The 61253-nt window shown below is 44.8% G+C and overlaps 1 protein-coding gene across 1 annotated transcript; it reads right to left on the bottom strand.

Moving 5' to 3' along the window:
• Positions 1-30816: 30816 nt before the first annotated feature.
• LOC101875429 (opsin-5-like) lies at positions 30817-60368 on the bottom strand. The gene is made up of 6 exons (XM_013128056.2): positions 60248-60368; positions 50581-50786; positions 36929-37028; positions 35006-35110; positions 31912-32135; positions 30817-31257 (listed from the first exon to the last, which is right to left on the bottom strand). Exons 1-6 carry the CDS (start codon positions 60366-60368, stop codon positions 30817-30819), a joined length of 1197 nt encoding a protein of 398 aa, XP_012983510.1.
• Between the last annotated feature and the right edge of the window lie 885 nt (positions 60369-61253).

The following is a 61253-nucleotide window of genomic DNA, read 5'->3' as shown; positions in this document are numbered from 1 at the left end:
TGTGTCTTTGAAAGCGTTTTTGGTGCTGAAACCCCCCTGCCATTTCAGGTAAATAACGGTCTCATCATTATACAACTCGTTGGGAGTGCAGGGAATGGAATGGAATGGAATGGAATGGAATGGAATGGAACGGAATGGAATGGAACGGAATGGAATGGAACGGAACGGAACAGAAGAGCTCCGCTATGTTATGCATATAGTTCTGCATGACAAGCTCTGACGTAGGTCTGAGGGGCTGTCTGCAGTCCCAAGGGAGGCCAGTCCCCCCCAGGAGACCACTCAGGAAACAAGCCTATGGGAGAGCGACCAGCGGTCATTCTGCATTTCAAGGATTTGCCCAGATGTGCTGGGGGGATTTGTTGCCACTCTCAAAATCTCGGCCCTTCATACAGTACCTTTATGTGATACTTAGCTGAGGGTTTTAAAACTCTTCCACACAACTGAGTCAGTTACTTGTTTTTCCTGAGTGTTGCGGGGAAAAGCTGCTCAGTCCGTGCGCTTTAAACCGAATTGGGATCAAAGCGCTTCATTGAGCTACCAAGAACATGGAAGTAGACAGCAGTCAGTGAAGGGTTGCATTCAAGTTGTAATGCAAGAGGTAACCCCCCAAACTAGACACATGAATGATAACTAAACACAAACAAGTATCTGAACACCCTGTGTAAGAAACGCAGAAGAGATTTCTTAAATCCTTCTTTCCAAGAAAATACCTCACCATAAGCAGCACAGTAGCAAATGCCACTTGCTGTGTTGATAAGTGTTATAAAGATTTACTGCAAACCGGGTTTTGTCCCAATCGATTTTATTTACAATTGATTAGAAATTTAAAAGAGACAATAAGTAAAACAGCGCTGGGTGCGCAGGGGAGTCTCCGCTCCACCAGCAACGCACAACCGGGATCTTTGGAGTACAGTCTCTTATACTTCTCAGATTTGGGTTTTAGCCAATCTTGTTGTCTTCTTTACCCGAATGTCGACGTGGCCCCTTTCCTTTGTTCTTTTCTTGTTTGCTGGGGTCTTTTTCCGGTGAAGACGTTGCTGAATTTACTTAGTAATGTATTGACAGAAAAATGCTTACAAGCTTAACATTTTGTTCTATACCTTATATGGTTATTTGCCTAGTGCCCAAGTTTGCAGTATCCTGTAACGAAATGTATCTCTTGATTATTTAACCCCCTTAGGCCAGTCAAACCGTTAAACGGAAGCCCCCTTTGAAACACAGAGCAATTGATTAGGGGAGATTATCCCCTTTGTTTCTCCTTATTGACAGGAGCACTTATGATAATCACGGTCACAAAGGAGGGCTGGTTTCACACAAAGTGCAAAGGCGACAAGGACGCCTAAATTCCTGACACGAATCATCCCTGTATATTTCACATAAGGAATGGTGAGGAACTCCTGTATGTTCTCTGTGCTTCTGCAGAGTTCACGCAGAGGGAACCAAAAGCCCTTTCTTTCACCTCTGGGATCACCACAGGCAAATGACCGTACACGGTATAAAATCCTTCAATGATACAGTCTGAAGACAGCGATTAATTTACAGGGACAGCCCGCAGCGGTGCCCAGTCTGTGGCCGCCATGGGCAGGGAGAGCCCCCTGGGCCTAGGCCCGGCCTCAGGGCCAGCAGCCCAAAGGCCTTTCTCCAAGGCATGCTGGCTGAAGGGGCAGCAGCAGAGCTGCAGTGGGCAGGGCTGGGGGGCGGGGCCCCGTCACCCAACCCCCCCCCCCCCCCCCCCCGTGTCATAGGGCCCCACCCGCCAACGCAGCATCACAATGCTCTGGGGCAGTATAAGGCAGCGTCCTCCCGTGTTCCACTGCCAGAGTGCCCGGCTTTGCCACCAGGACAGAGCTGGCAGCCTGCAGGCAGCCGAGAGGAATTTCCTTGAGGCACCAGTGGAATTACTTGGAGGGGCAGAGAAGGGAAGACTGCCTGAAGCTGCTGGGGCTCTTCTGCTGCAATTGCAGCTCCTGGAGGGGCCACACTCACAGCTTATGGGATGGATGGATGGATGGATGGATGGATGGATGGATGGAAGTCCTGCTTCAGTCCTCGGGGAGCTTGCCGTCCTCATCAGATTCTGGGGAGATAGCGGCAGTAGCCATAGGAAACAGGATGCACAGATGGGCCAGTGGCCTCGCCCGGTGCTTTGCAGCTCCCGCTGCCAGGCACGGGAAGGGTTCTTGTCCCTAGGGTTGATCAGGCCAGCAGCATTTTGCTCTTCTTGGAAGCCCCTGAGATGGCTCCAGGTGGAGGCAGAAAAGGCAGTGCCAGTGTCCCCTTGTCCCCTTAGAGGCATAAGCAGCCCGTGGACCAGGAGCCGGTCTTGCTCACATGCTCAGGGAGTAGCCGATCGCCAGCGCTGGGGTCAGGAAGGAATTTTCCCCCGGGGCAGATTGGCACTGGTCCCCGGGGGTTTTTTGCCTTCCTCTGAGCACTGAGCATGACCCCTTGGCAGGGCTCCTCTGGTCCTGGTGCTCTGGGTTATGGCCTGGTGCTCATGCTCCACAAAGGTGGCCCTCGTGTCCTGCAGCTGGGGGGGGAAGGGCTTTTTTCTCCCCAGGGTGGACTAGCAAGTGTCCCCGGGGTTTTTTGCCTTCCTCTGCAGCCGAGCACAGCCCCTTCATGGGGCTCCTTTGGGCTCCTGTAGCCCAAAGGCAGCGGCTCGTGCTCCACGCAGCTGGCCCTCGTGCCCCGCATCCGGGGGGAGGCAGCCTTCTGCACTCCCAGGGTGGCCCCACTGTGGCCCCGGGACTTGCTGCTGTCCTCTGTAGCACTGAGCACCACCCCCTGTCAGGTCTTCTCCGGCCCATTCTGGCTGGCTTCTTGCACTGCTCTCACACCACCACAGCACTGCTCTGACAGATTTATCAAAAGAAAATAGAACCTAAACTAAGCTAGATTAAAATTAACTAAGCTAAGCTAGCCTAACCTGAAATAAAGAACTTTGTTTAAATAAATAACTTTCGTTTCCTTTTATTTATTCATTATTTTATTGGGGTTTTATGTTATTTTATTTGTATTTAGAAATGCATTGATTTTACTCTTTATTTTTATTATTTTCCTTAATTTTACACCTAAAGAGTTAAAATACTCTTTCCACCTGTATCCTTTCTGACTTGTGTCTTTGAAAGCGTTTTTGGTGCTGAAACCCCCCTGCCATTTCAGGTAAATAACGGTCTCATCATTATACAACTCGTTGGGAGTGCAGGGAATGGAATGGAATGGAATGGAATGGAATGGAATGGAACGGAATGGAATGGAACGGAATGGAATGGAACGGAACGGAACAGAAGAGCTCCGCTATGTTATGCATATAGTTCTGCATGACAAGCTCTGACGTAGGTCTGAGGGGCTGTCTGCAGTCCCAAGGGAGGCCAGTCCCCCCCAGGAGACCACTCAGGAAACAAGCCTATGGGAGAGCGACCAGCGGTCATTCTGCATTTCAAGGATTTGCCCAGATGTGCTGGGGGGATTTGTTGCCACTCTCAAAATCTCGGCCCTTCATACAGTACCTTTATGTGATACTTAGCTGAGGGTTTTAAAACTCTTCCACACAACTGAGTCAGTTACTTGTTTTTCCTGAGTGTTGCGGGGAAAAGCTGCTCAGTCCGTGCGCTTTAAACCGAATTGGGATCAAAGCGCTTCATTGAGCTACCAAGAACATGGAAGTAGACAGCAGTCAGTGAAGGGTTGCATTCAAGTTGTAATGCAAGAGGTAACCCCCCAAACTAGACACATGAATGATAACTAAACACAAGCAAGTATCTGAACACCCTGTGTAAGAAACGCAGAAGAGATTTCTTAAATCCTTCTTTCCAAGAAAATACCTCACCATAAGCAGCACAGTAGCAAATGCCACTTGCTGTGTTGATAAGTGTTATAAAGATTTACCGCAAACCGGGTTTTGTCCCAATCGATTTTATTTACAATTGATTAGAAATTTAAAAGAGACAATAAGTAAAACAGCGCTGGGTGCGCAGGGGAGTCTCCGCTCCACCAGCAACGCACAACCGGGATCTTTGGAGTACAGTCTCTTATACTTCTCAGATTTGGGTTTTAGCCAATCTTGTTGTCTTCTTTACCCGAATGTCGACGTGGCCCCTTTCCTTTGTTCTTTTCTTGTTTGCTGGGGTCTTTTTCCGGTGAAGACGTTGCTGAATTTACTTAGTAATGTATTGACAGAAAAATGCTTACAAGCTTAACATTTTGTTCTATATCTTATATGGTTATTTGCCTAGTGCCCAAGTTTGCAGTATCCTGTAACGAAATGTATCTCTTGATTATTTAACCCCCTTAGGCCAGTCAAACCGTTAAACGGAAGCCCCCTTTGAAACACAGAGCAATTGATTAGGGGAGATTATCCCCTTTGTTTCTCCTTATTGACAGGAGCACTTATGATAATCACGGTCACAAAGGAGGGCTGGTTTCACACAAAGTGCAAAGGCGACAAGGACGCCTAAATTCCCGACACGAATCATCCCTGTATATTTCACATAAGGAATGGTGAGGAACTCCTGTATGTTCTCTGTGCTTCTGCAGAGTTCACCCAGAGGGAACCAAAAGCCCTTTCTTTCACCTCTGGGATCACCACAGGCAAATGACCGTACACGGTATAAAATCCTTCAATGATACAGTCTGAAGACAGCGATTAATTTACAGGGACAGCCCGCAGCGGTGCCCAGTCTGTGGCCGCCATGGGCAGGGAGAGCCCCCTGGGCCTAGGCCCGGCCTCAGGGCCAGCAGCCCAAAGGCCTTTCTCCAAGGCATGCTGGCTGAAGGGGCAGCAGCAGAGCTGCAGTGGGCAGGGCTGGGGGGCGGGGCCCCGTCACCCAACCCCCCCCCCCCCCCCCCCGTGTCATAGGGCCCCACCCGCCAACGCAGCATCACAATGCTCTGGGGCAGTATAAGGCAGCGTCCTCCCGTGTTCCACTGCCAGAGTGCCCGGCTTTGCCACCAGGACAGAGCTGGCAGCCTGCAGGCAGCCGAGAGGAATTTCCTTGAGGCACCAGTGGAATTACTTGGAGGGGCAGAGAAGGGAAGACTGCCTGAAACTGCTGGGGCTCTTCTGCTGCAATTGCAGCTCCTGGAGGGGCCACACTCACAGCTTATGGGATGGATGGATGGATGGATGGATGGATGGATGGATGGAAGTCCTGCTTCAGTCCTCGGGGAGCTTGCCGTCCTCATCAGATTCTGGGGAGATAGCGGCAGTAGCCATAGGAAACAGGATGCACAGATGGGCCAGTGGCCTCGCCCGGTGCTTTGCAGCTCCCGCTGCCAGGCACGGGAAGGGTTCTTGTCCTTAGGGTTGATCAGGCCAGCAGCATTTTGCTCTTCTTGGAAGCCCCTGAGATGGCTCCAGGTGGAGGCAGAAAAGGCAGTGCCAGTGTCCCCTTGTCCCCTTAGAGGCATAAGCAGCCCGTGGACCAGGAGCCGGTCTTGCTCACATGCTCAGGGAGTAGCCGATCGCCAGCGCTGGGGTCAGGAAGGAATTTTCCCCCGGGGCAGATTGGCACTGGTCCCCGGGGGTTTTTTGCCTTCCTCTGAGCACTGAGCATGACCCCTTGGCAGGGCTCCTCTGGTCCTGGTGCTCTGGGTTATGGCCTGGTGCTCATGCTCCACGAAGGTGGCCCTCGTGTCCTGCAGCTGGGGGGGGAAGGGCTTTTTTCTCCCCAGGGTGGACTAGCAAGTGTCCCCGGGGTTTTTTGCCTTCCTCTGCAGCCGAGCACAGCCCCTTCATGGGGCTCCTTTGGGCTCCTGTAGCCCAAAGGCAGCGGCTCGTGCTCCACGCAGCTGGCCCTCGTGCCCCGCATCCGGGGGGAGGCAGCCTTCTGCACTCCCAGGGTGGCCCCACTGTGGCCCCGGGACTTGCTGCTGTCCTCTGTAGCACTGAGCACCACCCCCTGTCAGGTCTTCTCCGGCCCATTCTGGCTGGCTTCTTGCACTGCTCTCACACCACCACAGCACTGCTCTGACAGATTTATCAAAAGAAAATAGAACCTAAACTAAGCTAGATTAAAATTAACTAAGCTAAGCTAGCCTAACCTGAAATAAAGAACTTTGTTTAAATAAATAACTTTCGTTTCCTTTTATTTATTCATTATTTTATTGGGGTTTTTATGTTATTTTATTTGTATTTAGAAATGCATTGATTTTACTCTTTATTTTTATTATTTTCCTTAATTTTACACCTAAAGAGTTAAAATACTCTTTCCACCTGTATCCTTTCTGACTTGTGTCTTTGAAAGCGTTTTTGGTGCTGAAACCCCCCTGCCATTTCAGGTAAATAACGGTCTCATCATTATACAACTCGTTGGGAGTGCAGGGAATGGAATGGAATGGAATGGAATGGAATGGAATGGAACGGAATGGAATGGAACGGAATGGAATGGAACGGAACGGAACAGAAGAGCTCCGCTATGTTATGCATATAGTTCTGCATGACAAGCTCTGACGTAGGTCTGAGGGGCTGTCTGCAGTCCCAAGGGAGGCCAGTCCCCCCCAGGAGACCACTCAGGAAACAAGCCTATGGGAGAGCGACCAGCGGTCATTCTGCATTTCAAGGATTTGCCCAGATGTGCTGGGGGGATTTGTTGCCACTCTCAAAATCTCGGCCCTTCATACAGTACCTTTATGTGATACTTAGCTGAGGGTTTTAAAACTCTTCCACACAACTGAGTCAGTTACTTGTTTTTCCTGAGTGTTGCGGGGAAAAGCTGCTCAGTCCGTGCGCTTTAAACCGAATTGGGATCAAAGCGCTTCATTGAGCTACCAAGAACATGGAAGTAGACAGCAGTCAGTGAAGGGTTGCATTCAAGTTGTAATGCAAGAGGTAACCCCCCAAACTAGACACATGAATGATAACTAAACACAAGCAAGTATCTGAACACCCTGTGTAAGAAACGCAGAAGAGATTTCTTAAATCCTTCTTTCCAAGAAAATACCTCACCATAAGCAGCACAGTAGCAAATGCCACTTGCTGTGTTGATAAGTGTTATAAAGATTTACCGCAAACCGGGTTTTGTCCCAATCGATTTTATTTACAATTGATTAGAAATTTAAAAGAGACAATAAGTAAAACAGCGCTGGGTGCGCAGGGGAGTCTCCGCTCCACCAGCAACGCACAACCGGGATCTTTGGAGTACAGTCTCTTATACTTCTCAGATTTGGGTTTTAGCCAATCTTGTTGTCTTCTTTACCCGAATGTCGACGTGGCCCCTTTCCTTTGTTCTTTTCTTGTTTGCTGGGGTCTTTTTCCGGTGAAGACGTTGCTGAATTTACTTAGTAATGTATTGACAGAAAAATGCTTACAAGCTTAACATTTTGTTCTATACCTTATATGGTTATTTGCCTAGTGCCCAAGTTTGCAGTATCCTGTAACGAAATGTATCTCTTGATTATTTAACCCCCTTAGGCCAGTCAAACCGTTAAACGGAAGCCCCCTTTGAAACACAGAGCAATTGATTAGGGGAGATTATCCCCTTTGTTTCTCCTTATTGACAGGAGCACTTATGATAATCACGGTCACAAAGGAGGGCTGGTTTCACACAAAGTGCAAAGGCGACAAGGACGCCTAAATTCCCGACACGAATCATCCCTGTATATTTCACATAAGGAATGGTGAGGAACTCCTGTATGTTCTCTGTGCTTCTGCAGAGTTCACGCAGAGGGAACCAAAAGCCCTTTCTTTCACCTCTGGGATCACCACAGGCAAATGACCGTACACGGTATAAAATCCTTCAATGATACAGTCTGAAGACAGCGATTAATTTACAGGGACAGCCCGCAGCGGTGCCCAGTCTGTGGCCGCCATGGGCAGGGAGAGCCCCCTGGGCCTAGGCCCGGCCTCAGGGCCAGCAGCCCAAAGGCCTTTCTCCAAGGCATGCTGGCTGAAGGGGCAGCAGCAGAGCTGCAGTGGGCAGGGCTGGGGGGCGGGGCCCCGTCACCCAACCCCCCCTCCCCCCCCCCCCGTGTCATAGGGCCCCACCCGCCAACGCAGCATCACAATGCTCTGGGGCAGTATAAGGCAGCGTCCTCCCGTGTTCCACTGCCAGAGTGCCCGGCTTTGCCACCAGGACAGAGCTGGCAGCCTGCAGGCAGCCGAGAGGAATTTCCTTGAGGCACCAGTGGAATTACTTGGAGGGGCAGAGAAGGGAAGACTGCCTGAAGCTGCTGGGGCTCTTCTGCTGCAATTGCAGCTCCTGGAGGGGCCACACTCACAGCTTATGGGATGGATGGATGGATGGATGGATGGATGGATGGAAGTCCTGCTTCAGTCCTCGGGGAGCTTGCCGTCCTCATCAGATTCTGGGGAGATAGCGGCAGTAGCCATAGGAAACAGGATGCACAGATGGGCCAGTGGCCTCGCCCGGTGCTTTGCAGCTCCCGCTGCCAGGCACGGGAAGGGTTCTTGTCCCTAGGGTTGATCAGGCCAGCAGCATTTTGCTCTTCTTGGAAGCCCCTGAGATGGCTCCAGGTGGAGGCAGAAAAGGCAGTGCCAGTGTCCCCTTGTCCCCTTAGAGGCATAACCAGCCCGTGGACCAGGAGCCGGTCTTGCTCACATGCTCAGGGAGTAGCCGATCGCCAGCGCTGGGGTCAGGAAGGAATTTTCCCCCGGGGCAGATTGGCACTGGTCCCCGGGGGTTTTTTGCCTTCCTCTGAGCACTGAGCATGACCCCTTGGCAGGGCTCCTCTGGTCCTGGTGCTCTGGGTTATGGCCTGGTGCTCATGCTCCACGAAGGTGGCCCTCGTGTCCTGCAGCTGGGGGGGGAAGGGCTTTTTTCTCCCCAGGGTGGACTAGCAAGTGTCCCCGGGGTTTTTTGCCTTCCTCTGCAGCCGAGCACAGCCCCTTCATGGGGCTCCTTTGGGCTCCTGTAGCCCAAAGGCAGCGGCTCGTGCTCCACGCAGCTGGCCCTCGTGCCCCGCATCCGGGGGGAGGCAGCCTTCTGCACTCCCAGGGTGGCCCCACTGTGGCCCCGGGACTTGCTGCTGTCCTCTGTAGCACTGAGCACCACCCCCTGTCAGGTCTTCTCCGGCCCATTCTGGCTGGCTTCTTGCACTGCTCTCACACCACCACAGCACTGCTCTGACAGATTTATCAAAAGAAAATAGAACCTAAACTAAGCTAGATTAAAATTAACTAAGCTAAGCTAGCCTAACCTGAAATAAAGAACTTTGTTTAAATAAATAACTTTCGTTTCCTTTTATTTATTCATTATTTTATTGGGGGTTTTATGTTATTTTATTTGTATTTAGAAATGCATTGATTTTACTCTTTATTTTTATTATTTTCCTTAATTTTACACCTAAAGAGTTAAAATACTCTTTCCACCTGTATCCTTTCTGACTTGTGTCTTTGAAAGCGTTTTTGGTGCTGAAACCCCCTGCCATTTCAGGTAAATAACGGTCTCATCATTATACAACTCGTTGGGAGTGCAGGGAATGGAATGGAATGGAATGGAATGGAATGGAATGGAACGGAATGGAATGGAATGGAACGGAATGGAATGGAACGGAACGGAACAGAAGAGCTCCGCTATGTTATGCATATAGTTCTGCATGACAAGCTCTGACGTAGGTCTGAGGGGCTGTCTGCAGTCCCAAGGGAGGCCAGTCCCCCCCAGGAGACCACTCAGGAAACAAGCCTATGGGAGAGCGACCAGCGGTCATTCTGCATTTCAAGGATTTGCCCAGATGTGCTGGGGGGATTTGTTGCCACTCTCAAAATCTCGGCCCTTCATACAGTACCTTTATGTGATACTTAGCTGAGGGTTTTAAAACTCTTCCACACAACTGAGTCAGTTACTTGTTTTTCCTGAGTGTTGCGGGGAAAAGCTGCTCAGTCCGTGCGCTTTAAACCGAATTGGGATCAAAGCGCTTCATTGAGCTACCAAGAACATGGAAGTAGACAGCAGTCAGTGAAGGGTTGCATTCAAGTTGTAATGCAAGAGGTAACCCCCCAAACTAGACACATGAATGATAACTAAACACAAGCAAGTATCTGAACACCCTGTGTAAGAAACGCAGAAGAGATTTCTTAAATCCTTCTTTCCAAGAAAATACCTCACCATAAGCAGCACAGTAGCAAATGCCACTTGCTGTGTTGATAAGTGTTATAAAGATTTACCGCAAACCGGGTTTTGTCCCAATCGATTTTATTTACAATTGATTAGAAATTTAAAAGAGACAATAAGTAAAACAGCGCTGGGTGCGCAGGGGAGTCTCCGCTCCACCAGCAACGCACAACCGGGATCTTTGGAGTACAGTCTCTTATACTTCTCAGATTTGGGTTTTAGCCAATCTTGTTGTCTTCTTTACCCGAATGTCGACGTGGCCCCTTTCCTTTGTTCTTTTCTTGTTTGCTGGGGTCTTTTTCCGGTGAAGACGTTGCTGAATTTACTTAGTAATGTATTGACAGAAAAATGCTTACAAGCTTAACATTTTGTTCTATACCTTATATGGTTATTTGCCTAGTGCCCAAGTTTGCAGTATCCTGTAACGAAATGTATCTCTTGATTATTTAACCCCCTTAGGCCAGTCAAACCGTTAAACGGAAGCCCCCTTTGAAACACAGAGCAATTGATTAGGGGAGATTATCCCCTTTGTTTCTCCTTATTGACAGGAGCACTTATGATAATCACGGTCACAAAGGAGGGCTGGTTTCACACAAAGTGCAAAGGCGACAAGGACGCCTAAATTCCCGACACGAATCATCCCTGTATATTTCACATAAGGAATGGTGAGGAACTCCTGTATGTTCTCTGTGCTTCTGCAGAGTTCACCCAGAGGGAACCAAAAGCCCTTTCTTTCACCTCTGGGATCACCACAGGCAAATGACCGTACACGGTATAAAATCCTTCAATGATACAGTCTGAAGACAGCGATTAATTTACAGGGACAGCCCGCAGCGGTGCCCAGTCTGTGGCCGCCATGGGCAGGGAGAGCCCCCTGGGCCTAGGCCCGGCCTCAGGGCCAGCAGCCCAAAGGCCTTTCTCCAAGGCATGCTGGCTGAAGGGGCAGCAGCAGAGCTGCAGTGGGCAGGGCTGGGGGGCGGGGCCCCGTCACCCAAACCCCCCCCCCCCCCCCCGTGTCATAGGGCCCCACCCGCCAACGCAGCATCACAATGCTCTGGGGCAGTATAAGGCAGCGTCCTCCCGTGTTCCACTGCCAGAGTGCCCGGCTTTGCCACCAGGACAGAGCTGGCAGCCTGCAGGCAGCCGAGAGGAATTTCCTTGAGGCACCAGTGGAATTACTTGGAGGGGCAGAGAAGGGAAGACTGCCTGAAACTGCTGGGGCTCTTCTGCTGCAATTGCAGCTCCTGGAGGGGCCACACTCACAGCTTATGGGATGGATGGATGGATGGATGGATGGATGGATGGATGGAAGTCCTGCTTCAGTCCTCGGGGAGCTTGCCGTCCTCATCAGATTCTGGGGAGATAGCGGCAGTAGCCATAGGAAACAGGATGCACAGATGGGCCAGTGGCCTCGCCCGGTGCTTTGCAGCTCCCGCTGCCAGGCACGGGAAGGGTTCTTGTCCTTAGGGTTGATCAGGCCAGCAGCATTTTGCTCTTCTTGGAAGCCCCTGAGATGGCTCCAGGTGGAGGCAGAAAAGGCAGTGCCAGTGTCCCCTTGTCCCCTTAGAGGCATAAGCAGCCCGTGGACCAGGAGCCGGTCTTGCTCACATGCTCAGGGAGTAGCCGATCGCCAGCGCTGGGGTCAGGAAGGAATTTTCCCCCGGGGCAGATTGGCACTGGTCCCCGGGGGTTTTTTGCCTTCCTCTGAGCACTGAGCATGACCCCTTGGCAGGGCTCCTCTGGTCCTGGTGCTCTGGGTTATGGCCTGGTGCTCATGCTCCACGAAGGTGGCCCTCGTGTCCTGCAGCTGGGGGGGGAAGGGCTTTTTTCTCCCCAGGGTGGACTAGCAAGTGTCCCCGGGGTTTTTTGCCTTCCTCTGCAGCCGAGCACAGCCCCTTCATGGGGCTCCTTTGGGCTCCTGTAGCCCAAAGGCAGCGGCTCGTGCTCCACGCAGCTGGCCCTCGTGCCCCGCATCCGGGGGGAGGCAGCCTTCTGCACTCCCAGGGTGGCCCCACTGTGGCCCCGGGACTTGCTGCTGTCCTCTGTAGCACTGAGCACCACCCCCTGTCAGGTCTTCTCCGGCCCATTCTGGCTGGCTTCTTGCACTGCTCTCACACCACCACAGCACTGCTCTGACAGATTTATCAAAAGAAAATAGAACCTAAACTAAGCTAGATTAAAATTAACTAAGCTAAGCTAGCCTAACCTGAAATAAAGAACTTTGTTTAAATAAATAACTTTCGTTTCCTTTTATTTATTCATTATTTTATTGGGGGTTTTATGTTATTTTATTTGTATTTAGAAATGCATTGATTTTACTCTTTATTTTTATTATTTTCCTTAATTTTACACCTAAAGAGTTAAAATACTCTTTCCACCTGTATCCTTTCTGACTTGTGTCTTTGAAAGCGTTTTTGGTGCTGAAACCCCCCTGCCATTTCAGGTAAATAACGGTCTCATCATTATACAACTCGTTGGGAGTGCAGGGAATGGAATGGAATGGAATGGAATGGAATGGAACGGAACGGAATGGAACGGAATGGAATGGAACGGAACGGAACAGAAGAGCTCCGCTATGTTATGCATATAGTTCTGCATGACAAGCTCTGACGTAGGTCTGAGGGGCTGTCTGCAGTCCCAAGGGAGGCCAGTCCCCCCCAGGAGACCACTCAGGAAACAAGCCTATGGGAGAGCGACCAGCGGTCATTCTGCATTTCAAGGATTTGCCCAGATGTGCTGGGGGGATTTGTTGCCACTCTCAAAATCTCGGCCCTTCATACAGTACCTTTATGTGATACTTAGCTGAGGGTTTTAAAACTCTTCCACACAACTGAGTCAGTTACTTGTTTTTCCTGAGTGTTGCGGGGAAAAGCTGCTCAGTCCGTGCGCTTTAAACCGAATTGGGATCAAAGCGCTTCATTGAGCTACCAAGAACATGGAAGTAGACAGCAGTCAGTGAAGGGTTGCATTCAAGTTGTAATGCAAGAGGTAACCCCCCAAACTAGACACATGAATGATAACTAAACACAAGCAAGTATCTGAACACCCTGTGTAAGAAACGCAGAAGAGATTTCTTAAATCCTTCTTTCCAAGAAAATACCTCACCATAAGCAGCACAGTAGCAAATGCCACTTGCTGTGTTGATAAGTGTTATAAAGATTTACCGCAAACCGGGTTTTGTCCCAATCGATTTTATTTACAATTGATTAGAAATTTAAAAGAGACAATAAGTAAAACAGCGCTGGGTGCGCAGGGGAGTCTCCGCTCCACCAGCAACGCACAACCGGGATCTTTGGAGTACAGTCTCTTATACTTCTCAGATTTGGGTTTTAGCCAATCTTGTTGTCTTCTTTACCCGAATGTCGACGTGGCCCCTTTCCTTTGTTCTTTTCTTGTTTGCTGGGGTCTTTTTCCGGTGAAGACGTTGCTGAATTTACTTAGTAATGTATTGACAGAAAAATGCTTACAAGCTTAACATTTTGTTCTATACCTTATATGGTTATTTGCCTAGTGCCCAAGTTTGCAGTATCCTGTAACGAAATGTATCTCTTGATTATTTAACCCCCTTAGGCCAGTCAAACCGTTAAACGGAAGCCCCCTTTGAAACACAGAGCAATTGATTAGGGGAGATTATCCCCTTTGTTTCTCCTTATTGACAGGAGCACTTATGATAATCACGGTCACAAAGGAGGGCTGGTTTCACACAAAGTGCAAAGGCGACAAGGACGCCTAAATTCCCGACACGAATCATCCCTGTATATTTCACATAAGGAATGGTGAGGAACTCCTGTATGTTCTCTGTGCTTCTGCAGAGTTCACCCAGAGGGAACCAAAAGCCCTTTCTTTCACCTCTGGGATCACCACAGGCAAATGACCGTACACGGTATAAAATCCTTCAATGATACAGTCTGAAGACAGCGATTAATTTACAGGGACAGCCCGCAGCGGTGCCCAGTCTGTGGCCGCCATGGGCAGGGAGAGCCCCCTGGGCCTAGGCCCGGCCTCAGGGCCAGCAGCCCAAAGGCCTTTCTCCAAGGCATGCTGGCTGAAGGGGCAGCAGCAGAGCTGCAGTGGGCAGGGCTGGGGGGCGGGGCCCCGTCACCCAACCCCCCCCCCCCCCCCCCGTGTCATAGGGCCCCACCCGCCAACGCAGCATCACAATGCTCTGGGGCAGTATAAGGCAGCGTCCTCCCGTGTTCCACTGCCAGAGTGCCCGGCTTTGCCACCAGGACAGAGCTGGCAGCCTGCAGGCAGCCGAGAGGAATTTCCTTGAGGCACCAGTGGAATTACTTGGAGGGGCAGAGAAGGGAAGACTGCCTGAAGCTGCTGGGGCTCTTCTGCTGCAATTGCAGCTCCTGGAGGGGCCACACTCACAGCTTATGGGATGGATGGATGGATGGATGGATGGATGGATGGATGGATGGAAGTCCTGCTTCAGTCCTCGGGGAGCTTGCCGTCCTCATCAGATTCTGGGGAGATAGCGGCAGTAGCCATAGGAAACAGGATGCACAGATGGGCCAGTGGCCTCGCCCGGTGCTTTGCAGCTCCCGCTGCCAGGCACGGGAAGGGTTCTTGTCCCTAGGGTTGATCAGGCCAGCAGCATTTTGCTCTTCTTGGAAGCCCCTGAGATGGCTCCAGGTGGAGGCAGAAAAGGCAGTGCCAGTGTCCCCTTGTCCCCTTAGAGGCATAACCAGCCCGTGGACCAGGAGCCGGTCTTGCTCACATGCTCAGGGAGTAGCCGATCGCCAGCGCTGGGGTCAGGAAGGAATTTTCCCCCGGGGCAGATTGGCACTGGTCCCCGGGGGTTTTTTGCCTTCCTCTGAGCACTGAGCATGACCCCTTGGCAGGGCTCCTCTGGTCCTGGTGCTCTGGGTTATGGCCTGGTGCTCATGCTCCACGAAGGTGGCCCTCGTGTCCTGCAGCTGGGGGGGGAAGGGCTTTTTTCTCCCCAGGGTGGACTAGCAAGTGTCCCCGGGGTTTTTTGCCTTCCTCTGCAGCCGAGCACAGCCCCTTCATGGGGCTCCTTTGGGCTCCTGTAGCCCAAAGGCAGCGGCTCGTGCTCCACGCAGCTGGCCCTCGTGCCCCGCATCCGGGGGGAGGCAGCCTTCTGCACTCCCAGGGTGGCCCCACTGTGGCCCCGGGACTTGCTGCTGTCCTCTGTAGCACTGAGCACCACCCCCTGTCAGGTCTTCTCCGGCCCATTCTGGCTGGCTTCTTGCACTGCTCTCACACCACCACAGCACTGCTCTGACAGATTTATCAAAAGAAAATAGAACCTAAACTAAGCTAGATTAAAATTAACTAAGCTAAGCTAGCCTAACCTGAAATAAAGAACTTTGTTTAAATAAATAACTTTCGTTTCCTTTTATTTATTCATTATTTTATTGGGGTTTTTATGTTATTTTATTTGTATTTAGAAATGCATTGATTTTACTCTTTATTTTTATTATTTTCCTTAATTTTACACCTAAAGAGTTAAAATACTCTTTCCACCTGTATCCTTTCTGACTTGTGTCTTTGAAAGCGTTTTTGGTGCTGAAACCCCCCTGCCATTTCAGGTAAATAACGGTCTCATCATTATACAACTCGTTGGGAGTGCAGGGAATGGAATGGAATGGAATGGAATGGAATGGAATGGAATGGAATGGAATGGAATGGAACGGAATGGAATGGAACGGAATGGAACGGAACGGAACAGAAGAGCTCCGCTATGTTATGCATATAGTTCTGCATGACAAGCTCTGACGTAGGTCTGAGGGGCTGTCTGCAGTCCCAAGGGAGGCCAGTCCCCCCCAGGAGACCACTCAGGAAACAAGCCTATGGGAGAGCGACCAGCGGTCATTCTGCATTTCAAGGATTTGCCCAGATGTGCTGGGGGGATTTGTTGCCACTCTCAAAATCTCGGCCCTTCATACAGTACCTTTATGTGATACTTAGCTGAGGGTTTTAAAACTCTTCCACACAACTGAGTCAGTTACTTGTTTTTCCTGAGTGTTGCGGGGAAAAGCTGCTCAGTCCGTGCGCTTTAAACCGAATTGGGATCAAAGCGCTTCATTGAGCTACCAAGAACATGGAAGTAGACAGCAGTCAGTGAAGGGTTGCATTCAAGTTGTAATGCAAGAGGTAACCCCCCAAACTAGACACATGAATGATAACTAAACACAAGCAAGTATCTGAACACCCTGTGTAAGAAACGCAGAAGAGATTTCTTAAATCCTTCTTTCCAAGAAAATACCTCACCATAAGCAGCACAGTAGCAAATGCCACTTGCTGTGTTGATAAGTGTTATAAAGATTTACCGCAAACCGGGTTTTGTCCCAATCGATTTTATTTACAATTGATTAGAAATTTAAAAGAGACAATAAGTAAAACAGCGCTGGGTGCGCAGGGGAGTCTCCGCTCCACCAGCAACGCACAACCGGGATCTTTGGAGTACAGTCTCTTATACTTCTCAGATTTGGGTTTTAGCCAATCTTGTTGTCTTCTTTACCCGAATGTCGACGTGGCCCCTTTCCTTTGTTCTTTTCTTGTTTGCTGGGGTCTTTTTCCGGTGAAGACGTTGCTGAATTTACTTAGTAATGTATTGACAGAAAAATGCTTACAAGCTTAACATTTTGTTCTATACCTTATATGGTTATTTGCCTGGTGCCCAAGTTTGCAGTATCCTGTAACGAAATGTATCTCTTGATTATTTAACCCCCTTAGGCCAGTCAAACCGTTAAACGGAAGCCCCCTTTGAAACACAGAGCAATTGATTAGGGGAGATTATCCCCTTTGTTTCTCCTTATTGACAGGAGCACTTATGATAATCACGGTCACAAAGGAGGGCTGGTTTCACACAAAGTGCAAAGGCGACAAGGACGCCTAAATTCCCGACACGAATCATCCCTGTATATTTCACATAAGGAATGGTGAGGAACTCCTGTATGTTCTCTGTGCTTCTGCAGAGTTCACCCAGAGGGAACCAAAAGCCCTTTCTTTCACCTCTGGGATCACCACAGGCAAATGACCGTACACGGTATAAAATCCTTCAATGATACAGTCTGAAGACAGCGATTAATTTACAGGGACAGCCCGCAGCGGTGCCCAGTCTGTGGCCGCCATGGGCAGGGAGAGCCCCCTGGGCCTAGGCCCGGCCTCAGGGCCAGCAGCCCAAAGGCCTTTCTCCAAGGCATGCTGGCTGAAGGGGCAGCAGCAGAGCTGCAGTGGGCAGGGCTGGGGGGCGGGGCCCCGTCACCCAACCCCCCCTCCCCCCCCCCCCCGTGTCATAGGGCCCCACCCGCCAACGCAGCATCACAATGCTCTGGGGCAGTATAAGGCAGCGTCCTCCCGTGTTCCACTGCCAGAGTGCCCGGCTTTGCCACCAGGACAGAGCTGGCAGCCTGCAGGCAGCCGAGAGGAATTTCCTTGAGGCACCAGTGGAATTACTTGCAGGGGCAGAGAAGGGAAGACTGCCTGAAGCTGCTGGGGCTCTTCTGCTGCAATTGCAGCTCCTGGAGGGGCCACACTCACAGCTTATGGGATGGATGGATGGATGGATGGATGGATGGATGGATGGATGGATGGAAGTCCTGCTTCAGTCCTCGGGGAGCTTGCCGTCCTCATCAGATTCTGGGGAGATAGCGGCAGTAGCCATAGGAAACAGGATGCACAGATGGGCCAGTGGCCTCGCCCGGTGCTTTGCAGCTCCCGCTGCCAGGCACGGGAAGGGTTCTTGTCCCTAGGGTTGATCAGGCCAGCAGCATTTTGCTCTTCTTGGAAGCCCCTGAGATGGCTCCAGGTGGAGGCAGAAAAGGCAGTGCCAGTGTCCCCTTGTCCCCTTAGAGGCATAACCAGCCCGTGGACCAGGAGCCGGTCTTGCTCACATGCTCAGGGAGTAGCCGATCGCCAGCGCTGGGGTCAGGAAGGAATTTTCCCCCGGGGCAGATTGGCACTGGTCCCCGGGGGTTTTTTGCCTTCCTCTGAGCACTGAGCATGACCCCTTGGCAGGGCTCCTCTGGTCCTGGTGCTCTGGGTTATGGCCTGGTGCTCATGCTCCACGAAGGTGGCCCTCGTGTCCTGCAGCTGGGGGGGGAAGGGCTTTTTTCTCCCCAGGGTGGACTAGCAAGTGTCCCCGGGGTTTTTTGCCTTCCTCTGCAGCCGAGCACAGCCCCTTCATGGGGCTCCTTTGGGCTCCTGTAGCCCAAAGGCAGCGGCTCGTGCTCCACGCAGCTGGCCCTCGTGCCCCGCATCCGGGGGGAGGCAGCCTTCTGCACTCCCAGGGTGGCCCCACTGTGGCCCCGGGACTTGCTGCTGTCCTCTGTAGCACTGAGCACCACCCCCTGTCAGGTCTTCTCCGGCCCATTCTGGCTGGCTTCTTGCACTGCTCTCACACCACCACAGCACTGCTCTGACAGATTTATCAAAAGAAAATAGAACCTAAACTAAGCTAGATTAAAATTAACTAAGCTAAGCTAGCCTAACCTGAAATAAAGAACTTTGTTTAAATAAATAACTTTCGTTTCCTTTTATTTATTCATTATTTTATTGGGGGTTTTATGTTATTTTATTTGTATTTAGAAATGCATTGATTTTACTCTTTATTTTTATTATTTTCCTTAATTTTACACCTAAAGAGTTAAAATACTCTTTCCACCTGTATCCTTTCTGACTTGTGTCTTTGAAAGCGTTTTTGGTGCTGAAACCCCCCTGCCATTTCAGGTAAATAACGGTCTCATCATTATACAACTCGTTGGGAGTGCAGGGAATGGAATGGAATGGAATGGAATGGAATGGAATGGAATGGAACGGAATGGAACGGAATGGAATGGAACGGAATGGAACAGAAGAGCTCCGCTATGTTATGCATATAGTTCTGCATGACAAGCTCTGACGTAGGTCTGAGGGGCTGTCTGCAGTCCCAAGGGAGGCCAGTCCCCCCCAGGAGACCACTCAGGAAACAAGCCTATGGGAGAGCGACCAGCGGTCATTCTGCATTTCAAGGATTTGCCCAGATGTGCTGGGGGGATTTGTTGCCACTCTCAAAATCTCGGCCCTTCATACAGTACCTTTATGTGATACTTAGCTGAGGGTTTTAAAACTCTTCCACACAACTGAGTCAGTTACTTGTTTTTCCTGAGTGTTGCGGGGAAAAGCTGCTCAGTCCGTGCGCTTTAAACCGAATTGGGATCAAAGCGCTTCATTGAGCTACCAAGAACATGGAAGTAGACAGCAGTCAGTGAAGGGTTGCATTCAAGTTGTAATGCAAGAGGTAACCCCCCAAACTAGACACATGAATGATAACTAAACACAAGCAAGTATCTGAACACCCTGTGTAAGAAACGCAGAAGAGATTTCTTAAATCCTTCTTTCCAAGAAAATACCTCACCATAAGCAGCACAGTAGCAAATGCCACTTGCTGTGTTGATAAGTGTTATAAAGATTTACCGCAAACCGGGTTTTGTCCCAATCGATTTTATTTACAATTGATTAGAAATTTAAAAGAGACAATAAGTAAAACAGCGCTGGGTGCGCAGGGGAGTCTCCGCTCCACCAGCAACGCACAACCGGGATCTTTGGAGTACAGTCTCTTATACTTCTCAGATTTGGGTTTTAGCCAATCTTGTTGTCTTCTTTACCCGAATGTCGACGTGGCCCCTTTCCTTTGTTCTTTTCTTGTTTGCTGGGGTCTTTTTCCGGTGAAGACGTTGCTGAATTTACTTAGTAATGTATTGACAGAAAAATGCTTACAAGCTTAACATTTTGTTCTATACCTTATATGGTTATTTGCCTAGTGCCCAAGTTTGCAGTATCCTGTAACGAAATGTATCTCTTGATTATTTAACCCCCTTAGGCCAGTCAAACCGTTAAACGGAAGCCCCCTTTGAAACACAGAGCAATTGATTAGGGGAGATTATCCCCTTTGTTTCTCCTTATTGACAGGAGCACTTATGATAATCACGGTCACAAAGGAGGGCTGGTTTCACACAAAGTGCAAAGGCGACAAGGACGCCTAAATTCCCGACACGAATCATCCCTGTATATTTCACATAAGGAATGGTGAGGAACTCCTGTATGTTCTCTGTGCTTCTGCAGAGTTCACGCAGAGGGAACCAAAAGCCCTTTCTTTCACCTCTGGGATCACCACAGGCAAATGACCGTACACGGTATAAAATCCTTCAATGATACAGTCTGAAGACAGCGATTAATTTACAGGGACAGCCCGCAGCGGTGCCCAGTCTGTGGCCGCCATGGGCAGGGAGAGCCCCCTGGGCCTAGGCCCGGCCTCAGGGCCAGCAGCCCAAAGGCCTTTCTCCAAGGCATGCTGGCTGAAGGGGCAGCAGCAGAGCTGCAGTGGGCAGGGCTGGGGGGCGGGGCCCCGTCACCCAACCCCCCCCCCCCCCCCCCCCGTGTCATAGGGCCCCACCCGCCAACGCAGCATCACAATGCTCTGGGGCAGTATAAGGCAGCGTCCTCCCGTGTTCCACTGCCAGAGTGCCCGGCTTTGCCACCAGGACAGAGCTGGCAGCCTGCAGGCAGCCGAGAGGAATTTCCTTGAGGCACCAGTGGAATTACTTGGAGGGGCAGAGAAGGGAAGACTGCCTGAAACTGCTGGGGCTCTTCTGCTGCAATTGCAGCTCCTGGAGGGGCCACACTCACAGCTTATGGGATGGATGGATGGATGGATGGATGGATGGATGGATGGAAGTCCTGCTTCAGTCCTCGGGGAGCTTGCCGTCCTCATCAGATTCTGGGGAGATAGCGGCAGTAGCCATAGGAAACAGGATGCACAGATGGGCCAGTGGCCTCGCCCGGTGCTTTGCAGCTCCCGCTGCCAGGCACGGGAAGGGTTCTTGTCCTTAGGGTTGATCAGGCCAGCAGCATTTTGCTCTTCTTGGAAGCCCCTGAGATGGCTCCAGGTGGAGGCAGAAAAGGCAGTGCCAGTGTCCCCTTGTCCCCTTAGAGGCATAAGCAGCCCGTGGACCAGGAGCCGGTCTTGCTCACATGCTCAGGGAGTAGCCGATCGCCAGCGCTGGGGTCAGGAAGGAATTTTCCCCCGGGGCAGATTGGCACTGGTCCCCGGGGGTTTTTTGCCTTCCTCTGAGCACTGAGCATGACCCCTTGGCAGGGCTCCTCTGGTCCTGGTGCTCTGGGTTATGGCCTGGTGCTCATGCTCCACGAAGGTGGCCCTCGTGTCCTGCAGCTGGGGGGGGAAGGGCTTTTTTCTCCCCAGGGTGGACTAGCAAGTGTCCCCGGGGTTTTTTGCCTTCCTCTGCAGCCGAGCACAGCCCCTTCATGGGGCTCCTTTGGGCTCCTGTAGCCCAAAGGCAGCGGCTCGTGCTCCACGCAGCTGGCCCTCGTGCCCCGCATCCGGGGGGAGGCAGCCTTCTGCACTCCCAGGGTGGCCCCACTGTGGCCCCGGGACTTGCTGCTGTCCTCTGTAGCACTGAGCACCACCCCCTGTCAGGTCTTCTCCGGCCCATTCTGGCTGGCTTCTTGCACTGCTCTCACACCACCACAGCACTGCTCTGACAGATTTATCAAAAGAAAATAGAACCTAAACTAAGCTAGATTAAAATTAACTAAGCTAAGCTAGCCTAACCTGAAATAAAGAACTTTGTTTAAATAAATAACTTTCGTTTCCTTTTATTTATTCATTATTTTATTGGGGGTTTTATGTTATTTTATTTGTATTTAGAAATGCATTGATTTTACTCTTTATTTTTATTATTTTCCTTAATTTTACACCTAAAGAGTTAAAATACTCTTTCCACCTGTATCCTTTCTGACTTGTGTCTTTGAAAGCGTTTTTGGTGCTGAAACCCCCCTGCCATTTCAGGTAAATAACGGTCTCATCATTATACAACTCGTTGGGAGTGCAGGGAATGGAATGGAATGGAATGGAATGGAATGGAATGGAATGGAATGGAATGGAACGGAATGGAATGGAACGGAATGGAACGGAACGGAACAGAAGAGCTCCGCTATGTTATGCATATAGTTCTGCATGACAAGCTCTGACGTAGGTCTGAGGGGCTGTCTGCAGTCCCAAGGGAGGCCAGTCCCCCCCAGGAGACCACTCAGGAAACAAGCCTATGGGAGAGCGACCAGCGGTCATTCTGCATTTCAAGGATTTGCCCAGATGTGCTGGGGGGATTTGTTGCCACTCTCAAAATCTCGGCCCTTCATACAGTACCTTTATGTGATACTTAGCTGAGGGTTTTAAAACTCTTCCACACAACTGAGTCAGTTACTTGTTTTTCCTGAGTGTTGCGGGGAAAAGCTGCTCAGTCCGTGCGCTTTAAACCGAATTGGGATCAAAGCGCTTCATTGAGCTACCAAGAACATGGAAGTAGACAGCAGTCAGTGAAGGGTTGCATTCAAGTTGTAATGCAAGAGGTAACCCCCCAAACTAGACACATGAATGATAACTAAACACAAGCAAGTATCTGAACACCCTGTGTAAGAAACGCAGAAGAGATTTCTTAAATCCTTCTTTCCAAGAAAATACCTCACCATAAGCAGCACAGTAGCAAATGCCACTTGCTGTGTTGATAAGTGTTATAAAGATTTACCGCAAACCGGGTTTTGTCCCAATCGATTTTATTTACAATTGATTAGAAATTTAAAAGAGACAATAAGTAAAACAGCGCTGGGTGCGCAGGGGAGTCTCCGCTCCACCAGCAACGCACAACCGGGATCTTTGGAGTACAGTCTCTTATACTTCTCAGATTTGGGTTTTAGCCAATCTTGTTGTCTTCTTTACCCGAATGTCGACGTGGCCCCTTTCCTTTGTTCTTTTCTTGTTTGCTGGGGTCTTTTTCCGGTGAAGACGTTGCTGAATTTACTTAGTAATGTATTGACAGAAAAATGCTTACAAGCTTAACATTTTGTTCTATACCTTATATGGTTATTTGCCTAGTGCCCAAGTTTGCAGTATCCTGTAACGAAATGTATCTCTTGATTATTTAACCCCCTTAGGCCAGTCAAACCGTTAAACGGAAGCCCCCTTTGAAACACAGAGCAATTGATTAGGGGAGATTATCCCCTTTGTTTCTCCTTATTGACAGGAGCACTTATGATAATCACGGTCACAAAGGAGGGCTGGTTTCACACAAAGTGCAAAGGCGACAAGGACGCCTAAATTCCCGACACGAATCATCCCTGTATATTTCACATAAGGAATGGTGAGGAACTCCTGTATGTTCTCTGTGCTTCTGCAGAGTTCACCCAGAGGGAACCAAAAGCCCTTTCTTTCACCTCTGGGATCACCACAGGCAAATGACCGTACACGGTATAAAATCCTTCAATGATACAGTCTGAAGACAGCGATTAATTTACAGGGACAGCCCGCAGCGGTGCCCAGTCTGTGGCCGCCATGGGCAGGGAGAGCCCCCTGGGCCTAGGCCCGGCCTCAGGGCCAGCAGCCCAAAGGCCTTTCTCCAAGGCATGCTGGCTGAAGGGGCAGCAGCAGAGCTGCAGTGGGCAGGGCTGGGGGGCGGGGCCCCGTCACCCAACCCCCCCCCCCCCCGTGTCATAGGGCCCCACCCGCCAACGCAGCATCACAATGCTCTGGGGCAGTATAAGGCAGCGTCCTCCCGTGTTCCACTGCCAGAGTGCCCGGCTTTGCCACCAGGACAGAGCTGGCAGCCTGCAGGCAGCCGAGAGGAATTTCCTTGAGGCACCAGTGGAATTACTTGGAGGGGCAGAGAAGGGAAGACTGCCTGAAACTGCTGGGGCTCTTCTGCTGCAATTGCAGCTCCTGGAGGGGCCACACTCACAGCTTATGGGATGGATGGATGGATGGATGGATGGATGGATGGATGGATGGAAGTCCTGCTTCAGTCCTCGGGGAGCTTGCCGTCCTCATCAGATTCTGGGGAGATAGCGGCAGTAGCCATAGGAAACAGGATGCACAGATGGGCCAGTGGCCTCGCCCGGTGCTTTGCAGCTCCCGCTGCCAGGCACGGGAAGGGTTCTTGTCCTTAGGGTTGATCAGGCCAGCAGCATTTTGCTCTTCTTGGAAGCCCCTGAGATGGCTCCAGGTGGAGGCAGAAAAGGCAGTGCCAGTGTCCCCTTGTCCCCTTAGAGGCATAACCAGCCCGTGGACCAGGAGCCGGTCTTGCTCACATGCTCAGGGAGTAGCCGATCGCCAGCGCTGGGGTCAGGAAGGAATTTTCCCCCGGGGCAGATTGGCACTGGTCCCCGGGGGTTTTTTGCCTTCCTCTGAGCACTGAGCATGACCCCTTGGCAGGGCTCCTCTGGTCCTGGTGCTCTGGGTTATGGCCTGGTGCTCATGCTCCACGAAGGTGGCCCTCGTGTCCTGCAGCTGGGGGGGGAAGGGCTTTTTTCTCCCCAGGGTGGACTAGCAAGTGTCCCCGGGGTTTTTTGCCTTCCTCTGCAGCCGAGCACAGCCCCTTCATGGGGCTCCTTTGGGCTCCTGTAGCCCAAAGGCAGCGGCTCGTGCTCCACGCAGCTGGCCCTCGTGCCCCGCATCCGGGGGGAGGCAGCCTTCTGCACTCCCAGGGTGGCCCCACTGTGGCCCCGGGACTTGCTGCTGTCCTCTGTAGCACTGAGCACCACCCCCTGTCAGGTCTTCTCCGGCCCATTCTGGCTGGCTTCTTGCACTGCTCTCACACCACCACAGCACTGCTCTGACAGATTTATCAAAAGAAAATAGAACCTAAACTAAGCTAGATTAAAATTAACTAAGCTAAGCTAGCCTAACCTGAAATAAAGAACTTTGTTTAAATAAATAACTTTCGTTTCCTTTTATTTATTCATTATTTTATTGGGGGTTTTATGTTATTTTATTTGTATTTAGAAATGCATTGATTTTACTCTTTATTTTTATTATTTTCCTTAATTTTACACCTAAAGAGTTAAAATACTCTTTCCACCTGTATCCTTTCTGACTTGTGTCTTTGAAAGCGTTTTTGGTGCTGAAACCCCCCTGCCATTTCAGGTAAATAACGGTCTCATCATTATACAACTCGTTGGGAGTGCAGGGAATGGAATGGAATGGAATGGAATGGAATGGAATGGAACGGAATGGAATGGAATGGAACGGAACGGAACGGAATGGAACGGAATGGAACAGAAGAGCTCCGCTATGTTATGCATATAGTTCTGCATGACAAGCTCTGACGTAGGTCTGAGGGGCTGTCTGCAGTCCCAAGGGAGGCCAGTCCCCCCCAGGAGACCACTCAGGAAACAAGCCTATGGGAGAGCGACCAGCGGTCATTCTGCATTTCAAGGATTTGCCCAGATGTGCTGGGGGGATTTGTTGCCACTCTCAAAATCTCGGCCCTTCATACAGTACCTTTATGTGATACTTAGCTGAGGGTTTTAAAACTCTTCCACACAACTGAGTCAGTTACTTGTTTTTCCTGAGTGTTGCGGGGAAAAGCTGCTCAGTCCGTGCGCTTTAAACCGAATTGGGATCAAAGCGCTTCATTGAGCTACCAAGAACATGGAAGTAGACAGCAGTCAGTGAAGGGTTGCATTCAAGTTGTAATGCAAGAGGTAACCCCCCAAACTAGACACATGAATGATAACTAAACACAAGCAAGTATCTGAACACCCTGTGTAAGAAACGCAGAAGAGATTTCTTAAATCCTTCTTTCCAAGAAAATACCTCACCATAAGCAGCACAGTAGCAAATGCCACTTGCTGTGTTGATAAGTGTTATAAAGATTTACCGCAAACCGGGTTTTGTCCCAATCGATTTTATTTACAATTGATTAGAAATTTAAAAGAGACAATAAGTAAAACAGCGCTGGGTGCGCAGGGGAGTCTCCGCTCCACCAGCAACGCACAACCGGGATCTTTGGAGTACAGTCTCTTATACTTCTCAGATTTGGGTTTTAGCCAATCTTGTTGTCTTCTTTACCCGAATGTCGACGTGGCCCCTTTCCTTTGTTCTTTTCTTGTTTGCTGGGGTCTTTTTCCGGTGAAGACGTTGCTGAATTTACTTAGTAATGTATTGACAGAAAAATGCTTACAAGCTTAACATTTTGTTCTATACCTTATATGGTTATTTGCCTAGGTGCCCAAGTTTGCAGTATCCTGTAACGAAATGTATCTCTTGATTATTTAACCCCCTTAGGCCAGTCAAACCGTTAAACGGAAGCCCCCTTTGAAACACAGAGCAATTGATTAGGGGAGATTATCCCCTTTGTTTCTCCTTATTGACAGGAGCACTTATGATAATCACGGTCACAAAGGAGGGCTGGTTTCACACAAAGTGCAAAGGCGACAAGGACGCCTAAATTCCCGACACGAATCATCCCTGTATATTTCACATAAGGAATGGTGAGGAACTCCTGTATGTTCTCTGTGCTTCTGCAGAGTTCACCCAGAGGGAACCAAAAGCCCTTTCTTTCACCTCTGGGATCACCACAGGCAAATGACCGTACACGGTATAAAATCCTTCAATGATACAGTCTGAAGACAGCGATTAATTTACAGGGACAGCCCGCAGCGGTGCCCAGTCTGTGGCCGCCATGGGCAGGGAGAGCCCCCTGGGCCTAGGCCCGGCCTCAGGGCCAGCAGCCCAAAGGCCTTTCTCCAAGGCATGCTGGCTGAAGGGGCAGCAGCAGAGCTGCAGTGGGCAGGGCTGGGGGGCGGGGCCCCGTCACCCAACCCCCCCCCCCCCCCCCCCCCGTGTCATAGGGCCCCACCCGCCAACGCAGCATCACAATGCTCTGGGGCAGTATAAGGCAGCGTCCTCCCGTGTTCCACTGCCAGAGTGCCCGGCTTTGCCACCAGGACAGAGCTGGCAGCCTGCAGGCAGCCGAGAGGAATTTCCTTGAGGCACCAGTGGAATTACTTGGAGGGGCAGAGAAGGGAAGACTGCCTGAAGCTGCTGGGGCTCTTCTGCTGCAATTGCAGCTCCTGGAGGGGCCACACTCACAGCTTATGGAATGGATGGATGGATGGATGGATGGATGGAAGTCCTGCTTCAGTCCTCGGGGAGCTTGCCGTCCTCATCAGATTCTGGGGAGATAGCGGCAGTAGCCATAGGAAACAGGATGCACAGATGGGCCAGTGGCCTCGCCCGGTGCTTTGCAGCTCCCGCTGCCAGGCACGGGAAGGGTTCTTGTCCCTAGGGTTGATCAGGCCAGCAGCATTTTGCTCTTCTTGGAAGCCCCTGAGATGGCTCCAGGTGGAGGCAGAAAAGGCAGTGCCAGTGTCCCCTTGTCCCCTTAGAGGCATAACCAGCCCGTGGACCAGGAGCCGGTCTTGCTCACATGCTCAGGGAGTAGCCGATCGCCAGCGCTGGGGTCAGGAAGGAATTTTCCCCCGGGGCAGATTGGCACTGGTCCCCGGGGGTTTTTTGCCTTCCTCTGAGCACTGAGCATGACCCCTTGGCAGGGCTCCTCTGGTCCTGGTGCTCTGGGTTATGGCCTGGTGCTCATGCTCCACGAAGGTGGCCCTCGTGTCCTGCAGCTGGGGGGGGAAGGGCTTTTTTCTCCCCAGGGTGGACTAGCAAGTGTCCCCGGGGTTTTTTGCCTTCCTCTGCAGCCGAGCACAGCCCCTTCATGGGGCTCCTTTGGGCTCCTGTAGCCCAAAGGCAGCGGCTCGTGCTCCACGCAGCTGGCCCTCGTGCCCCGCATCCGGGGGGAGGCAGCCTTCTGCACTCCCAGGGTGGCCCCACTGTGGCCCCGGGACTTGCTGCTGTCCTCTGTAGCACTGAGCACCACCCCCTGTCAGGTCTTCTCCGGCCCATTCTGGCTGGCTTCTTGCACTGCTCTCACACCACCACAGCACTGCTCTGACAGATTTATCAAAAGAAAATAGAACCTAAACTAAGCTAGATTAAAATTAACTAAGCTAAGCTAGCCTAACCTGAAATAAAGAACTTTGTTTAAATAAATAACTTTCGTTTCCTTTTATTTATTCATTATTTTATTGGGGGTTTTATGTTATTTTATTTGTATTTAGAAATGCATTGATTTTACTCTTTATTTTTATTATTTTCCTTAATTTTACACCTAAAGAGTTAAAATACTCTTTCCACCTGTATCCTTTCTGACTTGTGTCTTTGAAAGCGTTTTTGGTGCTGAAACCCCCCTGCCATTTCAGGTAAATAACGGTCTCATCATTATACAACTCGTTGGGAGTGCAGGGAATGGAATGGAATGGAATGGAATGGAATGGAATGGAATGGAATGGAATGGAATGGAATGGAACGGAATGGAACGGAACGGAACAGAAGAGCTCCGCTATGTTATGCATATAGTTCTGCATGACAAGCTCTGACGTAGGTCTGAGGGGCTGTCTGCAGTCCCAAGGGAGGCCAGTCCCCCCCAGGAGACCACTCAGGAAACAAGCCTATGGGAGAGCGACCAGCGGTCATTCTGCATTTCAAGGATTTGCCCAGATGTGCTGGGGGGATTTGTTGCCACTCTCAAAATCTCGGCCCTTCATACAGTACCTTTATGTGATACTTAGCTGAGGGTTTTAAAACTCTTCCACACAACTGAGTCAGTTACTTGTTTTTCCTGAGTGTTGCGGGGAAAAGCTGCTCAGTCCGTGCGCTTTAAACCGAATTGGGATCAAAGCGCTTCATTGAGCTACCAAGAACATGGAAGTAGACAGCAGTCAGTGAAGGGTTGCATTCAAGTTGTAATGCAAGAGGTAACCCCCCAAACTAGACACATGAATGATAACTAAACACAAGCAAGTATCTGAACACCCTGTGTAAGAAACGCAGAAGAGATTTCTTAAATCCTTCTTTCCAAGAAAATACCTCACCATAAGCAGCACAGTAGCAAATGCCACTTGCTGTGTTGATAAGTGTTATAAAGATTTACCGCAAACCGGGTTTTGTCCCAATCGATTTTATTTACAATTGATTAGAAATTTAAAAGAGACAATAAGTAAAACAGCGCTGGGTGCGCAGGGGAGTCTCCGCTCCACCAGCAACGCACAACCGGGATCTTTGGAGTACAGTCTCTTATACTTCTCAGATTTGGGTTTTAGCCAATCTTGTTGTCTTCTTTACCCGAATGTCGACGTGGCCCCTTTCCTTTGTTCTTTTCTTGTTTGCTGGGGTCTTTTTCCGGTGAAGACGTTGCTGAATTTACTTAGTAATGTATTGACAGAAAAATGCTTACAAGCTTAACATTTTGTTCTATATCTTATATGGTTATTTGCCTAGTGCCCATGTTTGCAGTCACACCTGAACTTCTGAGGGTCATATCTGGTGGGGATGCCTGTCACTTCTCTTTCTTTGGAGGGAAGCCAAAGCACTTTCTGCAGTGAGAAGGCTCAATCCAGCAGCATTACTAAGGTAGATTTTGTGCTACACATAGGCGCTTTCAAAACTGGGCATTAGCTTTGGCTAGGCAAGCCTGGCTTCATCCATCTGTGACAGGATTTTGCACTAAATGATTTAATATATTTCTGCAGCTACAGCATGCACTTTTATCTGAAAGCAAACTGTTTAGGTATTTGCTTTTAATTATTTATGGTAATGAAATAACACCCATATCTTAAAATTTTCCACAAAAATTAATACTCTAGTAGTTCAGATCTGTGGCCAATAAAGAACACACAGCTCCCCACTGTTGCTTATAATGTTTATTTGTTTTTAACTTCAAAACACAGGTCATTTTCTTAAAACAAATAGAGTAATGGGGAAATGAAAGTGGACTCTTTGTAACTTTCCCAAGGGACACATCTGGAAAAACATACTTTTGCAAAAAAACCCCAATGTTTTAGCACATTCAGTCAGGGAGATTCCAGGAAGTCATAAATAGCAGTGAGGATAGCAACTAATGTTGTTGGTTTGTTTGTTTTTTTTTTGTGGGTTTTTTTTCCTTCTTTTTTCCCTTGTTTAACTTGCAAACAGTATTAGATGAATCCACAGTTTCCACAGCTAAAGCAGAGACATTTTTACAGCAGTCTCTTGAGTATGTAGTTAATTTCCAAGATAGGGAATTATGAAGATACACTACCTCACTTTGTTTCTGTAAAATAAACTTGGTGGAACAATTGGCTATTATAACACCTGATAGACTTGCTAGAGATTTAAGCCTACATCTTAGCTATTTAAATCAGTATTGTTAATTGTCACTTAATTACATTTACCTAAAAGTCATTTTTTACCCACAGACAGGTACAAAATCTTTCTTTAGAAGTAGCAGTGAAGTGCTGGATTATATTTTTTAAATAGCTCTGGTGCCATACTTTAGCAGTACTCTTAAAAACTTCATATGATTTTCGGTTTCATTGCTTGTACAGCATCTCTTGCTCCACCTTAATAGTCTAGTAAAAAGAAAACCACTTTGGAGGCAGATCAGTAAAATTAAAGGCCAGCTTTCCTGACTCTGAATGCTACAGCCAGGCCATGCTCACTGGGAAGGCCAGAGAAGATGGAAATAATACTGCAGACCAACAAGATAGTTTTTTTTCATATTTAGGTAGCAATTAAAGTTATTTTTGCTCACTTATGCCTGATTTCTGCAAGTCAGTTTTCCTTTTTTTCCTTTTCCTGCACACTTGAAAAAAATCAAACGGTTCTGGCACTGAGTATGCTGCAGCACATTGTAATGTGCTTCATGGCATTTTGTACCTACATAGAAGGAAAATATCACTTTACTGTCTGATTTGCTTGAGTTGTATAGTCATCAGTGCTATCACAAGAAACAGACAGACTGGGAATTAGGAAATCACTCTAGCACAAATCTGAAGAGGGTCTTCCTGAACATAAATGCATGCAAGCATAATGGATGCATGTGTGAAGTGGCTGCAAAACTTACAGTCTATCACATTCAATATCAGGGTTATTAGATGGTGTATTGAAAATACCAATATCCACCTCCCTGTTTGCTGGAGGTGGGGTGTTGGTTGGACTTCCCACTCCAGAATCAGGGCTTGGTGCTGGGTGCATTTCTCCTGCGTACTTCTCTTCTTTCTGAGAGGGCTCTTGTTGTTTCTGCTTGAGGTTTTTGAAACGTTTGAGCTTCACAGGGTCCTTGACTTCCTTAGCACAATGGAACAAGATGAAAATGTCCCTCCGAAATTTGGAGCTCATTCCAAAGTAGATAATGGGATTGTAGAAGCTGGCAGACTTAGCAAACAAACTGGCAAGGATGCTGGTAAGATTAGGCACAGAGTAACCATAAGCAGACCATATAGAGATGACAGCATATGGTGACCATGCAATAATGAAGGCTGTGCAAATCACAATAGAAACCTAAAAAACAGAAGAAAAACAGTCTTAAATCTGTTCTGGAAGACTACATCAGGGAAGCAATACGCTGGGAATAATAGCTTGGACACTTGGCTGGAAGGGAAATGTTCAGATCGTCCTGAATGCATGGCTCACAGCAGAATATAGGCAAGCAAAAGGTTGGATTTGATGGAGCCAGACAGACGTAGAAGCTGTATATCAAATTTTGGCATGGTGATGTGCTTAAGCAATGTGTCATCTAATGAAATGAAAATAATTACAGTCCCCTGCTTGTTTATATGAATTCAGAAGGTTTGGGGTAGACTAATGTCAATGATGAGTAAATTGAAAGCTCCACTGTAACTTCTGTGTATGCTCGGCAGTATTGTAACTTCTGACAGAGAAGAACATATGCCAAACCAAACTTTTGTGCTGTATAACTCACTCCAATTATATTTAGATCATTTTTCACATGATGTAGTACCAATATGAGCCAAGTGACAGGGTAGTTTTCAACAAACCTCATATTCTTCACTGAGTTCAGACTCTGTTGCTAGAGAGCATAGAGAAATGCAATGCAGCTGTTTTGTTTTTTTGCCTTTTCCTTTTCTGAGACCAATTTTTGGAAAGACAGATTTCACTGAAAAAAATCCCACCCAATATGAAACCCAAACTCACTCTGGTGACATCCCGCTCTACTCTCCTCTGTCTGTCTGTAGGATCACCCAGTCCTGTTAATGCATGGCTTAGCTTGACAGTATTGATAATTGACACATACGAGAAGACCATGACTGTGACAGGTAGGAAGAAACAGCAGATAAAAATGGAGATAATGTAGGACTTATAGATTGTAGAGAAGTTGGCTTTTGCCCAGTCTATCTCACATGTGCCATACATTCGATCTAGAAAGAAAAAAATAAGTTGGTTAGCATTTTCAGGACTTTTATCTGCTTTTAAGTGATTAATTTATCAGTTCAAATGCTGTATTTTTCTTCTTTTAAGCCCTAAAGAATAAATTGATCTTTATGATTTAATGAGCTGTGACATAATTTCCTACATAAACAATTTTTGAAGATCAGCAAGACTATAAGAAGTTTTAATGCCTATTATTGTTCTGTCCAGTTTAGTATTCCAGTGTAAATACATAATGTACAGACTATTGTTTCTGGGTAGGAAACTGTGGTACGTAACTAGAAAGAAAAAGATAATAATTCAGTAGATTTGATATAGCTGTGTGTTATCTACTCGTACTTGTCATAATCTTCTACACAGTAACTTCCTAACATGAGCACTGCAATAGCATAACAAGCAATTGAGAAGACATAATAAGCCAAATGTAAAAAGTCACTACTTACATAGCAATGTAGGAAACAAAAATATCAAAGGGCTTTTAATAGAAACAAAAAAGCAATGAAATCTGTGAGAGCCATGAAAGCAAATTGCTACAGCTAATGATAAAGATTACAGGAAAATGAAACATTATGAATACTTAGAAAGATATGAGACCTTTTATCAAATGGGAAGCATGCAGTTCTGCACCTACAAAGGAACTGCAGGCTTTTAGCAAAGAAATTTGGCATACTGGAGAATCTGCAGCTAATGGGATTTACAAAAGGACACTAGCTGATCAGGTACGTCAGGGAAAGGAAGTGGGAATAAGGTGCAGTCTCTACTTGAATACTTTTATGGCTTCTTTAACCCTCTAATGTGTTTGCAAATGTCTCCTGATAGAAAACTTTAGTTCAATAGCATTAGAGATTTTCTATAGATTGTGAATTGATATTTTTTCTTTTTAAGTGGAAAAAACTGTTTGGTATTGGTTTTTTTCTTTTTTTTCAGCCAGCTATCACAGCAAATTGAATTACATATAAATGAAGCATGAACCAAAATTATGTAAGTCAAGTATTAACAAGTCCTGGAGATATGAGAAATCACTGACACCCAGGAATAATTCTGAAGAAAAAAAAACCCACAACCTTAAAAAAATCCCTTAATTCCTCACAGGTGATAGGTTTAGACAGGATGAATTAAAGCAGCAAAAGATTAAAATCTTTTTTATGATTCTCATCAAAAAGAGCTTGGTATTTTTATCACCAAAAGCTCTAGGTGCTGCTGTCTGGATGTGCTCAGTAACAGAAATAGATTTTTGTCTCCTTTGCTTTTTTCATCAGTAGACCTCAATATTAAAAAAGATAACCATAAAATCTGGCTTAATTCCAGGTTTCTGGTTTCCAAAGCTTTTTGACTGAAAAATGAAAACAGCCTCCAGAGGACATGAAGAGAAAATCCTGCAGATTTTCTGTGAGCCAGAATCTGGAGCTCTGTTTCCTCCTCTACTGGCAAGGGGCATTTCCAAAAATCAGCAAGATCCTGGTCTGCCTGCACCAGCTGCCTGCACCCGCTGCCTGCACCCGCTGCCTGATACTGGATTTACCATTGCTCAGCATCTGCATCTCTATGGATGTCCTCTGTGGAATGAGTTTAGGGTCAGCCCAGGAATCTGAAACTGTTATGATTGGTAAGGGAAAGTGTTGCTAGAAGTGGTCTTGAAGACCACTGTAAAGGAATTGAACACAAAGTACAAACAGGATCCATGGGAGTAGCTGGATATCCTGATAAGGCAGTGATGCCCAAGAAGTCCTTGGCTGTAGTGGAAGGCAAAAAGGGCATATCAGAAATCCTGAAGTGCTCCAACAAATGAAGAGCTAATGAGATTAATGTAAAAAGAAAACACAGATTGCTAGAAGATGCACAGAAAATGTTCAGTCCACCACCCTGACGTTTGACATATCCATAATGCAAAAGCATATATGCAACATAAATAACGTAATACATATCTAACAAACAGATTGATTTGGTTTCAAACAGAACATCCATTGAGCCTGACAACAGGCTCAATTTGATTAGGATTGATGATTTAGCCAATCACAGAAGTGTATGCTTTTCTCACACCCATGCTTCAAGAGTCTTGAGATGTCTCAAACCTTCATGTTTGATAAGAGGGTATATTCCTACAGCTGCTTTAATAAGTCTTCCCAGATTTCATGACTTCTCAAAGGATGCAGATGCCTGCAGGATCCAATCATGTAACTACTGAACAATTGGACAATTTCATTCACAAGATTTAAGTTGTTAGGACTCCTGTATCATTACCATTTGCTCCTAGATTGTTGTTTTCTTGAATTTTTTGAGACTTAATGTGAATCAATTTCTCCAGCTTTTTCTCGTGAAGAAATTTTCTGGTGTGGGAATATATGCTATGGCCTTATCTTGCACCCTAATCACTTGTTGGGCTGACAGACTTTCTGACAACTTTTTCTTCTGCTGTTTTGTTATAATTTTTGTATTTTCAACAAGTACTTCCACCAGATCTTTCTGACTTGTCTTACTATAGTTTCAAGTTTAACTTGCTGGAACCTGTGTTCTTTTCTAGTTCCCTAATCTTGACAGTTTTTGAAGGATGTCTTTTGATAGCTTCCTTTATTTCATTGCTTTACCATGCCAAATATTTCTGGCCTCTCTTTTCTTTCACAGGTAATATGCACTTGGTCCAAGTATTTCCTGTAATATCTTTAAAGAAAAAAATAAATCTCTTTATAGCTGATACCAAAGCAGGCAACACTCTGCACATATGTCATGCATGATGAATGATTCTCTCAGTTCCACTGATAATTGGTCTGGTTTATCATAAACAGCAAGAAAGAAATGTAAAAATCTTTGTCCAGTTAAATAGATAGGTGCCAGATAGTTACAACTGAAAGATACCTGTTACCTGTGTAACTGCCCCAGCCGAGTAATGGAGCTCCTGACCAGAAGAAAGCTGCTACCCAAATGAGAACCAGAGACACCGTCATGCTGCTGTTGCTGATGCAGTGACCTGCAATGGCATGGTTTGGTTAGAAAACAGTATTTAGAAAGGCAAACATATCTCTGAAATCTAAATGCTTTCCTATACCAACAACTAATAAGGGGAAAGCAGCCATTTAAAAATAAGACCAAAAAAATAAAATAAAGCATATTCATAAGAAAAGCTTAAATTTGAAGGCATTTGTCAGGCTAGCTCTCAAGGCCATTTGTGAACAGTGGAAGTGAATGGCTCTAAAGCAGGAGAAAATATGCTTGTTGTGTAGTGCAGAATTAGCAAATTCTACGCCAGACTTACGTTTTGCCATTTTGTAAAAAGCAGAAAACAGTTGTATGTTAAATTTTACGTAGAAAAAAACAAGCTAGGTCTAAATTCAAAAGATTTTCTTTTGCTTGTTGAAAAGCTAAAATACACTAGATTCTCAGACCACATTAGCCATTTGTGCTGGTTTTGCCTGGGGTGGAATTCATTATTTTCATAGTGGCTAGCATGAGTCTATGTTTATGATTTGTGCTAGAAACAGTGTTGATAACTAAGGGATCTTTTCATTATTGTTGAGCAGTGCTCATACAGACTCAAGGCCTTTTCTGTTCCCCACCCCACCAGTGAGTGAGTAACCTGGGGGTGCACAAGAATTTGGGAGGGGACACAGCCGAGACAGCTGACCTGAATGCAAAGGCGATATTCCATACCACAGAACATCATGCTCAGCATATGAACTGGGGGAGTTGGCCAGTAGCCATCGACCATTGCTCAGGAATGGGCTAGGCATCAGTCAGTGTGTGGTTGAGCAATTGTATGGTGCATCACTTGTGTTTCTTGGGGTTTATTACTCTCTCTCTCTTTCCTATTATTATTATTAAACTGTTCAATCTCAACTCATGAGTTTTTTCTTCTTCTGATTCTCCTCATCCTACCAGAGGAGAGGTGGGTGTTATGAACAAATGGCTGTGTGGTACAGGGTTGCCGGCTGAGGTTAAGCTAGAATATCATTCTGTACACAATATTCAATCTGTCCTACTCTTGCCATACATTGTGGTATTTTCTTTGGTTATGTGTGAAATACTTACGAATCATAGAATCACGGAATGGTTATGGATGGAAAGGACCTCAAGATCATCTAGTTCCAACCCCTGTGGCATGGGCAGGGATGCCTCACACTACAACATATTGCCCAAGGCTCTGTTCAGCTTGGCCTTAAACAGTGCCAGGTATGAAGCATTTACTACTTTGTTCCTCAACATTTTTGTAAAGTTATACTGGTTAGTGACATGTAGGGATGGAAGGCTGCTACAAAAGCTAGAGGCAAGATGTGCGGACTGAAAGTTCCCAGCGCCATCTAAAGCAGTTCATGATGCCTACTATGCACAAACCCTGGTAAAATACCCTGAAGACTGAAAATGCTTGTACGTGTAGCACCCGCCTGAGCAAAGGATCTTATCAACAAGTGGAAACTTCTTCCCAAACATCATCTTACAGAAGATGAAATTCCTTGCTTACAGTAAGATCCAGACAATGATCACTCAGAAGTTACTTAGGTTGCATTTTGAACACTACAGGGGGTCAGCAGGATGTATGGTTTCCTTTAGCACAAGGGTGGATTTAGCCCATGGTGACCAAAGTGTAGGAGTAGTAATGGGTCTTTTACTGGCGTTGATTCTGAAGGATTCAATGTGAACACATTTGTAATGTGAATGACTGTATTATGTTCTGGTTTCTGATTCAGGCAATTTGTATTTGATATAGCCTGTGACTGAAAGAAACATGGATTTACACAAGGCACAAAGCAGAACTGGGCCTGCCAGTTACTCCTGGCAGGTTAATCCTTACCTTTCTCAGGATGGCAGCCCTTGATGTAGCGAGTCACACTGATTACTGTAAGGGTATTAATGCTAGCAAGGCCAAACAAAAGTGTCAAGAAGCCATCAATCTGTAAAACAAAGCAGTGCAGGATGTTCTTTTGCAGCAGAGAGGGGAAAATGAAAAGAACTACAGAGATTGCTCCTGTCATTTTCATGTTAATGCTCTCAAAAGTTTTTTCAGAAACCCAGCTAGCAGGAAAGTATGAAATGTCAGGTGCTGTTATCATCTATAGGATCAGTGAGCAAGTAAATGTTCAAAAATTATATAAGTGCTCTGACATGTACATAAAATAAACAAGCAAATGCACCCTTACATCTATATGCTTCCTCGAAATGACTTGCCAAGTGAAGGAGAAAAAGGTTGAACTGAAAGCAAGAAAAGCTCTGAACAGGCAAAAATGTACTGGATGCAGCTGTCCCATGCAGGCAAAACAAACATGCAAGCTGAACCCATGAAACCTAAGCCACACAGGAAAGAACATAGGAGGTAATGGGCTTGGCTGAGTGAGAGAAGCTTTTTAAACAACTAAATAAAACCATCCAAAGTTAAATCATTCCAACAGATTGAATCTCAGTGTTGGTGCTGCTTGCTTGGCTTCTATATGCTAATCCGTGATCCCCATCACTTCTGACTGACATAGGCAGAGCTGTACAGCTGTGTAGGTTCCCATTGACATCAGTATCTCAGTGATAGACGCACAGGATAGTTGCAACTTTGCTAGACTCATTTATGGGTATAGGAAGGAAATTGCTGCTGACTGTAGTAGAGATGGTGTAGCCATCTGCTAAGGAGCACTGTACAACTGGGAAATGATCCAGGCAAAATGCTGAAGGCAGTCCTTTATTTCTTTTGAAAGCTTGTGATGTGATACACCAAACCAGCCAGAGCACTTGGAGGTGCCAGTTTTACACTGAGGGAAGCAGGAATATTAAGCAAGCATCTGTGGACTGTAACATGGCATTCAAGTGGTAAAATTATCAGCAAAAAGGCACATAATTATTCTACAGGAACAGCCTCTGTGTTTGTGTGAATGGGCACAACTCCCACAGAATTCAGTTTATCCCAGCACAGAATCTGGGGCTTTAATCCAGGTTTAAAGCTGAGACCATGGCAGATTTTATAAATTAAATTGGGTGAAGGGTTAGGGATGGGCTGCTTCATCATTTCTTTCACTGGTGGCTGTTTTTTCACTACCAGTGCTCTTACATTGACTATGCACTTCTTAATGTCAGCTTTTACCAACTGACCACATTTTAAATTCATGCAAGACTTGCTACTACAGCAACCTACACCCACCCATGCTCCACTTATTAGCAATCAGCTCATGCTTCGAGTACAAACATAACCATGTTTCCACCAGAAAAAAGACTTCCTTGGATGTCTCAGCTACTTGCTAGAAACTGCACTTGGCTAAATTTGGCTTGCTGTGTGCTATGGAGATTGGTGAAATACCTGCATTTCATTAGCCTTATTGATGCAAACAGCTGCCACTTCTTCATTTGCTCTAACAACAGTGTTTCATAGATGAGGAAAACCATGAGGCCAAGGACTACTGAGAAGCCAGGCTGCATAAGCTTAAGCAATTGCATTAGTTAGATTAGATTAGAAAGGAAGCAGTATTTCAGCAATTATGCAAATGAACACTTTGAAATTAAGTCTAAAGAGCTATGAGACTGAACACTGAAGAAGTAGGACAAGCTTCTCAGTGTGTCTCATAGCCCTCCTATAAACCCCACATTTTTTCTTATACTCAGTGGTGTATCACCTGCAGATGTGACCATTATTTTTCCAGCCCCCTTCCCTGATGTCAGATCAAAGAGAAACAATTATATTGTGATCAGTTCAAACAGCCCTTGATCACACTTACAAGGGAGGAAAGTGGTTCTAAAAGTACACTCTTGCCCTTTACCATTTAAGATGAAACTCTGCCACCATAAGAAAAACAAGCAAAAATGTTCTCTTTGGAGCGGTACCTTGCTAAAAAAAAAAGGAAATAATAAAAAAAAGAAGCAATTTTACCTAAGCCAACATAGTTCATAGGACCAAGGCACTGTCAGTGCCATGTCTTGTTTATGTAGTATTTCATAGCAGCATTTCAGCAGACCAACATACTGTTGCTTCTACTAGTGTGGGGCTATCACCAGAGACTGACCAGGGCCATATGGTTAGCAAGTGGGTGAAGTGGCAGCAGTCTCCTGGGGACAGCTTTGCTACCTGTTGCTGTGCTAGGCATAGGCTCAGTGGTTTTAGGGACAGCTGATGGGGTGAAATGAAAAGGAGGAGAGGGAGATCTGGGGCTGAGAAGAATGTTAGGATAAAATAAATAAAGGAGGTAAATGAGGGGGTTCTCAAGCTGTATAACAGCCCACACTGAGGCCATAGCAACTGGACCATTAAAAAATGAGAATGCATCCAACGGGGTTAATGCTGCTTTGGGAGCAGGATCCTCAAACCAGTATCATCACAGCCAAACTCCTGTCAGCAATGGGTTAGCTCTTGAGCCTACTTATGCATGTGCCATTTCCCAGCAAGTCTATCAATTCTGCAGTACATTTATACTGGTGTCACTTAAACATATGTCTTCAGAAAAAAAAATGAGGGATCTTACTCTAGCTGTAGCCAACCTAATTCAAGCATACACCTACTGGATGTAAAAGCAAGATCTCTGCTGCTTTTTTTGCTCCTGAACAGACAACACAGACTGTAGCTAGCAACCAAAGTGACTACTTGGAACCCAAAGTAGTTAGCAACAGAAAAAAAAATTGTTTTAGCATAGTTCTAACTTCTATAGGCATCTATTAATATATGTAGGTAACAGAAATACATTTGCAGTCTTCTGCCTCTTTAAAGATATGGGGAATGACAGCCAAGGAAATACTAGAATAGCAGATAACATCTAATGACTTTGAAAGATTGATTCTCTTCATCTTCCTGGTTCTGGTTTTCCTTTTCTTTTATCTCACCCTCCCTCCCCCCTCCATCCAGCTCTTTCTTTCCACAGGCGTAATATTTCCTCCATTTTTGTACACTATAATTTTGGCCTTCCTATTGTTAATTACAATCAAATATCAGCGGTGTTAATTGGCAATAGTGAATTCTGTCATAAACACAAAATTAGTTGTGTGGTAATTTTGATCCACCAGCTTTTCTTTTAATCCATTAAGAAACAGGAGTAGATTAGCAGTTTTAAAAGCTTTTCTGTCAGCACTATGCCAGTATTACTCCCTCGGCTATATAGATACTCACAGAACTCGCTCATTATCTTTATGTTGCCTGGAAGCTAAGATACAACTGAAGAAAAGGGATTTTTTTATGCTTTGTACTTGTGCCTGATTTTAAATCTCGTTAATGATCTTTGTGTACTATTTACAACCCACAATATATAAAGTTTCCACTGCATGCAAATTAACTTCTTAAGCTTCACTTCAACACAGGGAGAGTCAGGAATCCCCAGTGCACTATCAAATTTTTAGCTATGAGCTTGGGTGTGCCCCATTTTTACTACCTTTAATACTTATGCATCCCTACTGACTACATAAGGATTGTCTTCATTTAAAGCAGACAGAGTAAAATATAACCTATTGTTCTTATTATTGGATTAATCAAGGTTTAATGGCACAAAAGCACATTGCCAAAATAGCTACTACATTTCAATTCAGGTTGAAGCATTGATCTCACCAGCCAGAAAGGATGCATCGCTCCCTCCTCTGGCCAATTGGTGAATCTGTTACAATTTCCTGAAGTCCTTTTGTTTCCTTTCAGAACCACAACGTCCTGTTTTTCTCTTCTATAAAATAAGTGATGGTGTATATGTAAAGAAAAAGCGAAACTTAGGGATTATTTAAACTCATCACAATAAATTCTTTCACAATATTTCTTTGAGTACAGATCGGATTATTCCAAGATCATAGTGGAAATAGATAATGGCAATAAGCCTTCGTCAACTTCAAGACACAAAAAATTGCTTAAATCAATCTTTAAGAAATACAAGTGGAAAAACAATTGTGGGTGTGTTTTACAATTTAACAAGTTCTTAAACTTTGCAGTAATATTGCACTCAAATCTGATGACAACGTAATTCTGCCATCCTTCAAAATATCAATAATATGTCAGACTATAGTAACTCTTCTGTTAAATGGAAGAACTACCAAGATTTGCAATAAAGTCAGTCTTCACACTACTTCAAGTGTGAAGTAACGTTCCTAAAGCACTCAATTTTTTTCCTTAAGATTTTGCTCATGTGTCATTGCTCTGCTGTGGTTGCATTCTGCCTTTCAAGATGTCTCAGTGGGCTTTGAGGGTAGCTCTTCTTAGAGGTGATAGCATTAACCCAAGCCATTATAGGTCTCTGACACAGATACTTCATTTACTAATAAACAATGAGAAATTATATGCTACAGGATTATTTAAAAACATTAAGTGAGGGCATCAGACACTCACTATTTTGCATTCACCAAGTGACTAAATCTTTCTGTTGATGGCATGTATTTTAAAGATAAGAAGAATATGAATGCAATGTTTACACTATAGAATTATGGGCACAGATATGTAATTATACTAACTATATATTTAAATGTACATTTAGTGCCAGCTATTAATATATACAGGTTTCATCTTTAATAATGTCAGGAAATTCAGGAAAAATTTAGTTGTTTGCTTGTAGTTATTTTAGTTTACTTACAGTTATTTTAGGTTTACTTATTGGGTTAATCAAATGGAATTCAATGTATTCTTACTTTCGGCTGACTTTTAGCTATTCGAGTTGTAGCCCCCTCAGGTCACAATTTATACTCATAGTAGAACATGCCCTTATCAATCACCATGATTATGAATGTAACAACTCCACCAAGTGCACATAATTTAACAAATAGATAGAAATTTCTTTCAGAATTTCCTTACATAGCCTCATTAGATTATAATCTTACTTTAAGTACCCCATCTTCATGTGCTTGGGAGCACCTGTTTTCTAGCTCTGCGTTGGTACTGTGAGACCATGGAAGGTTTTAGGTCTCTCCATCCCACCCGTGCATGAACTTGGAAGAAGTAACCAACCGTGTAGTTCATACCACTCAATGATCCAGATACAGTGGAAAGATTCCCATCTTCAGGTTAAATGCTGTATTGTCATTGTCTTTCTGTAAACTACTGCACACGGAAATTCAGAAACACTAGATGGGAAACTCTAGCATTGCCTACCGGGAACACCCATGCTATGCTTTGTAAAACACTTTTCAGTGTGCCAAACTGAGCCAAAACTTCCTTCCATTTGGGTGATGTTAACTTAGAGCTTACTTGTTTATTGCTAGCAGCCCCATTACTATAAACAAACAGATACACAGACAGACAAAAGAAGAAAACAGCCTCATAGTCACCTGTCTCATATTTACATTTCTACAGAAATCAAAGCTTGGCTCTGTGGCTGTGGTGATCCTACCCCAATAACTGAGATTCATTAACACCAGATTAGAGTCATGCTTTTAAAAGAACTACTATCTTTACCTTTTCAAAATATCATTGTAAATGTTTCTGGAGGCTTACACACATCCCAGGGGAAGCAGAGGCTGTTCACAGGCTGTCAGGACAGTCTAGAGACTACAAGTGGCCCTCCATGTTCTCCAAAGTACAGTCATCTGTGTTGTTTCCCAGGAAGAAAGAATCTGCTTACGTAGCCACCATCATGTTAATACAAGGTCATCTCTGACTGCTGGCTGAATGCCTACCGCTGAACTTATTCTTCTGCTCACAAAGCTCATAAGCACAATGCAGGGCAGGTCGGTGACAGCTCAGCCATTAAGGGGCCAAGACAAGAGCTTTTTCTGAAAGCCAGAAAAACTGCATGGCTACTAAAAGATCTCTTAGGCTGATACTCATGGCTCCTTTGTATCCTGTACTGAAATCCCCAGAGAAACAGAAAATAACTGATTAATCCCAAGAAATTTTTTGTAGTCCTAAACTGAGAATGGGCTGTAAGGGCTTTCACATCACAACTGCGTACGGTAAGCTGGACCTCCCAGCTCCTAACAGAAGAGTCACACACATTGCCAAGGACTCTTAGTAACCCAGGGAGAGCCCAGAAGGAAGTGTAAAAGATAGAGGTTATTGGTATTAAAAGTCACTAAGTGCAATGTCCTTTCTACAGGGACAGTGGTGTGGAAATCCTGGATGTCATGTCATTGCAAGCAACAGTCATCTTGCATTCAGTCAGCACAGGATCTGAGCCAGGACACAAATTGCTTCCTACACACTAGCAGAATACTGACTTAATATATGTGAAATAGAAGATGAGTAAATCTGAGGGAGGACTATTTAAGATACTTAAAGATATTATCAGGGTGATATTTAAGTTTTCTATCAAATTTAGGTTAAAAGTCAGTGAGAGGATGTGGCACACAGGGAGGAGACAGTAGAACATGAATTGTTCATCCTTGTGGTGAGAAGATCTTTATGAAAGTGACATACAACATTTTTTGAGAGAAAACTTTTCATCTCTTAGAAGCACACATCAGGACAGAAGATGGAGGAAGGCTACTATTTTCCACATAAGGAAGCAAGAAAAATATATTTCAAAGTGCTCTTAGAGGAAAAGCTACTGCAGGAATCAAAGTTTAGTCCTTGGAAATTCCTGGTTCTGTAGGAGCACTATCAGGCAACGAATGCCTTTTCCAGGCAGCAATGTGTGGTTTGATGCAGTGTTTGGGTGGCATGGGAGGAGCTATGTCAGACTTGTTATACAAGGAAATGGATAGTTTAAGCATTCATAATTTTTCAACTACCAAATATGCAATTTCCCTAATTTGTCTCAATTGGCTGCAGAAATAATAATTTACAGGAAAATAAGAGAGAATTCATAGCTAATGAAAACTGGCATAACTTCCCTACAGTCGTATTAGTTACACTGAAATGACCTTCTGTGTTGCTAATGATTCTGTTTGTGCAAAGGCATGGTTTTCCCTCCCTTCCCTGCAGACGAAGTATTTTTCTCATTAAAATTTAGCTCACAGATGTCTGAGTTTCTTTTACCTCTTTGACTGCAATGTGCTTTCCAAGTTTATAACAAGGTGGACCAGAAATAAAGAAATAGGGAAGACTAATATGTCTGTAACTTTTTTCAGTATCCAAATCTCAGCTATGCAAGGAAACAAGAATACATTCTAGTGTTCATATTCGAGATATATATATATACATATATTTATTTTTTTTTTCCAGAAAAACATACCTGGGAGAGGAAGATTCTTTTTAACACAGCACAGGCACTCTTTTTTTTTTATTTTGTTTTATAGATCAATCTCCATATCCTACATTTCACAGTGAATCAGTATGCTAAGGTGAGCTGAATACAAAGCTAATGTTGCACAGCTTTTCTTCAACACCTTTAACACCTGTTTTATCTGTTAATGCTCTTAGTGCCCGTTTCATGGTATGACTTTGGGTTATTTTCATCTTACTGAAATGTCAGAAATGATAAGCTATATACAGGTAAAATCCCAGCAATATCACACTACAGTACTGTGCTAGGATAGTCAATAACTACTAGTTCATCCAGTTGTTACATTCAACTTTATTTCTTTTGGCATTTTATAGGTAGGTAGCTAAGCATTTTTCAACTAAGTAGACGTATCTGCACTATTACAATTTGAGAAAAAAAACCCAACATCTGTTTTCTTCCAGCAAAGCCTCAATCTTAGAATTACATGCTTGGAGACAGGGATACTGCAAGTCTTGTTACACCATGCCAAGTCTGAGCTAGCTTCTTTGGTCTAGCTCAGTCTTTGGATTGGAAAGTTAGCCTGACACTGAAAGCCATGCTGAGGGCAAAGGTACTCCTGTAGCATGTGTTCTGGCTCCACTTCACGTGAGTACTAGCGAACTCAAGATGTGTCTGCACAGACTGTTGCAACAGGGAGAGAGAGTGGGAAAAAAGTAGAAGAACAGTCAAGTACTCTCAGATGCAGGCAAAGACACTTACAGCAAACATCACTACGTCTCCTCATAGCTAGCTGCAAGGGAGGATGAGTGGGACCAAACCTCTGTCTGTGTCAATGAATGTTGCTAGGGTTAAAGATGAACAGCTTGTGGATTTGCTTGGGTTTTATGAGAGAGAGCTCTTTGATGAGTGGAATTACTCTCAGGGATGGCTGCTGGGGTAGAATGAGAGGCAGAGGTGGAGGTGAGACATATACGGAAAGAGTGCTTGTTACATATTGAGTGAGATGGAAGCAGAATGATTTGGTGAAGAAAAAAATGAATGGATGATGTAGCAACATGAATAGGTGGTTATCTGCTGCACACAGATACTGGGAAGTAGCGATGCTGTCTGCAGTTTTCTTCAATAATCTCCCAAATACTGGGAAGGTAGGAGAAAGGAAGCCTGTGAGGTTTCATTTTGGTCCTTTCCATCTGACATTGCTTTTATTACCTGGTCATACTTTCTGCTGAGTTACCACTGGTCAGTCATCTCACCCAGAATGTGAAGGAATACTATATTACATACAGTAATACCAAAACACTGTCTTGGCTTTTCCAAATGCATAAAATCACAAACTGAGTCAAAAGAGTCAGTACTCTAGCTAAGCCAACAATTGCTTGGATTTACCAGTTATATTAGATAGAAATTGATGTCCTTCAAATCTACTCTATTTATAAAACAACAAAAATGCCTTTAAGGTTTTTGATTTATCAGACAATTTACAGAAGGTTTTGTTACAACAAAACCTCTAAACATTTAACAACATCAAAAAATGATGGATTTTTTTATGTATTAGTGAGAGGCAATGGGTGGAAACTGAATCTACAAAAGAGGGTAAGGGTCACCTTCCTCAGTTTTGCAGGTCTCTTACCTGGTACAAGGAAAGTTGTGGCTCCAAGTTTGGCTCCTAGATCAAACATGGAAAAGTGGGCAAACACATGAGGCTCCTAAAGTAGCCAGCAGAAAAAGGAGAGGGGCATATCTCAACTCCCTTTTGGTTTTTAATGCCTTATTCCAGGCCACAAAAAGATTGTCATTTCCTAGTATTCACGGCCATATTCTTTACCTATGGAAGACCTTTAGAAAATTAAGGAGGGTCACTGTGGGAGAGCTGGATTTACTTTTCTCCATCAAAAGTGCTCAGATTCACATCCCCTGCCTAGGAATATAAGCCCCAAAGCTATTCACCATGTGGGGATGCTCCACTGTCTTTAGAGCAAATACCAGGGCCAGAGGCAAAGAGAAACTCCCTACATGAATTGTCAGATACCAACTGCAGGAGAGCAATGCTCCTTGACCAACAGCAGCATTGTTAAAGCAGGGCTATTACACATCTAGCATAGCTTTTCTTAAAGATCCCCATTTATCTGGGATTTCAGCTGGCAACTTGGTCAGCTACACCACCATGATTTGGGAAAGTCTGCTAAAGGGCAAGAAATCCCAGATGCTTCCTTGGGTCATGTACTCCTCAATGGACACACTCCGAGTCTGACACATCTAGGGAATTTTGGACTTTTTGGCCACTCCGTGCCCTTTCAGGATGCACATATGCCATAGGTCTGGTGCTCTCAAGCATACTGTGCACAGATGTGCTAGGAATAACCAAGTAAAACAGCACATGCATTCAGTGTGGGGCTTATGGCTGATCACTGCATTGACAGTTGTTTCTGTCCAGGGTATGCCAGACAGAAATATAGAAGTGCTGTATAAAACATCAAAGCATTAAGCACTGCAGGATTCAAAGTCAGGCTTCCTCACTGCTATGTAGTAAACCAAACCACAGAGTGAGACAGCAATTTCTCAGTCTCTCTTCTGCTCCCCTTGGTGGCTTTCTTATTCTGCACAGCACAATGCAGCTGCAGCCAAAGAGGGTGAAGGCAGGGTCTTCCAGCCTGGCCATTAGTGGGATAGTGAGGCCAGGCTGCAGGGACAGAGGCAGCATGGGCTGAATCCTGCCAGACAGGCTACTGTGGTGCTCACTAATACCTCAAAGCTGAAGATTGTTGGGGTTTTTCTGTTCCTCCTTGAGGCTGTTTTTTCAGAGCTGAATCTGGCTGGGGATGCTCTATCACCATCTGCCTGGCCAGATGGACTGGGGATACCCACACTGTTAGTCAGGTGAGTGCATCTGTGATAATAACGTCAGTCAGCATGTCAGTGGCAGTGGGTATGTCTGTGATGGTACCATGACATGGAGACTAACTACATCTTCCTCTGCTGAGCACAGCCAATTTACATCTTATTCATAAGAAACAGTTCAGAAATAAGCAATTTTTTTAAAGAAAGAAGCTTATACCAACAGAGTACATAAGAGCAGTCCATTTCCTTGGCCCTCATAATAAAATTAAATTATAAAATGTAATTGTAAAATTAATGTCAAAATAACAACCACAAAAAACCCCCAAAAACTCAAAAAGAAAAAAATGTAAATTAGTGGAACAAAGTTTAAACTGAAGTACCAGGATTATGAAAGATTTCAAATTCTGAGGCACCCCACAGCCCACCTCTGGGTTTCTGACATTACTGCAATGCACCTATGGGGATCAGACAGCTTATAATCCTTCCCCTGTATTTAGAGCCTTCCTGAAGCCTGCATCTTTTGTATTTACCACATGAAAGCCAAGCTGGATAGGGCCTTGAGCAATCTGGTCTAGTATAAGGTATGCCTGCCTGTGACAGGGGGATTGAAACTAGATGATCTCTAAGGTCCTTTCTAACCCAAACCATTCTGTGACTAAGAAATACAAAGAAAACTTTCTGTTGGTTGATTAAGGTTTAGAAGAAACTGTGGTGTTTACCTGCAGAGTATGAATGTTTCTCTACATGTAAGAACATTTGCACATAATGTTATTTGCAGGTTTCAGTGAAAATTCTAATTCATCAGAACATGAGAATAAAAAACATATGAGAAAGACAAAAATATATCCTGAGGTAGCTTTTCACTGGAAATATGGTCAGTAGGGGAACAGATGGCAGTTGGTCGCTAGCTTGCATTCCCTGACTTGAACTTTACTGTATACACTGTTTACTTACCGATAATATTACCAGAGATGAAACCAATTATGTGTTAGAGACTAACTGACCAGATCAGAACTAAAATACAGTGTTAAAGCAGGGAAGGGATAAACAAGAGGTGAAAGCGAGTCCAAAAGCTACCTTTGGAAAACTAAATCCATACACAGCATTCAGCAGAGGCAGCATTTGTATACAGATCGACCCACGACCTCATTCGTGAGAGGAGAGCTCTGTCAGACCTTCAAAGAGAAAAATGTTTGGCATGGGGAAGAATAGTAGTGTTTCTTCCATTCAGAGGAGGAGAACAGGAGCCCATATTCTGCTCTATTCATCAAGTATGCTGTGAGATGGTCCTTTTAGCTGGAGTTGCATCTTTTGTTACAGAGCATTTTCACAGACTAAGCTGTTTTGAAAGAGAAGTAGTATCTGCCTGTTTTCTCCCTACTCCCTCTAACTGGGGCAGCCAAGAATGGCGAACCTTAATTTTGACAAATATTACCCGAGGGTACAAAAGGATGCCAGAGTCAGAGAAAAGGAAAATAGTTAGGTGGATTAAGTAAGGTGAGCTCCTGACATTTCTTCGTAAACAGAAATGACAGGCTAGCTTGGGAAAATAAAGTTTCCCTAAGCATACCTGACAGCAGAAGCTGACTGATCAAATAAGAGCAAATGTGTAGTGAAATGGACAATGACAAAAGACAGGTAAGTCCATCCTCTGGACTCAGCAAAACAGAGTAAGGGAAACACATGGGCCATGCTAAGGAAAGAGCCATGTTCATGCGTGCAACAGCTCAAATCATCACCCCAGCTACTTGCATAGGATCTTGAGTGTGTTGAGGTGAACAAGAGACACTGACTTCAGAGAAATGTAACAGAAAGCATGGGCTTTAGCTTCCTGGCACCATGTTCCTCACTCATGTCCCAGATGTGAGACCCATTCTGGCAGAATTACAAAAACGTGTTACATTTTATAAAAGCTAAAACCCACGCAATCAAAACCCTACTGCTGTTCAACATTCAACATTTTTAGAATGACCTTTGTGCTGGCTGTCCACACACACAGAGAAACATTCACATCTTTTTCATGCACAGAAGCTTCCTATTATTTCTGCACAATACTCTTCCTAAACCCCAAACCACTCTATTTCCATAAGTTACTTTTTCATCCCTAGCTTCTTTTTTGTCAAGCTTAATAATCAAGAAGATGGATATCAGGGTTTGAACATACTTTTGGGACATCCCTCCCACCTCAGCACAGAAAAAAATCTCAATGGAAATGGGAATCCTACATGATTTTCTCTCAACAAGCCACAACCAGCTCAGCTACTCAACAAGTCATAACCAGTTCAAATTAGTAATTCAGAGTACAAAATGGCCTTTCCAGGTTACCATTAATACACTATCAGTTCCTATCTCAAATGATAAATGTTAACTTTTACAGAGGATTACCAAAGGAGAAACTTTAACATTTTGGAAACCAGAATCTTTAGAAATGCCAATGCATTATCAACGTCTTGAACAAAATCTTTGGATCCCAACATCTTAAAACTTTTCTTGATGTCCATATTTTACACGTGAATTATGTTTAAAACTGGGGAATCCAAATAAGATTACTTAACGCCCACTGATCAACAAATTACCTGGTACCCCCAACATATTACTGACTGCTCTCCTTGTAAAGACACTTCAAGCACAGCAAGATAAAGCTCACCTCCATCACATTAAATTCAAGAACAATTCTATTCCAGTCTCTCTACATCTTAAAAAAAAAGGAGCCAGATCATTTTAACAAAACTCTAAATAGCTTGGGCAGCCAAAGAGGGACTCCCTGGCAGAGGCACCATGAAAGAAAGCTGTAAGGCTGCTGCTGTCGACTACCCTCTCATTTTCAGATTTTGATCCCCTCATGAAACAGACACACAAAGTATAATCATAAAGTTTCTCACAGTTGTTATTGAAAGCACCAGGGAGCCAGACATGTGCCTATCTATCCATGGGATGTATTTATCTTCAGACTATGCAGGTGTGTTTCAGAATTAACAACAATAACATTTTCTGAGTTCTCCAAGAAAAAGCTGCCTCCAAGTTCAGAGATGACTGTGCCATAGAGTTAAGTCACTCATCCTACCAGAGGTAACAAATGAACCAAGAATTAGAGGTAAGATTGAAGAGTGACAACTGATTCAGTACAAGATGATGTATGCTAAAACATACTGCATGGAAGTTTTGCTCTACATGCCTTGTCAAGGAGGAGTTTACATTGCTTTAAGTCAAATGTTAAAGGGCAAAGAGCCAGGTTGACTTCAGAGGGGCTGAAAATAAACACAGCCTACACCTTAGCTTTCCAACATGAGTGGGAGCTATGTCATGAAGTAAACTCCCAAACTAACAGAAACTATTGCAAATAGATAAAGAAAAAAACACTGAAAATTGTTCAAACATGGATCAAATACATAGATTTATGCATGTAGCAGAAAAGAATACTGTCCTTTTGGAAGGTCAGTTGGTACTTCTTTTCACCCCTTTGGACCTGTCTGGTAATAACCAGCACACACACACATATATATATATATATATACAGCATATACACACAAGTAACTACACCTATTTTGTCTAATTAAATATAATCCTGTTTTACCTGGCAAGTCCATATTGATGTGATAATGAAGCCATCATCTCTGAAGACATTAAAGATTTCAACGATCCCTCGTGAATAACCAAACACAGAGATACTAGCATCTGACACTGCCAAGTTAAATGTGAGGTAGTCAGTGGGCTGCAGAAGGTGTCTTTGTTTATATAGAACAAAAATCACAATGCTATTTCCGAACCAGGACAGCCAACCTGGGGAGGGGAAAAAAAAGAAGTCTATGAACAAAAAAGCAAATAAAACAAGAAACAATCCAGTATGTAAATGTGTGATGTCTCTTCTTTTTGTTTCATTAGAAACATATTAAACCAGATTATCCATTTGAAAACCTATGCATGAAGCCTTTTTAAGTAGCTGGGTACATTTCAGAAGCAGAAATGAGTGAATAAATCTGGCAATAAACCAGAATAAACATGAAGAGCTGCTGCTGCATTTGTCAAAGATCCATCATTTAAGGGCCTAGAGAAGTGTTTTTTTTTCTGAACTATATAGATGAAACTCAAACGTAACAGCTGAGAAAAAAAGGAAGGAGAAAAGACGGGCAGAGTAGAGCAGGGTCTACAAACAATCTGCAAAAAGCTGCAGCTGTTTAGGTGCATTGTATGTGACAAGGGACATGGAAAGTTCATACACATAGCCAAGAAAGCTGTTTTACCACTCTCTTGAAGAGCAGCTTAATGTGATTAAGTTTCTTCTCTTAGAATACTCTACGATTTCCTTGCAGCAAAGCTGATAGGAATATTTTTCAGTCATACACCTGGCAACTTATATGAAAAAAACATTTAGAACAGACCTTTTGAAAGCTTTAAAGTCCTTATTTATCTTTACAGAAAGTTGTGTTTACTCTTATTGTCCAGGAAGAGAGATGCCCAACATGTACATATCTACTTACATGAAGAAAATAAAAGGGAGCTAACTGCAAATCTGGTAAGAGTCTGCCTATTTCTTGTTGGAGAGACCTAGAGCTTCCAAATGTGCATGGCTATTGTCCCACCCATCAGTGCAAGATCTTGATAGTATACATCCCACTTTTTTGAATGATGTAGACATGCAGAATCAAATGACTTCCAACAAAACGTTTACTCATAAGCATCAGGCTCAGTACTGAAAATGGGGTATAGCCAGTGAAGGGGATGGTTCCAGGGCAGCTTCTGGAGTGGGGCAGCAGGTTGGGCAGTACCAGCTCCCTGTTGTCTCTTATCTGCTACTGCTGACATAGGTGGCCTCACTTTACCTTGGTAACTTAGAGCAAAACACCACCTCCTTTGAGTGCCTGCAGCATGATGGCATTGCACAGCATCTCTGGATATTCAAAGGAGTTCACAAGATGAAAGATGGCTGATAGGTTAGATGTTGTAGCAACAGGGCAGCTGCCTTACTTCAGGAAGCATCAACAACCCCATATGTCAGGAAGCCAGCTGCTGGGTTGCTTCAGCTTGGAAGGGAGGGAAGGAAACATAATTTACTAAAGAGCTTTTAAACTGGGAAGAGATGGCATCTTGGCATATGGTATTAATCAGAAATGGTCACTGGTGCAATGATACTCTGAAATACATACATATATTTTATATATATATATTGTTATAAGGATAAGTTCAACAATAATAAATACAACTTACTCTGGCCACTAGGTGACAATGTTTCTTAATCAAGTCTCATTTCGAATGGCTGCAAGCACTTTAAGTCAGGAATTGTTTCTAATTTCTGTCTGAGTCTAGGTATTATAAATAGGCAGAGCAGGGCACTGCAGGATGTCAGCTTTGAGAATGCATTAGGGTAGTCTGTAGTGCAAACAGGGTGGTTTCATCGCTTGTGTATGTCAGCTCTACCTTCTGTAAAGTAAGACAGTTTTCAAGGCAGTAGGCATGGAAATATTTTCCCTGTCAGTATGAAGACACAGTGCTTTTAAAATGGCAGACAAAATAAAATGGTATCTCCTCTGTAAATAGCAAAACTTTGTCAACACAGTGTATTAGATAAGAGAGCTACTCTTACGGTGTAAGACACCTGCACCCCCTGGCAACTTGCAGAGCCAATTGCCCCAGCCTGGAGGGTAAGGGAGTTTTTACTTAAAGTATCTTAAGGAAGAAATTAAGCAAAACATCATATAAAAACACAATATATTTTTTAGTTGCAGGCAACAGGGACACAGAATTTGTGAAATTTTTTTGGAACTACATTCACACACTGAGGTTGGGGATGACAGAAGCATTGAGGGAGATAAGTTTACACAGCAAGTATGATTTCTGCAGGTAGGCACAATCTTTTCAACCAAAGCAGGTGGAGAACCAGCTCTGGCATATCCAGTCCCTAAAATGTCAGATCTGTCTGGGTAGGAGACCATACTAATACTGTGATAAGAAACCTGGAGGAACCCAATCCTCAGTAAACTGCAGAGTAACAAAACCAGTGGTCCAACAAAAAGAGCCAAACATCCTCCCTCCCTCAAACCTTGGCATCACAACAGGGAAAAATCTGAAGATGCAATGCAGAGGAAGCCCAACAATAGCTCTGACATGTTCAGTGAGGGCAGGGATCTCTTCAACTGCTTTGCAGGTGTTATGTGCCTCAGGGTAGATCACAGGCAAATTAAGAGCACAGAGAGAAACCTCTGGATTTTGAAGTCCTATAAAGGCCTTGCTATCATCAGGTAGCATCTCAAAGAAACTGCAGATAGAAAAGAAACAGCTGAGGGACCTTGTTTCATTTTTCTTATTTGCAAACTGCCACTCACAAGAGTACACCATAAAAAAATAAAACCCAAACCCCAAATCTAACCCCAGCATCCTAAGACAATCCTGGTGAGAAAGGACAGGTTCCAACAGAGGTCAAAATGTCACTGGGAGAGAAAAAATAGCAGATAGGGAAGAAACTGACCCAACATAAGGTTCAGAGAGGAATCACTGCATTTTCTTCATAAGCTCTAACGCTGTCTGATATAGCTGCTCATCAAGAGATGCTGGACCTTCTGAAGTGGCAAAACACAGATCATGTATAATTACTGAAGTTTTTTAACACAGGACAGGAGTGAGGATAGCAACTATGAGACTGGCAGTATCATAAAATTATAGAATGGTTTGGGTTGGAAGGGACCTTAAAAATTAATTCAGTTCCAACCCCCTGCCATGGGCAGGGACACCTTCCACTACGCCAGGTTGCTCATAGCCACATCAGTCCTGGCCTTCAGCACTGCCAGGGATAGGGCACCCTCCTCGTCTCTGGGCAACCTGTTCTGTGTCTCACCACCCTCATAGTAAAGAATCTCTTCCTAACAGCTAATCTAAACCTCCCCTCTTTCAATTTAAAGCCATTTACCCTTTTCCTATTGCTACATGCCCTTGTAAAAGGTCCCTCTCCAGATTTTTATAGGCCCTCATTAGGTGTTGAAAGGTGACTCCAAGATACCCCTTGAGCTTTCCCTTCTCCAGGCTGAAGAAGCCCAGCTCTCTCAGCCTGTCTTCACAGGAGAAGTGCTCCAGCTCTCCAACCATCAATTAAATGAGTGTTGATAAATGCTAAACATTGAACATCTAAGGAATCACCTTACTCCTTTGACACCCACAGAAAAGTACTTGGTATTACATTTCAGACATCAGGAGGTAGAAGGAATAGGATGGACAGCAATATTAGAAATGTTGCATTGCCTTTATATGGTTCAGTAGTAATCCTTTTCCCAGAATAATACCCCCTAATAAAGTATTTAAATCCACAGATGTTGCAAGTGCTCCACAAAGGAGGCTGGTGCTGTTATCCATGCTTTTTAGGGGAGGCACAGGAAGCCTGCCAAACAAGCTGGTGGCAGTCAGGAACCAAAACCCTATCAAACGAAGTCCTGTATCTGCATGCTGTCTGCCAGCCTGTGCAAAGAAAGCACTGGCAAAGTAGCCAGCAAGGGTGTCTGGGGATATTAAAAATCTTTCTGTTGGAAGTGACTGAGAGCAGAGATTGTTTAACTTTAGGAACAGCTAAGAAGGAGCATAACAGTCTTACAAAGGCTTCTGTCAAATCAATCCAGACTGAGCATCCATTCCCCTATTTTTCTCTCATGTACCTGAGATGGTCTTTGAACAAAAAATAAGCACACAAAGATGCATGCAACTCTATTGTTAACATTCTGTTTATGTTTTGCAGAGTTAAATTTGGGGAATACAAGGGAACTGATAGCTCCAAGCCAGTCATCCAATAGATGACTGCATCTGTGCCCAGATAAGACAGGTTATTATGCTTTGTACTTAGACTTGTTCTTATTAGACATTGTCACATGGCCTTTACTTGTAAAGCCTAGCAAAAACGAATTAGAGAAATGGGTGTTATGACACACCCATCAGCAGTTTAAAATATACAGGGACCTTTAAGTGGACAATCTCAATAAGTGAGGTCAAAAGGTGAAGGCTGTGTCACAAGACAAGCTATGCTTTCCCTTCAGCAAATAACTTTATCTCTAGGACAGAAATTGGATTGAGTATCTATATATAGAGCAGGCATGAATGAAATTAATGACTGATTTAACTACCTACACACAAGCATTAATGTCTATCTGAAGAGGCCTGTTGTAAATGATTTTCAGACTAGAAAGCTTTATTTAAAGCAGGGATAAAATCTAGGGAATTTGCAAAGCTGTCATTAACCACTGCAACTGTGAAGTGAACCTGCTCCATTTTTAGTCTTCACTGCTAATTATACATACACATTATCTTATCCCAGGGCATATTGCCCATTTTGGCAAGAAGGAGAAGAGTCATCATGTTTTAGACTTGACAAAGTGTGGGGAGATTATTTGTTCAATAAATGCAATATTTTTGGTAGATGAGTGTTTTGTGACTAGCTTGTTTCCTTTCCCACCTTCGCAGATCTATCTGGCAAACAATGTCCCAAAATAACACTCATTTAACAGTTTACTGTTACAATGCAGAAACATGTGAATTAAAAGCATCTTTGGGTCTTGTAGTCTGTTCCAGTTTTCTAATGGGATTGATAATGCTCTCAGTGTTGTTTGCTGATATAAGCACTCACAAAAAATCAAAATCTGTTCTCTAATAAATTATCTCCTACTGACTTAAAGTTTCCTTTTATGCCAAGCATTCACTCTAACAGTTCCAGTTAACTGTGAAAATAGAGGAAATGAGCACAGAACAAATTGCATATACATGCAGAAAGGAACGATTTACTTGAGAATTCCAATTAATAATTATGAAGAAGAAATGTTTAACTTTTTCCCCCAGGTCTACGTTTGACTTAGCTAGCAGCTGTAGACAGAACTTTTAAGTCACACCTAATGATTTAAACTATACAAGGATTTTCCATGGTACCAGGCCACTCAGGGCTTAGGCAAAAAGATGAAATGCTTGCAGTAGGAGAAACTCTCACTTGTCTGTCAAAGACAGTTCTGAGCTCATGGAAGGGAAGGATGAAAACAGAACGTTGCCTTCATAAAGGGGATTCTGAGGCAGCTGACCTAAACCAATAGCTGCTGTCACTTGCAGATAGTCCCTCTAAAAGCACTATGATTCTCACCACTTTGGGATTGAAATTGCATTTTTCCCCCACTTTGCTGACACCCTGGCCAAAGCATTAGCAAGGAGAATGATGAAATGGTGAGTTGGGTGCCAAGAAGTATTGCAGTGATTTCAAAATCCATCAGCATTTGCAAAAAGCACTCGTGCACTTTGATGCTGGTTTGCTTGTGACATTAGCATGTGATAACTATTACAGCACAGCCTTTGAGGTCAGGTTTCCATGCAGTATGCTGAGGACCCTCCTGTTTGGATATGTTATAGCCTGACTGGAGTATGTTGTATGTTGGAGTATGACATCTGCCCTACCTATGATACGAGAATTTACAGAAGGGTACATGTAAAGAGGCCTCATCTCAGCAAAAGGTGTTAAGTGATGGTCCTTGGATATTCAAGTCCTCTGTCAAGATGTGCAACTGTGAGAAGACCTGGCCAAAACCCAGAAAGTTTGCTTGGACCTTATCCTGAGAAGGAGAAGAGATTCAGAGGAACCCCATCTTCTGGGTAAGTGTTAATACCAATCACATACAGCCCTTTGGTGCTGGAAATGGACATTGAAATTCACAAAAAAACCTGCACTGGTGTACTTAGATTCAAAAGAGAAGAAAACGTAGCAGTGTCAGAAGTGTACTCACTGAAGCTGTTTTCCAAAGCAACAAAAACCCAAAAGTAATAAATATGAACATGTTTGGGACTTTATATAAGGAAGTACCCATCAAATACTGCAAATGCAGATTGTCTTTACGCATCCCTAAGGAAATGCAGGTATGGGAAGGTAATACATGGAATGGTCTTTGGCCTCTGCTGCCAGAAGGGCAAAAGGGTGTCTGTGTAGCAGGGCACTTTGTTCTGCTACATCTCTGCTCCCAAGATAGGCTGAGATATTGGTGTACATAAAACTAACAGATGGAAATTGTTATGGTTGGTGCTTGCAGAAGTGCATCAGTAGACCTTTGAGGAGTAAAAGACATGAGGACTGGTTACATATACTGCACAAGAAGTGCAACTTGAGTCTTTCATCTAGAGGTAAGTTTCAAGAATAGCAGCTATAACATGCCAAGCACTTGTAAGCTTGCCAGAAGGATCTGTAGCAATTGAAACCTAATAAACAACCTAAAAGCTCAGACACATGGGTACTTTAAAAAGAATTTGCTAGATGTGGAACCATTATGAAGCAGCAAACACCTCTCTTGGTCAATTGATAGAAGGATTTTGAACTACCAGTGTGTTGCAGAGGTGTCCTGGGTTCAGCAGCAGCAGTCATTTTTCTCTTTCTTAGTAGCTGGTGCTCTGCTGTGGTTTTGACCTTCAGCCTGGGAACAGCACTGATAATGCCGATGTTTTTAGTTGCTGCTCAGTAATGTTTACTCCAACCAAGGACTTTGTGAGTCTCATGGTCTGCCAGAGAGGAGGGGAAGCCAGGAGGAAGCAGAGACAGGACACCTGACCCAAACTAGCCAAAGGGGTATTCCATACCACAGTATGTCATGCCCAGTATATAAACTGGGGGCAGTTACCCAGAAGGGCTAGATCGCTGCTCGGATCGGACTGGGTATTGGTTGGCGGGTGGTGAGCGGTTGTATTCTCTCCCCTTGTTATTTCCCTTATCATTATTATTATTGGTGGTAGCAGCAGTAGTTTGTGTTATACCTCAGTTACTGCACTGTTCTTATCTCAGCCTGTGGGAGTCCCATTCTTTCGATTCTCCTCCCCATCCCTCCAGAACTGGGGGAATGAATAAGGTGAGGAGTGAGTGGGCGGCTGCATGTTTCTGAGTTACCGGATGGGTTTAAATCACTACAACAGGCAACACTAAGAGGGATCAGTAGAGCTGGGGAAGCGTAAATACTGTGAATGGAGATGGCAAGACCTTGCCTGGGTGCAGCATTAAGCCCTGGCTATCGTATCCTGGGCTGCATCAAAAGAAGCGTGACCAGCAGGTCAAAGGAGGTGATCCTGCCCTTCTACTCTGCTCTCGTGAGACCTCACTTGGAGTATTGTGTACAGTTCTGGTGTCCTCAACATAAAAAGGACATGGAACTGTTGGAACAAGTCCAGAGGAGGGCCACGAGGATGATCAGGGGACTGGAGCACCTCCCATATGAAGACAGGCTGCGAAAGTTGGGGCTGTTCAGCCTGGAGAAAGAAGGCTTCATGAAGACCTCCTAGCAGCCTTCCAGTGTCTGAAGGGGGGCTATAAGGATGATGGGAAGGTTTCCCAAGGAAGTTATGAATGTTCCATCCCTAGCAATGTTCAAGGCCAGGTTGGACACAGCCTTGAGTAATATGGTTTAGTGTGAGGTGTCCCTGCCCATGGCAGGGGGGTTGGAACTAGATGATCCTAAGGTCCTTTCCAATCCTAACTATTCTATGATTCTATATGTTAAAAAAAAAGAAGTGTCCAGGATGTAAAAGACAGTGTAAAAGGTGATAGGCTGGGATGACAGTGTAAAAGATATCAATATTATGGCAGGAGCTAAATAAATTATATATATAGTAAATATATATAATTATATATAAATAAAATATAATTAAAAAACCCACTACACAACCAAACTAAAAACCAACAACCCTTGATTAATATAGGAATGCAAAGATTGATTACAGGGTATGATTGTTCCTTCAGGAAAACAGATTGGCTGTAGGTGTTAACTGTAGGGGAAAAAAAAAATAAGGGGGGGGGGGAATGAACGGAGTAACAAAGTGATCACTTTAGCTAAGTGTATATGGAAAGGGTCCTACTCAACAGAGAAACAAAATCAGGAACAGGCTGTCAGTCGGAAAAGTGGTAGCAACACAAAAAAAACCCTAGCCAGTTATATGACAGAGCATAATAGGTTTGTAAATGAGATTATACATCGCCACAGCAGACGACTGGCCTTGCTGACCTAAGATGTTCCTTTTAGTCTTAAGTGCAACTGATTAATTCTTTAGCTGATGCTGCAGCCATTTCCCAGCCATTCATGAAGGGATATGCAGATGTGAACAGATTGGGGATAAATTGGAACAAGTCTGATTTATCTTATGGCCTCTCTTCTAATTAAGTCTCCTAAGACAGAAGCCATATATTTTTCTAATAGAATCTCTGTTTTTATTCTAAGCACAACCTTTTCCTCACTAGTTCTTATAGGTAAAAAAAGTATCATGTAAACTTATTACAATACTTAGCATTTTATGTTGTAACTTACGTAGACCTTTCTCAAGGACAAGCTGAGAGCTAGTAAGCTACTTGAAATATATAATAAGCTTAGAAAAAAACTGTTTAGATCAATCATTTAAAAACAGAAATATTTTTATATATGCTCCTTAGAAGAACAGATTTAATAATTCTTCTGTTTTTTCATGTTTTCCTGTGAGGAAAAATGGCTGGAAAGTTTGATTACCTAGCAACCATGCATTCTTTCGAATTTCATAAAGTTTCCTTGTACCCTGCAATGAGACAGCCCTACATAGACAGTATCTAAACAAACAAATCAAAATTGCGTTGGGAACAAAGTGAGTCCATATTGGGTGCCATTTTCAAATCCTTATTATACACTTACAATAGCTGCCTTATAGCAGGATCAAAGTAAACACATGGTAGTGTGGCTGCTAACACAGGATAATGTTCTAGTATTTGGATCTTTCACAGATCCTGTTTGAAGAAGTTAATTTCTATGTGCATCAAATGTTTAAAGTAAGAGCAGTATAAACAGGTAAAAAAAAAGTTGAAAACAGTTAAAAAGAAATTGAAAATACAGAACCATACTTTCTGTCTCTGCAGGAGGTAATTGTAGGATGCCAGCTAACCTTCAGCAGTCAAAACTGGAAATCATGGAACATTAATTCAGTGCTACCAAGACACGAGAAGGCACAGCAGTATCACATACTTCTGATAAGGTAGTTTTAAAATCTTCCTCCATATTAAGTTTAGTGAACATTAAAGTTTACAGCCTTGACTATTCTTTTTTTCCCCTCAAGATTTTTGCATCAGTTACTAATCTCCTTTTAACAAAAGAAAGCTGTACCTCTGTGGTCTTCTAATAGCTGACGAATTGCATTTTCTAACATCCTGTTCCATTAGGGACGAAGCCCAAATGAATCACAACTTGACACCGAACTCTACTTAGGAGCTTCCTTCCACACCCAAGCTGAGAACATACCTAAAGCCAGTAGATAGAAACCTATGATAGTCTCTCCTTGTTCTGTTACAGCTGCCTCTCGACTCAGAAAACTGATGTTGTTGTTCCTCCAGGGTGCCTGTGAAGAAAACTGGACAGACATTTTCAGTGGAGATTGTGACCCAGAAATTGCCCTTTCTTCTGTGTGTCTTGGTGAAATAAAATGGTTCCAGCCTTTTCCTCAGTTTCTGCTCCCTGTATTGAAGAGAGCTCTTCAATGAGACTAAAGATCTAAAGAAGGAAATCTCAAGGGACAGGAGCTTTGCAGCCTTCTGACCTGTTCTTCACTAATCCTATCTATTAATACAGTCTGTGAATCTGTGGCCAGCCCAAGACAGCAGATTTCCTTATATCCTTATTACTGCTACATGCAGAAACCTTTAATGATGAGTGTGCATCTGACAAAAAGAAGACATGCTTTAAAACAGGGTGATACCACATAAACTACAGGCTCACAGGCACACTCACAAATAGGGAGCATATCAATATGCTGCCAAAAAGCAGTACTTTTGTCTTTTTGCTTTCACAGAAGACCAGCAGGGGCTTAGTTCAAATGAAATTAATGGAAAGTCTTACACTGATTAAAAAAAAAAAAGGAAAATAAAGAAAAAAGTGGCACAGTAAAAAACCACAGGGAGGGATCACTGCCTGATAAGGTGACTTTAAAGTAGCAGAAGGAATCAGCTATGAAGTTGTTTTACCAGCAGGATAGGTGCTAATTTAAAAAGAAGGGAAGATAATTTCCAGTACAGCTTGAAAGAAAATAAAGTCTTTTGAACTGTAGTTTTAGACTCCTAAGCACCCTCCAATCTAGTGTGCTCCAAATAAAGTTGGACTTAACCACACTGTTGAAAAAACTGGGATGTCCTATTGTTGAAGAGACACACCACATGTGATTTAAGTGAGTTAGTTTGGCGTATTTGTAGTCTTTACTGAGGCATTCATGATTGTATTTCAGATATGGCCTCTGTCACCAATCAGGTTGTAG

Source organism: Melopsittacus undulatus, chromosome 3 (genome assembly GCF_012275295.1).
Source record: "Melopsittacus undulatus isolate bMelUnd1 chromosome 3, bMelUnd1.mat.Z, whole genome shotgun sequence".
Taxonomy (NCBI): Eukaryota; Metazoa; Chordata; class Aves; order Psittaciformes; family Psittaculidae; genus Melopsittacus; species Melopsittacus undulatus.
Note: the sequence above shows the minus strand (reverse complement) of the source record. Positions and strands in the feature narration are given on the sequence as shown.

Excerpts from the sequence above, each read along its gene's own strand:
- LOC101875429 (XM_013128056.2), bottom strand. The coding sequence starts at position 60,368 with ATGTCTGTCCAGTTTTCTTCACAGGCACCCTGGAGGAACAACAACATC. Across the intron at positions 50,787-60,247 it reads TTTCTATCTACTGGCTTTAG|GTTGGCTGTCCTGGTTCGGA; the intron begins GTATGTTCTCAG and ends TCCCCTCCCCAG. Across the intron at positions 35,111-36,928 it reads GGGCTGCCATCCTGAGAAAG|GTCACTGCATCAGCAACAGC; the intron begins GTAAGGATTAAC and ends ATGCCATTGCAG.